Here is a 72,089-nt window from a genome sequence, read left to right on the forward strand (position 1 = left end):
AAGCAAGATCACCGTAATGATAAGAAGCTATAACCACAGAACTTCTCGCCTCAACGAGATAATAGCAAAGTTGTACTTCACCAAAATTACAGCCGAAGACGTCCGTCGACTGCCGCGGACCTCCAAGACGACTCTGCTGCTCCACAACCCCACAACAAATCCTCCTTTTTTTCTCCTCTTTTCGCTGCTCAGTCTATTTTCCCCCTTAAACTTGGGTGGCGAATCATCTTTCCGGCCAATCGCAGTTTAGAATCCAGTTCGAAGTTTATGGAAGTTCTTTCTATGTCCTTAGGAAAGTACGTGAATAAATGCTGCCATGTGTTTTTGGCCGACCAGATCACCTTTTCACGCCTGCCCGCCTGACACACGTTCCCCTATTGCAGGTGGTCCAGCTCACGGGCGGGTCCCGGGATTAGCGCCGGAAGCGGCTGTGCCGTCCTATTGTCCGAAGGAATGTGAGCGCTTCCTGTGTCCTTCCGTTCTGCCACGAGTTTCACAGCTCTGCTTGTTCCGCAGTTACGCATCATGCAGACATTACACAATAAATTAAGTGTGCTGGACGATGTCAGTCACACACATGTTTTTAATGAAGGGGCACAAACCTGTCTTTTCTATCACTGAAGGGGCTTACTTATGTCGTATTGGATGTAAACGCGGTTTGTAAGTCGTAAAATATCACCACTTTACAAACGATATGGAAGACGTCCAACCAGAGGATGACCTACCTCATTTTCTCAATGAACCAGTAGCGCGGGATATGAATACCACTACCGGATCGGATAACATATCCTACACTACGATCCGGATGCTTCTAAGGGTTGAACAAAAGGCTGCTGTTCAGATTATATTATTCAGTATGTTTAACTCATACTGGTCGCATTATCCCTATTTAAAAGAGTGAGAAGCAGCCAGAAGAGACCATATTATATAGACCAATAATATTATTGCCATGTTTTTACAGAAGTTTAGAATGCATGGTTAAACACAGATTGGAACGCTAGGTAAAACATTAGAATCTTCTTCCAAACGGACACTACGGTATTAGATAAGGTCGAGGCACCTCTGATGGCCTTATCATTTTGTTAGTGACACACAGATTTCACTTAGTCACAACAAGTATCTTTTGGTAGATTATACTGGCTTGTGTTCTGCTCCCACGGTTATGGCTATAGTTGAAGAACCTTGGCATGCCTACTGTGTTTATCTGCAATCTGTATCAATTTATTTGACAACAGAGAGTTAATTATAAGACCTGTTGTCCCAGCATGCGAACAAAGGTTCGCCGTAGGGTTCGGTCTTATCACCTCTATATGATGCGGATCACCATTCACTTCTGCCAATGTCAGAGTGATACAATACGCAAGATCACTTCTGCCTCTACACTAGAAGCATGAACCTCACTGAATGTTAACTTCAGATGTCTCTCTATAGAAAAACTTCAACGTTGGTTGTTTTCGAATTCCTTGGAAATATCGCCAAAAAATCCATATTGAGACGCCCTGCTAAACCCGCAGGACAGGAAAGGTAGTTTAAATTGTGTAAAGGGGCCAAAGTAGGCGGCTGTCAGTTACACTCGAACATACAACCTTTTATTTGAGCAAGCATTACAAGTGCAAGAAAAATTAAAAAAAAACCACAGTTGTAGTTTTGGAACTTAATTAGCAGCTGAATGCGCCGTACAATCACATGACTTAAGGGCAAAACCGCATTAATTTAGAAACGGCTGAAAGCCAATAACGTAAAGCTCAACCAAAATTAGAAATTTAAAATGCAAAGCCTTATCTTAAAACAGTTCCTTAATTAGGCTGAAGGCCCAAAGAATATGACACTTTAAGAGCAAACAACTTAAATTCAAAATCAGCTGAAGGCCCAAAACTTAAGATTCAATAACATTAATTTTAAAAATACCAAAGGCTTTACGTAAAACAGTTCTTAAATTAGGCTGAAGGCCGAAACCATCTGACGCCTTAAGGGCAAAACAACCTTAATCTAATAATAGGCTAGAAGCCATACAAGTACAAACAACAAGAACAAACAACAGAGGCAGTACACCAAAGGGCACTCAGAAGTTCCGAGGGTTGGCCTGGAATTCAGACACTAACGCTCGCTTAGGTGAGACAGACAGTCGGCCCAACCGCTGTCGATCAGACGACAACCCAACCCACAGACACTCAATGGACCCACCAAGATAACCTCCACTTCACCCGACCAGCACACAACATGGAGTTCAATAGAACAACTGTGAATGTATTGGTTCGCACAAAGAATTATACATTGAGCTGTCAAAGTACACACCATGCTGGACACCGACAACACGATGAGGAAAATACACTACCTGAATTTACGTCAATGGTTAGGACAGGTAACCGGAACGTTAACGGCCACAAGGCAGAAGATTCTGCTGGTGCACTTCAATTCAAATAACCAAGTACGGTTAAACTCCACTGGAGGGTGGCTAAAATTTGCCAACTTGAAAACACATGTTGTTGCTTGCGGGAATATCCCAGCAGCCAACAACGAACTCCAAACGACACAATGTGAACAGTCGTGACTTAGGATAAAAATCAACTTCCGTGCCCAGGATCGGTGAGCCACGAACATTGTAGCAATGGGAAGAGCACCACACACTCCGACATTGCATAGAGGCCGCCAGCGGGCCCGGCCAAACCACGCGCCGTGGAGATTTCCTCGCTGCGCCATGCCAACCGACCAACCCAAGGCCCAGAAATGGTGAAAGGACCAAATATACGTCAGCCGATGAGACGACCAACCAACGGTCGTCCCGCTCCAATCTCCCACCGTCAGACAGTTCATGTGTGTCGAGCCGGCCGAAGTGGCCGTGCGGTTAAAGGCGCTGCAGTCTGGAACCGCAAGACCGCTACGGTCGCAGGTTCGACTCCTGCCTCGGGGATGGATGTTTGTGATGTCCTTAGGTTAGTTAGGTTTAACTATTTCTAAGTTCTAGGGGACTAATGACCTCAGCAGTTGAGTCCCATAGTGCTCAGAGCCATTTGAGCCATGTGTGTCGGCAGCGGTCGGCGAGCACAAGCTTTCGGTGCCTCACCGGCACTCCATCCCCGACTTCACTGCTGCTGCGTCCCGACTGCACTCCTGGTCCGTCTCCAACTGACTGCCAGGCACACGACGACCCGGAAATAATATCGGTCGTTGCAGAGATGGTACGACAGTGTTCTTATCGATACCCGCTGCCTCTGCCACTCACGGGCATGTAAGGCAGGAAGTTAGTGACGCCAATATAAGGAATAAGACCCTCCCATTGGCATAGAGGATACGTATGAAACGCTGTGCCACTGCGCCAATATCCAGTGTCGATGGTCACGTGCCAATTCCAGTCATAGTTGTCGATGTCGTGATGTTAACTTTGGCGTATGTTTGATTCGTTGACTGCGGAGGCCTGTCGTTAGGAGTGTTTGGTGCACTGTGTGTTCAGACACACAAGTACTCTGCCGAGCACTGAAGTCTGATGTTAATTCCGCTAAAGTTCGTCGCCTTTGCTGTTTTACGAGTCCGCTCAGCCTACGACGTCCGACGTCTGTTACGAGGGGTGGCCGCCCATCTCCACGACCTCTTGACGTGGACTCACCTTGTTTTCGCCACTCGTCACTCGCCACTGACCTCAGCTCTCCGCTAACCTCCAAAAAGTCGTGCTGACTCCTTAATGCTCATGCCGAGCCTCCGAGCCATCATAGTCTGCCCTCGGTCAAAGTCAGTCAGACCGCGCGCCTACCATTCTACACACGGACAGCATGCTCACTGATGCTACATGCCCTGTGCGTGTGTCTGGCTAGCAGTCATTCCTAGCCAGGTGGCGCTGCTATCGCCTGGACGGGTTTATATTGACAGTAGGTCGCTCGTCATACTGTTCTCTTTGAACCGTCCATGCGACAAGCACCACGATCGATGTTAATGGGTCCTTTTCGAACACAAGTCTAACAAGTTGTTAAATACCTTGACCTCTTCTTCGACTGGAAGCTTACTTGGTCCACGCATGGAAAGTACATCATACAGAAAAAGTGCAAAGGCAATTAATATTTCCAGAATGAAATTTTCACTCTGCAGCGGAGTGTGCGCTGATATGAAACTTCCTGGCAGATTAAAACTGTGTGCCCGACCGAGACTCGAACTCGGGACCTTTGCCTTTCGCGGGCAAGTGCTCTACCAACTTTTTTTTTTTTTTTTTTTTTTTTTATGAGCGCAGTTTTCACCAAAGCGAGTCCACTGACCAAACCACTGCACCATCTTAACGTAATGCTGCCACGCGCCGAAGGGCGCGTATATGCTGCTCGCTGCAAGCCAGCATGGCACGGCGATTATGAATCAAACCCACAGCGTCTTACAGGTCCATTTAGCCAGCACCATCTGTGCTCGCAACGCTGCACGCCACGTTTTTCACCATACAGTGAAATCAAGCTGGTGTGTGTTTCGTGCTACGACCATTGCTGCAATTTCTGGAACTTGATGTATAATTGGCTGTATAATTGCTATCTAGAGACAAAGCCTAACACCCGTATCGTGACGTCATAGTCAAGCGGTGATCGTAAACATATAGCAAGCAGCAGCAAAAGAATTATGTAGCTCATAAATGAGCGATTTTTGAGTCGATAGTTGAATGATGTGATTTAACAAAGAAACACATGTAACTGCTTATTTGGAAATGCAAAAACAATTAAGACCGCATAACTTCGATTAATTCCGTGTTTAGCATGTATACGACATGATCGGCAAATTTATAAACAAGACGACTAGTATCTTTCCAAAAATGCGTTATTTTCGTGCTTATGAATTGTTAGGAACATGTGGGACATTTTTGAACGTACAGTAGTTGTTTAGTAACACATTCACACGCTTTCAAACAATATTTGTATACAATAACACAAAGACAAGGACAAATTCAGTGACTAGAATTTCCTCTAATGGAATAGACATCCACTTTCAAATGATTACCAGTTACAATACACGCGAAACAATGGGGCTGCACATATTGATCGATAAAAGTAATAGACCCCCCTTTCACTATTTTCATCGAATTCTGCTGTAAAAATTACTTCATCTTTTAGTTCTTGAAGGTATTATATGAAATACTTTTTAAATGGTCATTATGGATGGCTACACACATCTTAATGATTTCCTGCAATACTGCACCATGGTTTCTCCGTCTGTGGCAAATACTTCCCAATAAAGCTAGTGACACACCTGAAAAACTAGCAGTGAAGTACGTTAATCATAATACATTCAAGCCAAGCGATCCGGCAAACAATAATATACCGTAACCTAAACCATGGGTTATTTAATGACATTCAAAACAAAATTTACCACTGAATAATTAAAAACCCCGAAATCCTGACCTGGAATTGAACTGAGCTGTTTCTGTTTCATTATATCGTCTTTAGGAAACTTGAACACAAGAACCTCGTTTCTGCTGTGTGATTTCCATTACTGTTTGGTACCCAATACGTCATAACCATAATAAAGGTGAAACTGTAGCAACATTATATTATGTTGGTTTAAACTCACGTAAACACAACTCAGTAATACACAATATGATTTCTGGGTATTTAAATAAGAATGTCGTAACGATAACAGCACAACGAGTTTTCATATCCAACACGTTGTTGTTGCAACACACGACAGCTCTCGACTTCTCGCCACTTCTCGCTGACGTCACAGATCGAGTTCTCACAGTTTCCGGCCTCTGCATCTAGGCGGTGTTGGGCCTATACGCAGACATTTTCTTTATTGCCAGCTATGAGAGACCGTTTTAACAGTCGGTTATGCGCACCCCAAGTAGGTACGTGGATAGTCGTTATGCATCTAAGAGATCCAAACGCAGAAAATCGTTCTGTAAAAAATTAGTGAATTTCTCATTAAAAAGGTGGAACTGAGAAACGACAGTCATTCTTCGTATTTTATTGAACAAATGATCAAAAATAAAGAAATAAGGTAACATGTTGATTGGAAGTGCTTCAACAGTTGTTTCATTTCGGATGAAACGTGGTGTTAGGAACTTTAAACTGACTTAGTCTACCAGCTTTTTGATAATATACACATGAAAATAAATTCTCTGACAACACTTTAGGAACCTAAATGTCTCAACCTATGAAATGTCGTGTGGCTAGGGCCTCCCGTCGGGTAGACCGTTTGCCTGGTGCAGGTCTGTCGATTTGACGCAACTTCGGCGACCTGCGCGTCGATGGGGATGAAATGATGATGATTAGGACAACACAACACCCAGTCCCTGAGCGGAGAAAATCTCCGACCCAGCTGGGAATCGAACCCGGGCCCTTAGGACTGACAGTCTGTCACGCTGACCACTTTTTTTTTTTATTTATTTATTTATTTTCAATAAGGATCACTCTGTTGAAAGGAACATATATATCATTTCATTGTATAGTATGTGCATTACATAGTGAGTGGTGAGAAAAGCGTGAGGTTCATCATCAGCTGTCAAATGTGCACACCGACTGCACCCGGCACATTCCAACTGCGTGGGGGGTCAAGGAAGACTGCCTGAAGATAACTGGCAAAGTTTTTCCGATAGTGTGACCATCTATGAACCTCACTGTGGGCTTGCTGCAAGAAATACCAAAAGTCAAGTCGTGACGTGGCAGTATCCCCATAGAGGTACGCGATCGTCCAACCTTTGATCCAGATGATCGACTGTGATTTAGTCGCCGGAAAGTAGTCACTCTCCGGATGTAAGAAGGAAGCAGGTGTAATATGTTGCGGGGTCACACGGAGGTAGCAAGCCACCATCTGTCTTCCTAGGAGCCAGACGTCCTCCACCGCGAGACAAGTTAAGCGGTGATGGTCGTCATCCACTTGGTGACATTTCGGGCATAGTGGAGTGTCCACTAGTCCAATTGCATGGAGCCGTTGGTGGGTGTTGAACTTGCCACAGGCGACAGAGAACCACAGTGCCCGAACGAAGGTAGGAAAGAATTTTTGGTGCACATGTCTCCAAATCTTCGGCCAATGCAACCTGGGGTGTTTCAGTTCAATTACATTACAACTTATCCGTCGTAGCAGCCAAACATAAAAATCCTTCGCGCATGGCGGTCTCGTGCGCGGAAGCTCGTCTCTGATATAACTAAGTTCCACGATAAATGTTGAGACATGCGCAAAATGTGGCGTAATGTTGCCCACCGCCACCGGAGGTGTGAGGGACGCTGGAACCAGGAGATCCAGTAGGCGGGATGTAAGGGAATCACGCCCGCTACGCCATTGCTTATACATTGTGGCTAGAAGGAGCGCCGTCGCACGGCAGTGAACATTCGTAAGTCCGAGTCCCCCCTTGTCCGTAGGGAGAGTGAGCGTTTCGTATCGCACCTTGAGGGGCGATCCAATCATCACGAAATAGCCTAGTGCTGATTGAAGTCGACGTCCGAGCGTGAGTGGTAGGGGCAAGATCTGCGAAATATGCACCATTCGAGAAACCACATAAGTGTTCAGGTACTCGACTCGCTGCAAAGGATCAAGGCGCCGTAGGAGATGTTGTCGGACCATGGTACGTGTTGTCTGTAAAATACGTCGGTAGTTAACTGCTGCAGTATGTTTTACAGATGAGGTAAAGTCTATGCCGAGATAGCGGAATCGTTGCACATAAGGAAACGGACTGATTTCTTCCAGCGTAAGGCCCCTTCCCACCGGCATTGCCGCCGATTTGTTCATGTTCACTGCACTACCCGCGATCACACTGTGGTCCAACAACAGTTCAAGGACCGTCTTCACCCCTTCCTCAGAACGAACGAGCAGCAGGAGGTCGTCCGCATAGGCACGACATTTGAAGGTGTAGCCCCGTAGTTCCATCCCAGAAAGAGAATTGGTGAGCCTCCCAATTAACGGTTCCAACGCTATCGCGAACAGCAGCATCGAAAGAGGGCAGCCCTGGCGAATGGATCGTCGAATTTGAATGGGCCCTGCTATACGCCCATTAACCTGTACCAAGGATTGTGCGCCCCCGTAAATCCTTCTAATGAGACCAGTAAAACGGTCTGGAAAACCCATTTGTTCCAGTACAGCATACAGATAGTTGTGGCGCACCTTATCAAAAGCACTGTCAAAATCAACCGCCACCATCGCCGCTTTAAGCTGGCACTCCTCCGCCAGCGCTATCACATCACGGCATTCGCCAGTAGCTGTTTGCACATTCACCGATCCACCCGGTGTCGTCTGTTCCGGAGAGAGAACGCTACGAATTAACATACGACATCGGGACGCTAGCAACCGTGCAAAGATCTTATAGTCGGCATTAAGCAGGGTGATGGGGCGATAATGTGTGACCGTAATTCCTGGCTTCGGTTTATGTACTGGCACCAGGAGGCCTTCCATAAAAGCCGGTGGAATAGGCGCATCGGAATTTAACATCTCGTTGTACATTTCCGTCCATCGCGGTGCCATTTCGTTGCGAAATTCGCGATAGAATTCAGCAGGAAGCCCATCAATGCCTGGGGACCGATTCAACGCACCTTGTGCGATCGCATCATGTACTTCTTCACAGCTAATGGCTTCCAGTAAGGTTCCCGCGGCTTCCACCGTCAGTGTACGGGAGACGGACGTGGCTATACGGTCGAGGTCATCGAAAGAGGCTGCTTCTTCCCGATAGATGTGTTGGTAATGGTCGACGAATGCAGAGACAATGTCCGCTTGACGCGTCACTCTTCGGTCTTCGCGGCTGATTAACTCCCGTACCAAAACGCGTCGTCGGTGCTATCGTTCATTCACGACGTGGTGCATGGAAGGAATCTCGTGCCTTATCGTATCGTGACATCTGGCGCGCACCATGGTTCCCTGAAGATGTTTCCGAGCTAAAGCCACTAGTTTAGCTTTTATCCTTTTGCGTTCGATCCAGATGTCCTGTCCCGGCGGGCCATCATCCAGGTCGCGCAGTGCTGCAAAATAAAAGTCGGTGGTACGGCGGCGCCATTCTGCCATTTCCCTGCTATATGAGATGAACGTACGGCGAAGTCAGCCAACAATCAAGCTTCGTCGCATACCTTCCAACCCTTCGCTCGCACATCGTCCATGTCTCAAGGATCCGTTGACGGCATTCAGGATCATGTAGATGTTGAATGTTTAGTTTCCACGGGGCCTTACTGTTCCACACCTCTCTACGGGGAAGAAGCACCGTACAGATTTAAGCGCTGTGATCGGAAAATGCCAATGGCCAGCGTTCCGCGTCCTGGACATCATTTGCATGAGCCCGTGAGATATAAATGCGATCTAATCTGCTCGCCGAATGGCTTGTCACATAGGTGTATCCCGGTGCAGCTCCATGTCGTAATTCCCACGTGTCACTAAGTACAAGGTCATTGACAACGATTCGCAACTCCTGGCTGATGTTTGCTTGCGGCCATTGGTCTCTCTGGCTGAGAACACAGTTGAAATCTCCACCAATTATTACACATTCAGAACGTCCATGGAATAGTGGAGCAATGTCTTCTGCATAAAATCGCGCCCTTTCCCGCCGCCGATTGTTTCCCGACGGTGCATAAAGATTGATGATGCGTGTCCCAAACGTCGTGAAAGCCATTCCCCTGGCCGACGGAAGATAACACACGTTTTCCACTGGGAAGCCATCTCGCACGTAAACTGCCACCCCACTCCCATTGTGATCTCCATGTGACGAATAGGACTGGTAGCCTGCGATGTATGGGAGTGCAGCTATGTGGACGTCCTGCAGCAAAGCAATATCCACATCAGATGCCCAAACCGTTTCCTTCAAGAGGTGTATTTTGGCCGGTGAACGCACGTCATTGATATTTAATGTCGCAATACGGTTCGCATGGCGTTGAATCCCACTCTGTCGAGGCGCAACAACATCTCCCTGCACCGGCGCCGGGGGCTGAGTTAGAAGACGTTCTCTCGCCCCTCTCCCTTCACCTTCAGCAATTATTAGTCCGTCTTCGTGAGTGCCGGCTGCCTCTGTATGACGTCCGGCGCCTCCTCAATATCCTCATACCACATCTTTTCAGGCTGTGATATATTCGTGTCCATAGCCACAGCATCTGCGTCTGGAGAGCCAACTGGCTGTGATTTCTCTTCAGCATCACCACGTCCCGGTACCGTCAATGTGACAGACCGCTGTGGGTCGGATCGAACAGTTCCCAGTGCCTCATCCTGTTTCGTAGAGGCTGTTGTGTCGTCTTGGTCCACAGGCACATCGTCGTCGGGGCAAGGGGAGTCATCTGGAGGAGATGTCGTGCGACGCCGCCGTTTCCTCCTTTTCGGGGAACGCTGTTTGCGCGATCTTCCGTCCGTGTCCTCAGATTGCAGGGAATCACGGCTGCCCGACAGAAAAGCATCCGTAGGAACTGGAAGTGTTTCGAGTCCCATCGTTGAACTTGGCGGGAGTTCGGTCGAAACTAATGATGTCGTCTCAGAGTGCGTTTCAGACAGAACAGCAGCCGTAGTGGCTGGAACTGCTTCTTGTACTATCGGTGTGCTGGGTGGGAGTTTGGTCTCATCTGATGTTGTCGCCGTAGATTGTATGCTCGACGGAGCAGCATGCTCTGTCATCCCGAATCTGCGACAAGGTTTCGGAGAGTGCCATCTCGATCTTCCACCGAGGCTGTGTCCTTTCGGTCATCAGCGGACGCAGTGAGGGCTTTGGCGTAGGTGATCGGTAGTACTGTCATCGCCGGCGACGGCTCCCGCACATCTGAAGGCAGTTGCGTAATCCGCCGTTGCATACAGTTCGACCTGAGGTGTCCCTCCTGGCCACATCCAGAACATGTACGTGGTTGACCATCGTAAATCACCACCGCCCGACAACCACCAATTGTCAGATAGGACGGTACATGCTTCTGAAGATCAATAGTGATCTGCCGCACTCCGGTAAGAACGGGGTATGTGGCGAATTGTGTCCAGTGTTCTGCTGTGTGACCATGTACTGTGCCGTATGGCTTAAAAGCCTCGATAACTTCGTCAGCCGGGAGCTCAAATGGCAGCTCAAAAACACGTATTGTCCGTATACCCAGACCAGCATGTTCTACAGTTACCGTGCCGACATTCCCGTCACTATGGCAAAATCGGAGACCTGCTTTTGTCGCCTGTAGAATTCTCTCACACGCCGCGTCATTTACCATCTTAACATACACCGTGGGACTAACGATGGATAGGTGAATTCCGATAATATCGTTTGGCGGTATCTTGACGTCCTCTCGAATGAATCGTTCCACTACTAAAGCCTTTGGTCGTTCGTAGTCTTTGCAGAAATTGAATCGTAATGTAGTTTTCCTGTACTTGTTCGCCATGATCGTTGTTACTAGCCCGCGCGCAGACTAAGTCCACAAGTAAACAAACACTCGCACTCGCCGCACAGGCGGAAGTATCGGACCTCCGCTTCGCACGGCCGCTAGCGCCGAACTGTGAGCTACCGAAGCACGACTCACGCCCGGTACTCACAGCTTTACTTCTGCCAGTACCTCGTCTCCTACCTTCCAAACTTTACAGAAGCTCTCCTGCGAAGCTTGCAGAACTAGCACTCCTGAAAGAAAGGATATTGCGGAGACATGGCTTAGCCACAGCCTGGGGGATGTTTCCAGAATGAAATTTTCACTCTGCAGCGGAGTGTGCGCTGATATGAAACTTCCTAGCAGATTAAAACTGTGTGCCCGACCGAGACTCGAACTCGGGACCTTTGCCTTTCGCGGGCAAGTGCTCTACCAACTGAGCTACCGAAGCACGACTCACGCCCGGTACTCACAGTTTTACTTCTGCCAGTACCTCGTTTCCTACCTTCCAAACTTTACAGAAGCTCTCCTGCGAAGCTTGCAGAACTAGCACTCCTGAAAGAAAGGATATTGCGGAGACATGGCTTAGCCACAGCCTGGGGGATGTTTCCAGAATGAAATTTTCACTCTGCAGCGGAGTGTGCGCTGATATGAAACTTCCTGGCAGATTAAAACTGTGTGCCCGATCGAGACTCGAACTCAGGACCTTTGCCTTTCGCGGGCAAGTGCTCTACCAACTGAGCTACCGAAGCACGACTCACGCCCGGTACTCACAGCTTTACTTCTGCCAGTACCTCGTCTCCTACCTTCCAAACTTTACAGAAGCTCTCCTGCGAAGCTTGCAGAACTAGCGCGAAAGGCAAAGGTCCCGAGTTCGAGTCTCGGTCGGGCACACAGTTTTAATCTGCCAGGAAGTTGCAATTAATATTATTCATTCAATTACTGGAGATTGGTGAGGTGTCGACCCTGTAGTATGTATGACTTTATAACGTACATTGGTTCGGCCTTATCTGGACTATAGTTGCCTTTGCTAGGTTCGGTCACTGATTCTGCCTTATCAACGCTTCACAGATGCCAGCATAAAGTTATCCATTACCGCTTGAATGCTCTTTTGTTAACCCCTACGAATGAGCTTCTTCTCGAAGCTAACAAACTAAATATCTACTCGAACTTCCACCATTTGGACAATATCCTTTGTTTTCGAAAATTTGAGTCTTGCCAGAGAGATAATTTACTGGGGTAGACGGGGAAAGTAGTATAAATGTACATGATTATTTGTGGAATAAAACATGTTTATTTACGTATAACGTATTGCACGCGTTTTCCCCGTACAATTTACGACAAAGCAAAAGAAAATACGTTCTCATTTCACCCCTAGAATTAGACCGAGCACTTAAAAATTGGAGTGTACTCAGCCTCGTGGTGCCAATTGAGGAGCTAATCGACAGACTAGTAGCGGCTTCGGTCAAGAATAACATCTTACGACCGGGAGTGCGGTGTGCTGACCCCACGCCCCTCCTAACCGCATCGTCCACCGAGGATGACACGGCGGTCGGATGGTCCAAGTAAGCCACTCGTGGCCTGAAGGCGGAGTGTTTTTTTTTTTTTTACTTAAAAATTTAAAAAACGACGGTCTTTTAGTTAGGCAGATCCGCTAGGTGATGTGCACATTGGTGAATATCATGAGTTCGCTATAGTTCGTAACCTTTACTACTATGGTACGGCAGTTATTGTGATCATGTCGCGTGTAAAGCTGCTGTCCGGTGAAGAACAAGCAAGAATTTAGGCGTTCAAAGAAATGGGCCCTTCTCATCCCCATATTGTCAAGAAATTAGGGCGTTCCAGTTGTGTTAACGATAGTTCTGGGTGCTCAATGTGGTAAAAATGGCAAACATGGCCAGACACGAAAACTGTCGGCATCAGATAAACGTTTGATTCTGCATAAAGAAAAAGTCGACCGCTTGTGCTCCGCTCAAATCAGGGTTGATCTGCAGTTATCAGTCACTTCCAGAGGCATTAGACAAATCCTGGCTTAGGAAGCGAATCAGGCAGTCAAGAAACGGCTCCGTACGCCACATTTGAACAATGCGCATAAGGAGGCTCCACAAAAGTTTCCAGAAAACGTGAGGTAGACGATAGAATGGAACAAAGCAATTTTCATTTATGAGTAGAAGTTTAATTTGGATGGGACAGGTGATTTTAAGCACGTTAGAATGAGTAGGAACTTTGGCGTTATGATATGGGCAGAATTTTGTGCTAATGGCACATCCAGCATAGCGAGGCCGCACCCGAAAATAGAAGCCGATGATTCTACAGGAACGTCGGAAATTGAATTGGTTCGTATGTATTATATATACTGACGACAATGATTTACTATTCCACACGATACCGCTGGAGTTCACAGGTCTACCACGTCGAAGTCGTGGTTTCAGGACGAAGGAATTCGACTTCTGATGTGGCCATACAGAAGTCTGTGTTTAAATCGCATGGAGAATCTATGCGGTATCCTAGCACGACGTGTTTATCGCAGTGGACGACAGTTTGTGACTGTGGTCGAGCTGAAAAATGCAAATCCAAAGGAGTGGACCTCAATGTTAGACGAAAAGATCACTACCCTTATACAGCAATGCCTAGGACGATTTTCGCAGTCGTCTAGGGTCGGCTGGATAAAAACTCGTAGTTGTGATCTATTCTTACAATTTTATGAGCCTTCATATCAATTTCTACCCATAAAGTTGTCTTGTTTCCATAAATTTCTTTACCAATGCCTATTGCAAAATGAGAATATATTTTGTTTTACGTTTTTGTTATAAACAGTACGGGAAAAATGCGTGCAGTACCAAATACGTAAATAAAGATGTTTGCCCACAAATGACCATGTTCCTTTATACTAATTTCCACCACTGTAGATACTGGGTTATGAAGATACTTCCGCCACTAGAATATACAGTACTGTGTCTTTTATGATATTTCGCCACTGTGTCACAGAATGGCAACACTCACACACCTTTCAATTTTATGACAAATTAGAATTATCCGATAACACATTTAGACATTCGAACGAATACACCACATATTCAACCTCATATGAGCCGAGAAGTTGTTATTCTTGATTGGTAACATGTGCACGGTCAGGCACTGTAAATGTCGGGAGCGCATATTATGACGAAAGACCCAACACAGTGCCCAATTCCAGCTCCCTCCGGAAGCCTTGATACTTCAGTGGAGCTCACCGCAATTCTAGAGGGTCTTAAACATGCTGATGGCTTGTAATTGATATAATCATTATTCCGTCGGACTCGAGATCAGCGTTACTGTTCATGCGGGACACGAACAATTACTTGGTGTACCAGATCATAAACAGTATCGCAGCACTACTGCGTCTAACAGAAAAACCTACGTGCTGTAGGTAAGGGGGCACCACGGTACCAGCGGCAATGAAATTAAAGTCTCGATCTCGCTAAGACTGCCATCCATCACGGGACAAAGGCGTACGACTGTGTTCGTAACAAAGGCGTACTGAAAGACGTACGGCAACCGATCACAACCTTGTGGAACAGCGAGTGGCGTTTATCGTACCAACAAAGAGGATCCACATATCCCTGCACAACCACGGAACTCCCTTGGTGTGTATCACAGAAAGTTTGTAGTTCCTATGTTCCGCTTCCGCTTTAACCACGAACGTTTCCGGTTGCACCTCTGTCGACTATAATTGACAGTTAACCCCTGTGTCATTGCGGAGCAGAGGGGGACATAGACCACATCATTTTTGCCTGCCCACTGCGCTATAAGAATGGCCAAAGGATGAGCTTGGAAAGTTAAAGACCAACATTCTTAACATAGGTTTGCTGAAAAATTCTAGAACATATTATGAGTTCCAATGCAATAAATTTCCTGGAGACCGAAAAGTTTATGTCCACGAATCAGTCCTTTTTTTTTTTTTTTTTTTTTTTTTTTTTTTTTTTTTTTTTTTTTTTTTTTTTGCGTCGGTGGTCTTCTAAATGGTTTGATGCAGCCCGCCACGAATTCCTCTTCTCTGCCAGCCTTTTAATCTCAGAGTATCACTTACCCCCTCAATTATGTGGTCGATATATGCCAACCTCTTTCTTGCTCTACAGTCCTTACCCTTTATCTAGTACCATAGAAGTCATTCCCTGATGTCTTAACAGATGTCCTATCAAGCTTATCAGCCTGTCCCTGGTTGTTGTCAGTGTTTTATATTTGTGTCTTTCCTCATCCATTCTACGGAGAACTTCCTCATTCCTTATCTTATCACTCCACCCGACTTCCAACATTCGTCTGTAGCACAACATCTAAGAGGCAACGATTCTCTCTTGTGTCAGTTTTCCCCCAGTCATTCAATGTCTCACCACCATTCAGTGGTGTGCTAACTTACATTTTCAGAAATTTCTTACCCAAATTAAGCCGTGTGTATGACACTAGAAGACTTCTTTTGGCCAGGAATGCCCTTTTTGCCAGTGCTAGTCAGCTGTTCACGTCCTCATTGCTATGTCAGTCATGGGTTATTTTGCTGCCAAGGTACTTCGTGATCCACAGTTCTGATGATAAATTGTCTGATGTTGAATTTCTCACTATTCTCCTTTCTGCTGCTTCTCGTTGCTTTAGTCTCTCTTCGATTTACTCTCAGGCCATATTCTGTTCTCGTGATACGGTACATTCCATTCAACAAATCCTGTCATTCTTCTTCACTTTCATTGAGGATAGCAACACCATCAGCGAATCTTATCATTGATTCCTTTCACCCTTACTTTTACTCTCACTCTTAAATCTTTCTTTTATTTCCGTCATTGCTTGTTCGGTGTATAGATTGTACAGCAGAGGCGAAAGACTACATCCCTGTCATACATACTTTTTAATGAGAACCCTTCTTTCTTGAAATTCCAGTCTTATTTCCCCTCTTGCCACTTGTACCTATTGTATATTACCCGTCTTCCCCAATATTTTTCACCTATTTTTCCTCAGTTTATCGAACATTTTGCAATATTTTACATAGCGAACGTATTTTCGAGGTCAACAAATTCAGTGCACGTGTCGCGATCTTCCTTCAGTCTTCCTTCCGTTATCAACCGCAATGTCAGAACTGACTCTCTGGTATCTTTGTCTTTCCTAAAGGCAAGCACATCGTCATCTCACACGCCATCAATTTTCTTCCCCATTCTTCTGAATATTATTCTTGTCAGCAACTTGGATTTGTGAGCTATTAAGCTGATTGTGCGATAATTCTCGCACTTCTCGGCTCTTGCTATCTTCAGAAATGTGTGGATGATACTGTTCCGAAAATATGCTGGTATATCACCAGTCTGATACTTTGCCGCTGCTTTCCCTCAATGATTTTAGAAACTCCGATGAAATGTTATCTATGCTTCGTCTTATTCGATCTTAAGTCTTCCAAAGCTCTTTTAAATTCTGACTCCAATACTGAATCCCCTGACTCCTCACCGTCAATTTCTGTTTCTTCTTCTATCACGTCATCAAGTATCCTCCATCCCCCACCCCACACCCACCCCCTCATAGAGGCCATCAACGTACTCCTTCTACCTACCCCCCCCCCTCTCTCTCTCTCTCTCTCTCTCTCTCTCTCTCTCTCTCTTCTGCACTGAACAATGGAATTTCTATTCTGCTCTTAATGTGACCTCCGTTGCTATTAATTTAACCATACGTTATTCAGACTTTTCTATGTACTCAGTTGCTCCTTACAACAATCATTTCTGTTTCTATTTGTACATATTTTTCTTGCACCTATTTTGCCTTAACGTCCCTCTCTTACCATTTATTTCGTTCCTAAATGACTTGTATTCCTCCATTCCTCAATTTCCATGAATATTTTTGTACCTCCTTCTGTCATCGAAAGCTGAAGTATTTCATTTGTTGTCTGTATAAACGATTTAGGAGACAATCTGAGCAGCTGTCATAGGTTATTTGCAGATGATGCTGTCGTTTATCATCTACTAAGATCATCAGAAGATCGAAACAAGTTGCAAAACGATTTAGAAAAGATGTGTATGGTGCATGAACTGGCAATTGACTGTAAATAACTAAAAGTGTGATGTCATCCACATGAGCGCTAAAAGGAATCAGTGAAACTTCGGTTACACGATAAATAAATCAAATCTAAAGATCGTAATTTCAACTAAATACCTATGAATTACAATTACGGACAACTTAAATTGGAAGAAACACATAGAAAATTTTGTGGGGAAGGCTAACCAAAGACTACGTTTTATTTTCAAGGCACTTGGAAAATGTAATAGATCTACTAAAGAGACTGCCTGCACTACAATTGTCCGTCCTCTTTTGGAATACTGCTGCGCGGTGTGGGATCCTTACCAGATGAGATTGACGGAATGCAACGAAAAAGTTCAGAGAAGGTCAGCACGTTATTTACTATCGCGAAATAGGGGAGAGAGTGCCACTGAAATAATACAGGATTTGGGGTGGACATCATTAAAACGAAGGCGTTTCACGTTACGGCAAAATACTCTCACGTAATTTCGGTCACCAATTTGCTTTTCCTAATGCGAAAATATTTTGTTGGCGCTGACCTACATAGGGGGAAACTATCATCATAATAAAATAAGGGAAATCAGAGCCCCCACAGAAAGATATAGGTGTTCGCTTTTTTAGCGCTGTAAGACTTTGGAATAATAGAGAATTATTGTGAGTTGATTAACCTTGTGCCAGGCGCTTAATTGTGATTTGCAGACTATCCATGTATACGTAGATACAGATCCACGGTTTCTTCGCAGTTAAATTCTTTGTGCATAAAGCTTCTCTACAAGCTTCTGTGATTGCCCTTTCTGGAGTGGTCCATTCTTCTTCATCTGAATTGCCTACTGAGCTATTCATTACCGCAGTATCTTTAGCATCGGAGAAATTCAAATGCGTCTCTTCATTCCTTATTTCTTCATATCCACTTCTTTTCGCAAAGATTCTTCCTAACTGATCTCTCAATCCTCAGCCAGCTGTTCGTCATTACTAAATAGTGATCTGAGTCTATGTACGCTCCTGGGTACGCCTTACAATTCAGTATCTGATTTCGGAACCTCTGCCTAATCTTTCAGTATTTCTCAGCCTTTTCCTAATAGATCTCTTCCTCTTGTCATTCTTGAACAGACTATTCGCTGTAGCTGATTGATATTTGTTGCAGAACTCAATTAGTCTTCCTACTCTCTCGTTCCTTATATCAAGCTCGTATTCTCCCGTAATCATTTCTTCTACTCCCTCCCCTACAATCGGATTCGAATCCCCAATAGCTATTAGATTTTCATCTCCCTTTACGTACCGAATTACCAGTTCAGTATCCTCATGTACGTTCTCTCTCTCTTCATCCTCTGCTTGGGACGTCAGCATGTATACTTGAACCATTGCTGTCGTAGTTGATTTGTGGTTAGTTCTGATGAGAACAACCCTATCACGAAGACAAAATTTGAGAAATTAGGGGTCATACGGAGGCATATAGACAGTCGTATTCCTCTCCCTCTATTTGTGAGTGGAACAGGAAACGAAATGGCATGTACGCATCGTGCTTTGGCTTGCGTACTATCTATGTATTTGTAGGTGTAGGTCACTGAACTGTTCGCAGTAGTTCAATCTCTGCCCTACCTTCCTATTCATAACGAATCCTAGTCCCGTTATACAATTTTCTGCGGCTGTTGATATTATCCTATACTCGTCTGACCAGAAATCCTTGTATTCTTTCCATTTAAATTCACTGACCCTCACAAAGTCTAGATTGAGCCTTAGAATTCCCATTTTCAGATTTTCTAACTTCTATGCCACGTTCAGACTTCTGACATTCCACCCCTCAACTCAAAGAACATTATCGTTTCGTTGGTTATTCGATACTTTTTCTCACGACCACTCCTAATCGGCAGTCCCCTCACGGAGATTCGAATAGGAGACTATTCCGGAAACCTTTTCCAGTGGAGATATCATCATGACACTTTTCATCCTATGGACAGACATGCCTTCTGCATCCTTATGCACGTCATCATTGCTGATTCTTCCACCTTTAGGGGGAGTCTCATACACCAAGGGCAAGAACCTTGTCCACTGCTCCGCCCTCTTTGACAAGGCGTCTATGCCGGAAGTTATCCGTTGCCATTGATGATCATTTTTATTCAAAGTTCAAGCAGTGGCGAGATTCGAACCCGGCACTGAGGACGTTTCGATTACTAGTCTAAGACGATACCCGTAGTTTTGTATCCCGCCTGGAAGGCGGCGTGTGGGTAGGAGCAGGAAAAGGTGAAAATCTCTCGGTACTGCAGTGTGAATTAAAATCACCTTTACTTTAGCAACAAGAGTAATACGTAACTTTGCCCTGAGGTGCGAAGCTGAAGCAAAGTGTCGCGGCCGTCTGCTCTTGATCAAAAGGGCGGAATCTGCAGTAGTGCTCGTAGAGCTGAACAGCGCCTGCTGGAGTGTGCTGTCGTCGCTGTCTATCGTAGTGCCAACTTAACTGGCAGCTACGCTGTGGCATCCTAGCTATCGATACCACACGTAGTCCACGGGTATACGTACGGAATAGGCTCCCAGATATGAGAGTCGTTAGAACACTTCTTAAGTAATAGGACTCAGAATGTAGAACGACGGCGAATGTTCATCGTAGACATGGTTATCGTCAGGAGTGCCACAGGTAAGTGTGACAGGACAGCTATTATTTTTTACTCACGTAAATGAACCGGCGGGCAAGGTAGGCAGCAATCTGCGGATGTTTTGTGATGATTCTGTGCTGTACGGGAATATGTCGAAGATGAGTGGCTGTAGGATGACTTAGGGAAAGTTTCTAATTTGCGTGCTGAATGGCAGCCGACTTAAAATGTAGAAAAATGTGATACGTTATTTCGGATGAATAGGAAAAACAAAGCCTTAATGTACCGACACAGGATTAGTAGTGTCCTGCTGGACAAAATCGCGTTGCTTAAATATCTGCGCGTTAGGTTGCATAGCGATATGAAATGGAACAAGTATGTGAGGATTCTGTTAGGCAAGGCGAATGGCCGTCTTGGGTTTAGAAAAATGTGCTTCATCTGCAAAGGAGGCCGCATTTAGAATGCTAGTGCGGCCTATTCTTGACTACTGCTCGAGTGTTTGGGAGCTGCACCAGGTCGGATTAAAGGAAAACATCAAAGCAATACAGAGGCGGGCTGTTATATTTATACCGGTAGGTCCGAACAACACGTAAGTTTTACAGAAATGCTTCGGGAACTCAAACGAGAATCCCTTGTGGGAAGGAGGCGTTGTTTTCGAGGAACTGTACTACGCAAAATTTAGAGAACCGGCATCTGAAGGAGACAGGAAAACGATTCTGTTGCCTCCGATATACATCTTGCGAAGATAAGATACGAGAAATTAGGGCTCATACGGAGCCATATAGATACTCGTTTTTCCCTGGCTCTTTTTGCGAGAGGAACAGAGGGGATGCGACTAGCTGTGGTACAGGTGGCTTGTGGGCTGTGAATGTAGATGCAGATACCAGGCGACAGTTATGTGAAGTCACTATTCGCAATGCATGATGTATCATCGTCATTTTTGGCAGTTGAATGCACCGTGGTTTACCTATGATGTAAAAAACCATTGTAAATATTCTATATGATTGTTTGTTATGTATGTGTGATGAATGTGGCAGGATTGTAACATATATATGGAGGCTGCCTGAGTGACTGATGCCCAGAGGTCACAATAAAACAAAAAAAATAAAAATAACTTTTATTGACCCTCTGCATAAAAAACGTTTACTGAGAATAAATAGTTGGAACAAAGCAATGTTGTTTTACTACACGAAAGCCACAATCGTCAAATGCTTATAAGTATGCACACATATCGACTGAAAACGGAGATACTAAGTAAATCGAGTTTTAAGGACAGCAGAAGGCGGACTAAGATTGACACGAAGGACAGCAAACAGATGTAATGCACCTACGAAAGACGTTAACTACGTTATACAGACTTCATAATATTGCTCGAGCGTCTGACACATTATTTAGGTAGGATTTTTAGGTAATTAGAGAATATCAAACCAAGAACAGAGTATTGCGACAGGCTTCCATAACGTAAATTCAAGAGTACAACAGGGGAACAGCCGGCCGAAGTGGCCGTGCGGTTAAAGGCGCTGCAGTCTGGAACCGCAAGACCGCTACGGTCGCAGGTTCGAATCCTGCCTCGGGCATGGATGTTTGTGATGTCCTTAGGTTAGTTAGGTTTAACTAGTTCTAAGTTCTAGGGGACTAATGACCTCAGCAGTTGAGTCCCATAGTGCTCGGAGCCATTTGAACCATTTGAACAACAGGGGAACACTTGCACTTCCATTGGCGGACGCTGTAAGACAGCTTATTGTTAAAATCTCTAGACTGTACATTCCAAGAGAGACTAGCAACATTTCACTTCTACACATATTTCTCGAACTGTTCGTGACGGTACCAGAAGAGAAATTAGAGCTCATATAGTGGTTCACGTAGTGTAGTTAATAATACATACTTCACACATCAAAAAAAGTTTTGCATCACCCCCTTCCCAGAACTCTGAAGATGGACGTTGACTGTGGATATTGTATCACAGACACAGTCCCTTTGACTATGCAGAGATGTCACTAAACCTTCCCAAAGATGTAAACAATCATCCATGAGCAGCACCTAATAGACGGAGGGGTCAGACTTCCGATCAGTTCCAGTCATTTCACCAGGAAGGAGGTACACGGCTCGTGTTGTCTGTTGTTCAACCATGCCTAGACGGCCAATATCGCGGTTCGACCGCGTCCGCATTTTTACGATGTGCCAGGAAGGGCTCCCAACAAGGGAAGTGTCCAGGCGTCTCGGAGTGAACCAAAGTTATGTTGTTCGGACATGGAGGAGATACAGAGAGAGAGGAAATGTCCATAACACGCCTCTCTCAGGCCGCCCAAGAACTACTACTGCAGTGGATGACAACTACATACGGATTATGGCTCGGAGGAACCCTGACAGCAACACCACCATGCTGAAGAATGCTTTTCGTGCAGCCACAGGACGTCGTATTACGACTCAAATTGTGTGCAACAGGCTGCATGATGCGCAACTTCACTCCCGACGTCCTTGGCGAGGTCCATCTTTGCAACCACGACACCATGCAGCGAGGTACACATGGACCCAACAACATGCCAAATGGACTGCTCAGCATTGACATCTCGTTCTCTTCACTGATGAGTGTCGCATATGTTTTCAACCAGACAATCGTCGGAGTCGTGTTTGGAGGCAACCTGGTCATGCTGAACGCCTTAGACACACTGTCCAGCGAGAGCAGCAAGGTGGAGGTTCCCTGGTGTTTTGGGGTGGCATTATGTGTGGCTGACCTACGCCACTGGTGGTCATGGAAGGCGTCGTAACGGCTATATGATACGAGAATTCCATCCTCCGACTGATAGTGCACCCAAATCGGCAACATATTGGCGAGGCAGTCGTCTTCATGGACGGCAGTTCGCTCCCCTATCGCGAGCATCTTGTGAATGACTTCCTTCAGGATAACGACATCTCTCGACTAAAGTGGCGACCTTGTTCTCTAGACATGTACCCTATCGATAGTGACTGGGATGGACTGAAAAGGGCTGTTTATGGACGACGTAACCCACGAACCACTCTGAAGGATCTACGCCGAATCGCCGTTGAGGAGTGGGACAATCTGGACCAACAGTGCTTTGAAGAACTTCTGTATAGTATGCTACGACGAATACAGGCATGCATCAATGCAAGAGTACGTGGTGCTGGGTATTAGAGGTACTGGTGTGTACAGCAATCTGGACCACCACCTCTAAAGGTCACGCTGTATGGTGGTACAACATGCAATTGTGGTTTTCATGAGGAATAAAAAGGGCAGAAATGATGTTTATGTTGACCTCTATTCCAGTTTTCTGTACATGTTCCGGAACTCTCCGAACCGAGGTGATGCAAAACTTTTTTTGATGTGTGTATTTGTAAACTGAACAATACACGTGAGACGTAGTATTGGTACGCGAAGTACCTTATCTTTCACAGTGTAAGGTCGATTGCAGATCATAAATGTGCACACCGTACAGAATTTACTATCATGAAGCGTGTTGCAAAACGCTTAAACAAATGTTATAGGTTTTTCACTTCCCTTATGACGTGCCTGCCGAAAGAGTTTCACTGGTGTAGATTCATTTGATCGTTCAACAGTACAAAAAATTGCAATAAAGGGAAAGTAATGTCTGAGATATAGACAGATGTGTTACAAGAGGGACAGAGAGATGTAGGCACCACACCTTGAAAGGTGGCTACACTGAGCCACAGCGCCAGAGATTGCGCCAAAGAGTATTATTCAGCCGCCTCCACTGGCAATTCTTGTCGAGAAGTCGTGGTGGAGAGTGCTTGTTGAGATGTGGTAGTAGTGAGTCGGTGTTGAGATGTTGTAGTAGGGAGTGCTTGTTCCATGTTTTATGCAGTTGTTTGATGGGCTAGACAGCAGATGTTGTTCGAATGGAGATATTGCAATGATCAGAGTGCTTTTCGTCAATATATATGAAGGTAAAAAAATTCCCTTTTTTATTATTTCAGTGTCTTAAATAATGCGTCATTACAGGTTCAGTCAACAAACCATGTGGCTCGTGTTCTTGTATTAGAGTGTAATTCTGGTTTCCTTACGCAATTAAAGTATTTCTATTTTTTTTAATTACTTCAGTATAAATGGTATTTAAAATTTCTTGTCTTGTTGAAGAATAACCGTGCCAGATGTGTACGTTGAATCACACTCCCACACACAGAACAGTTACACTTGTGCTTTGGTTTTTTACGTTTTATAGTTGCTGGGGACTTAATTAATTAATTGTGTTAACGGAAATTTTCTTTCATTCTTTGTTGTTATTCTATGCAGTCAGATTGCGTACTAAAACTAGTCAGGGCCAACCGTTTACGGACATACAGCTACTAAAAAAAATTAAAAGTATTTGCATTTCATATTTATATAATTAAACCCCGATGCAACCTTCATATACGACGAGCGCAATGCTTCCTGGTGCACATCACCCGCTTTAACAGTACCCGACGTTCGGCACTTGTGTGTATCCAGTGCACTCCATTGTGTAAAATTTGCCTCGCCACTCCATACCGTAGAATATACACCGGCCACATGTCAACAGCTTTGATCCGTGCCAGAAACTGAAGAGCAAATTCAGAACGTTGCGTCGTATCATGAGGTTCCAGTCACTGCACCGTCTGGATCTTGCGCTGGTACCAGTGTAAAACAGACGACAAAACTTTCCGTACTGTTGGTCATGGGATGGAAAATTCTCGTGGCACAGCACGAGCATTAGTACTTCCAGGGTCACGTGGTGTAGGATCAGTTGCAGCAGCAGCAACTTCGTCAGTTACTTCCACCGGGATAAGACCCCTTCCTCCTCCAGTTGCGACGCCAAGATCACCCGTGTTTTAAAATTACCTTATCATCGTCTTTAAATCATTGAATGACATCATGCCTCTCTTCGGACCTTTCATTCGGCGATAATCTCCAAATGCAGATGTGTAATGGCTGCCGCTCACATAAAAGAGCTGAACTAACAGCGCACAGTCTCTCATTTCGATAGCCATATTGTTCACTCACGTTACGGCTAATCAAATGACATCGTGGATATCGTACAATGTACAGTGCCAGATCTGCGCCTGTTGGTCAGAATTGGAGCTAATTTTTTCCAGTGTAATTCGGTTCCGCTTTAGTGCATTACTGTACCTACCAAGTTCCGGTGCCAACGATAATTGCAGGCCCCAATGGGCCTCTGTGAGTAGGTGCACTTTAATTACAACGACTCGATACCGTGTGCCTACCTCTACTTCAATTATTACCCTTGAATATTACAATTCCTTTCAAATGCCTTTTAAAAATGACCGCGCTGGTTATAAATTTTAAACACTGCTATTACGTTCGCCGGAGAAAAAATTTTCAGTCACTCGATGTTCAGGAAATCAATTTAATTTACGCGTTTCGACTAAACTCATATTCAGAATATCGATGTAGGCAAGGTGCTAATACACCCCGTATGGCCTCATGTGTGAATCACGTTTCCTTCTGTAATATGAATTGTAACATGAAATTAATTACTGAGTTTACTCGATAAGTGACAATAAAATTGAGTTCCTGAACATCAAGTGACTACTAAAACTTTTTTCTCCAGCGACCATACGATAATAACTCTGTTTAAAATTTATAATTTCACGAAATGTTCACAGGCCTCTTACTTAGCTATAAGTCACACCTTAAATTTGGCCACACAGCCTTGGGTTTATGAGACTGTCGAGGTTTTATCATTTTCTTTATGGAGGATCCCATTGTAAACAGAAACTGTTGTATTTATGACCTCCATTCACCCCTGACAACCAGCTGTTCCTGCGGTGCCCACATCCCACTTGCCATCCTGTACAAAATGGTGTCAGACACAGAATCTCAAGGTTCTATTTTCATTTTCTACTGTCCTCAAAGTGGCCTTTAACCATTCTTTCGCACACTTCGCATATAAGTCTACTTAAGTGGATACCTGAACCCTTTTTCTGTCCTTTAACTGTCTGTATTCGCAGAACCACTGGGCAAATCGACGCTGTCTTACGGAACATATTCATTCGCAGTTAGTCTCAGATGGACAGCACTGGCTATAGAGTAATTTTTGTCCACCGTGTACAAACTCTAGGGATTGATCAATGAGAGGATGCACAACAAAAAAGATCTGATGAACTTTTGATCGGAAGTGCTTGGTTTCCATGCTAGAGAGCATTAATTCAATCACACATTGCTACAAAGACTGCAACCTGAAGCGCACTATACCATGCAGCCACAGTTACAGTATGTGTTGAAAATACACTACTGGCCATTAAAATTACAACACCACGAAGATGACTTGCTACAGACGCGAAATTTAGCCGACAAGAAGAAGATGCTGTGATACGCAAATAATTAGCTTTTCAGAGCATTCACATAAGGTTGGCGCCGGTGGCAACACCTACAACGTGCTGACATGAGGTAAGTTGCCAACCGATTTCTCATACACAAACAGCAGTTGACCGGCGTTGCCTGGTGAAACGTTGCTGTGATGCCTCGTCTAAGGAGGAGAAATGCGTCCCATCACGTTTCAGACTTTGATAAAGGTCTGATTGTAGCCTATCGCGATTGCCGTTTTCGTATCGCGACATTGCTGCTCGCGTTGGTCGAGATCCAAAGACTGTTTCCAGACTATGGAATCGGTGAGTTCAGGATGGTAATACGGAGCGCCGTCCTGGATCCCAACGGCCTCCTCTCACTAGCAATCGAGATGACAGGCATCTTATCCGCATGGCTGTAACGGATCGTGCAGCCACGTCTCGATCACTGAGTAAACAGATCGGGGCGTTTGCAAGACAACAACCATCTGCATGAACAGTTCGACGACGTTTGCAGTAGCATGGACTATCAGCTCGGAGACCGTGGCTGCTGTTACCCTTTACGCTGCATCACAGACAGGAGCGCCTGCGATGGTGTACTCAACGACGAACCTGGGTGCACGAATGGATCACTCTAGGTTCTGTTTACAGCATCATGATGGTCGCATCCGTGTTTGGCGACATCGCGGTCAACGCACATTGGAAGCGTGTATTCGTAGTCGCCATACTGGCGCATCACCCGGCGTGATGGTATGGGGCGTCATTGGTTACACGTCTCAGTCACCTGTTGTTCGCATTGACGGCACTTTGAACAGTGGACGTTACATTTCAGATGTGTTACGACCCGTGGCTCTACCCTTCATTCCATCCCTGCCAAACCCCACATTTCAGCGGGATAATGCACGACCGTAAGTTGCATGTCCTGGACGGCCTTTCTGGATACAGAAAATGTTCGACTGCTGCCCTGTCCAGCACATTCTCCAGATCCGTCAACAATTGAAAACGTCTGGTCAATAGTGGCCGAGCAACTGGCTCGTCACTATACGCATGTCACTATTCTTGATGAACTGTGGTATCGTGTTGAAGCTGCATGGGCAGCTGTACCTGTACACGCCATCCAAGCTCTGTTTGACTCAATGCCCAGGCGTATAAAGGTCGTTATTACGGCCAGAGGTGGTTGTTCTGGGTACTGATTTCTCAGGATCTATGCACCCAGATTGCGTGAAAATATAATTACATGTCAGTTCTAGTATAATATATTTGTGGAATGAGTACCCGTTTATCATCTGCATTTCTTCTTTGTGTAACAATTTTAATGGCCAGTACTGTAGTTTCCGCGAGGCTCAAAGCATGCGTTCTGTCGCACTGTTTTACATCCGCCAGGCTGCATCCGAACAATGTCAAACGCAGCATGAATACGGTCCTCCAGTGACTCCACATCTGGGATGGGTTCTGCATACACGATAGTTTTGAGATGGCCCCATAACCAGAAACCGCGCAGGTTGAGATCCGGTGAACGAGCAGGCCATGCAGATGGACCCCTTGTCCGTTCCATTGACCATGGAAGACTCGAGTGAGGTGCGTCCGGACGTAAACGGTGAAATGCACTGGAACACCTTCATGTATCAGCCACATAACCTCTGCAATTATCAATGGTACTTATTCCAGCAGGGGAGGCGAAGTCAGCCGCAAAAAACTCCGATAGTTCCGCCTTATTAGGTGACGTGGAAGGAAAAATGGTAGTAAGACATGGTCGCCAATTATCCTGTCCCACACATTCCGGTTGCACCGATGCTGATGATTTGCAGTCACCATACCCTGGGGGTTCTGGATACTTCTCCACATATGACTGTTATGAAAGTTGAAGATACCACTTCGCGTAAAGATGGCCTCATTTGTGAATAGGATGGATGACACGAATCACGAAATCATTGTTGTCCAGTGAAGAAACCAGTCATACAAGTACCCTAGTGTGTCGTTAGTAAGCTCTACACACGCTGTAAGTGATAAAGGTAGTAACACTTGTCATGGAGAATGTTCCACACGGTCGTCTGGCTTACCTTGGACCAGCGGGCCAACTGCCTGGTACTGACACGGTGGTCGTTTTCCACAGTGCTAATCTTATTTTCCTCCAGACCAGGTGTCCGAATATTTCGGGCACGTCCTTCATGACTTCCTGCTTCCTGAAACGAACGTGTCGCACACAAACGGCGAAACACTGTTGCAAACGCTGAATGCCGTGGTTGTTGTCGGAGGGGATTGGCCTCCTGATACAACCATGTTGCCCGCTGCCCGTTGCCATTCGCTTTTCCGTAAGTAAACACCAGGTCGGCAAGCTCTGGATTCGAATACGGAACCACTGTGTACAATGCTGTATCACATCCGCTACAAGTTGAGTCTTCAACAGAAGTGGATCGGACACAACATTACCAATGACTAAGGCAGGAGAGGGCTCTGTGGAATGACGTATGAGGAACAGTACCACCCTGTAGGAGGAAACCACGCACATTGTAACTGTGGCTTCGTGGCACAGCTCGTGTTAGGCCGCAGTCTCTCTAATAAAGTATGTTTGAATAAACGGTCACTAGCAAGGAAACCATGCATTTCCGGTCTTAAGTTCATTAGAACTGTTTCGTTCCGTATTCTGTCATCGGTCAATCCCTAGAGTTTATCAATGGTGGAAAAAATCACCACGAGGAAGACAGTTGCAAGCAAATTTCCTGTGGCTCTATCGTGTCGCCTCGCCGTGTATCCACCTACCGCACCTCACAGCTGGGTTGTTCAGAAAAGTCGCACCGCTGGAGTCGCCAACCAGCACGCAGTCAGCTGTGCCAACGTCCGCGGCTGCAACCCTAGCCCGGACGTCCACTGGCCCTGTATTCGTCCCACGCTTCGTCGTACGGCCACGACACAATGCTAAGCCCGTCCACTACTAGGAAGTAACATCCGACTCGCGGCTGGCAATCAATGAGTCCCGAGGCAACTGAACTGGTTGATCGGGCAAGGGGCGGTGATCTGAACCTTCTAGGAAGTGCACGGGCATACCTCACTAAGCAAAGAACCAAACTGTAGCTTAGGGAGTTCTTCGTCATTCCTATATTACGCAAACGAAGCAGACTGCGAGAATTTCAACACTTGCTTGGAGATCTGAAGAGAGACGTGGGAAAATGTTTCTACTACTACAGCATGAACATGGAAACATTTCAGTATATCCTTACAGCCATTCAGCACGGAAACGTTTCAGTAATCTCTACACCTATTCGACATGGTTCAAATGGTTCAGATGGCTCTGAGCACTATGGGACTCAACTGTTGAGGTCATCAGTCGCCTAGAACTTAGAACTAATTAAACCTAACTAACCTAAGGACATCACACACATCCATGCCCGAGGCAGGATTCGAACCTGCGACCGTAGCGGTCATGCGGTTCCAGACTGAAGCGCCTTTAACCGCACGGCCACACCAGCCGGCAAAGGGGGGAACAAATCTAGGTGAAAATGTAAATAGTGAATTTTAAGCGACAGTCTACACCCCATGTTATTATAGTTGTCCAACAGATCATTCACAATGGTGACAGTTTTTGTCTTTTCTGTTACCCAAAAAACCCTTCAAATCGCTTTAAAAGAAGACCAAGCAGCTAATTGCATATCTCTGACTTTGTTATCAAAGTTTGGATCTTTCATCAATTTTCTTATTTATGGTCCAACAAATATACCCTCTTTCAGCTTTCCCTCACTTAATTGGGGAAACTTTTATTTTAAGTGATTGGAGGCCTCATCTTCTTTAACCAGAGCTTTTACAAATTTCTTGATAAAGTCAACTTGACATCAAGAGGGGGCAAAATGATTTTATCGGGCTCAACCAATGGGGTAGTGTTCACATTTACGTTTCCAGGAACATTTGACTTCCTTTAGGCCATTCCTTCACTGTATAGTGGTTCCTGGTGTGACGGCTATCAAAAAAAGGCTCAGAGCACTATGGGACTTAACATCTATGATCATCAGTCCCCTAAAACTTAGAACTACTTAAACATAACTAACCTAAGAACAGCACACAACACCCAGTCATCACGAGGCAGAGAAAATCTCTGACCCCCCCGGGAATCAAACCCGGGAACCCGGGCGTGGGAAGCGAGAACGCTACAGCACGACCACGAGACGCGGACTGTCACGGCTATCCCAAAGGCATAACAAGCAGCAGTATTTCGCCAATCCAGCCTGTAAACCTGTAGGGTGTGCAACATCTTTTAAATTACAGCAAAGCTGCCATTCATGATCCTTATCTTTGATTGCCTCTAGCAGTAAAGCTATGGTTTCATAAGCTTCTTTCATGTCTACTGCGAAAGCCAAAGGTATCGATGGAAATGCATTGCCATTATGTAGTAGTACTGCTTTCAAGCTGGTTTTACTGGAGTCAATAAATAGTCCCCACTCCTGTGGATTATGTAGTACACCTAGCTGCATTATCAGACCATTGACATCTCTACGTATACACATTGAATTCTGCATATCGTAATATTGAGCGAAGGAAGCACCTTTTGACCCGAAGCGTGATATTTTCGTCCGTGGAGCTTTGACCGTTGTTGCAGTCTCGGCCTCAAGAGTTCAACGTGCTGTTTCGAAAGTTTTAGATAGCGAAACAAATCGTTCAGTTCCTTTTGATTAAAGAGCTGAGGCGAGGTGTCATGATATTGAAAGCAATTCTCCTCTATATGTTCAGTATGTTTTGATTCCCTTGATATGGTGTGATACCGTGGCTTTCAAGTTACAGACATGAACAAGCAACCCCACATCACTTTATTTTATGTCTACTTTTGCTTGAATGCCCCAAAATATTTGTAAGACGGAGTAACAGTCTGAGTAATGGTCATTAGAAACTCACACCACATCATCGGAACAGCGAAGGGCATGGCTCGGCCTTTTCCTTTCAACCACATTATCGTGATCACCAACAGGACAATCAAAATACAGTTTACATGCCTTCTTAACCAAATCAGTGATTGGTTTTCTTTGGGCTTTTGGCGTGAATTTCCCACACACATAACAAAAGTTGTCGGGGTGGTTTAGACATCAACGAGATTTACTAGTTGCCATTTTTCTTAGTGTAAGTTTTAAACACAAAAATTTGCATTATCTTTCATAGGAATCACTCACTGAGGATCTCTTTCACACCACTGCATTATCACACCAACCATTTACTGACGATTTGTAGATCTTCAAACTCTCCTCCGCAAATCAATAACAAACAATTAAACATCAGAACAGAAGAACAGCAAAAAGCGAAATACTGAGTAGGAAAAGTAAAATACCTTTAAAAACTCAAAAATGGTACGTGCTAGTACATTTTGAAAGGTATATTCGGATTCTACACACTAAAACTTATTTGATGTAGCACATCCTAGATGCAAAATGGTTGTTGACTAGTGTTATCAGATGGTCGAATTTTAGAGAAAATTAAACACTGTTACGGACATTTGGATTTAACGCTGAGGTAATTTGCACACATACACTAATGAGCCAAAACATCATGACCATTCCTCACACTGACGTAGGGTGCCGCCTGGTGGCAGGCAGCTGTTCAGTAATGCGGGTCAAATCTAATGGGACTTAACTGCTAAGGCCATCAGTCCCTAAGCTTACACACTACTTAACCTAAATTATCCTAAGGACAAACACACACACCCATGCCCGAGGGAGGACTCAAACCTTCGCCGGGACCAGCCGCACAGTCCATGACTGCAGCGCCCTAGACCACTCGGCGCGGGCGGCTGACGCGGTAACAAAATTGTGTTAGAGGAGCAGACACGGACGGCGGATCACCATAGCTAGGATATGGGCTCCAAACGGAGAAATCCATTGAGATAAGCGACTTCGGCAAGGAGCATGTGAACGCGTTTCTCGAAAACGGCGAAGCTGGTCGAATGTTCACCTGCTACCAAATGATTCAGATGGCTCTAAGCACTATGGGACTTAACGTCAGAGGTCATCAGTCCCCTGTACTTAGAACTACTTAAACCTAACTAGTCTAATGACAACATACACATCCACGCCCGAGGCAGGATTCGAACCTGCGACCGTAGAAGCAGCGTGGGTCCGGACCGAAGCGCCTTGAACCACTCGGCCACGGCGGCCGCCTCACCTGCTACTGCGTGAGCATCTACGGAAAGAGGTAGAACAACAGTGAAACTGCCTCTAGGCGCTAAATCGTTGGACGTCCAGGTCTCTTAATAGAGTATGTGGTTCGAAAGCTTGTCTGCTCTGCAATGTAGGAGAGATGGTGATCTGTGGCATCTCTGCCGCTTTCGCCCGGTGCACGCACAAGTGTTTCGGAGGACACCGTTCATCGTACATTGTTTAACGTGGAACTCCCTAGCAGACCACCCCTACTTGTTCACATGTTGGCCCAACGACATCGTCAATTACGACAGCAGTGGGTACGGGACCATCGAGATTCGACCGTCGATCGGTAGAAACGTGTGGGCTCTTCGGATGAATCATGTTTTCCCTACACTAAATCTCTAATTGTCTCGACAAACGCCGTCATCGAGGTTGAACGAGAGCCGGAAAGGTGCAGCGCGCCACGAATGTAGGCTGATGGGAGAAATATTATGCTATCCGAGACATTCTACTGCGCTTGCGTGGGACCTATGGTAGTAACCGAAGACACGTCGACAGCTGCGAACCGCCTGTATCACTTCATGCTTGATGTCTTCCCCGCCGGCGATGTCATCTTTCAGCAGCAAAATTGTCCGTGTCTCGGAATCGGAACCGTGCAACAGCTGTTTGACGAACATTATAGTGAACTAACGTTGATGTCTCGGAGGCCAAATTCGCCTGATTGAAGCCCTATGGAAACAATCTGGGTCGCTATCGGGCGCCATCAGCGCGTATGCGAAAAGGGAGCTCGTTATTTACGAGAATTAAACGACCTGTGGGTGGACATCTAATGCTACAAAGCCCCAAAAACCTACCGACGAACTGGTACGCAGAATCAGTGATATATTTTGTTCCAAAGAAGGACAAAAAGGCTATTAAGTAGGTGGTCGTAATGTGTAGTGATTTTAAAACTTGAAACATCCCCTTGGAAAAATTTATAAATTACTGTGCTGATAAACCTCTTACTTTATTTGATTTTCAAACAGCTGAGCAAACTGAACGTACTCAGACATTTCTCTCTTTACTTACTCTGATCAACACTACACTGAGACACAATATTTTTAGCCAACGCAATCTGACTTTCAATAATCCCTACAAAAGAATGGCCCTGACTAACAATGATCTTCGTTACTCGAACTACTGCAATACAGCGAGCGCCAATACTGCTAGCTAAATAAAAGATCCTAACTACTGAAGGCACTAACTACTGATAGACATAGTTAGCAAATGAAAGATTTTGATGGAGAACAAACAATGTATTTACCCCAATAGTCTTCAAAAGTTACTTCATGACATCCAGTCTTACAAATTTCCTTTTTCTGACGGACACACGTCCAGATCGTCTGCTCTCAAAACTCCGCCATCTCACTCCCCACATCCACCACTGCTGGCGGCTCGCCTCCAACTGCGCAACGCTACGCGCTGTTCACATCCAACTGCCAAACACTACAATAGCAAATATTCCAACAATGCCAACCAGCCACAGACTGCACACAGCACAGTCAGTGATTTTCATACAGAGCGCTACATGGCGTCACCAACATAAAAACCTAAACAGGCTACTTACAAACTGTACAGTGTTACTCTTGTTCCTGAGGAGTATTACAAAACAGTTTACGCAAAGTATTTAACAGTGGAGTGCTCATTGCAGTATTTGTACGTATTTCATACGGATCAGGTGAAACGTTTGTTTCATGAATCTCCACTGTTGGCGAAATTTGAAAGGTGCACAACCGTAGTTGCCGTAGAAACTGTTTCCTTTGCGTCAATGTCACGTTCATTTCTCATTCACAGAACTTAATAAGCTTCTCTACGTCCTTTGTCGGCAATTCAGCGCAAGAAACACCCAGTCACAAACAGCAATAAGCGATCGTTTCCACTAACTACGTCCGACCAATCCCACTTCCCTGCAATCCGTTCGTCAGTTGGCCGTGTACAGCCGTATGCGGGTAATTTGGTTGTGTGCAATGGACGTTGTGTTAATGGCATTCATTCGGCCGTCAACCTAGGCGGACGAATACGGTTCCACTGGATGCTCAGTCTTATATACACTCCTGGAAATGGAAAAAAGAACACATTGACACCGGTGTCTCAGACCCACCGTACTTGCTCCGGACACTGCGACAGGGCTGTACAAGCAATGATCACACGCACGGTACAGCGGACACACCAGGAACCGCGGTGTTGGCCGTCGAATGGCGCTAGCTGCGCAGCATTTGTGCACCGCCGCCGTCAGTGTCAGCCAGTTTGCCGTGGCATACGGAGCTCCATCGCAGTCTTTAACACTGGTAGCATGCCGCGACAGCGTGGACGTGAACCGTATGTGCAGTTGACGGACTTTGAGCGAGGGCGTGTAGTGGGCATGCGGGAGGCCGGGTGGACGTACCGCCGAATTGCTCAACACGTGGGGCGTGAGGTCTCCACAGTACATCGATGTTGTCGCCAGTGGTCGGCGGAAGGTGCACGTGCCCGTCGACCTGGGACCGGACCGCAGCGACGCACGGATGCACGCCAAGACCGTAGGATCCTACGCAGTGCCGTAGGGGACCGCACCGCCACTTCCCAGCAAATTAGGGACACTGTTGCTCCTGGGGTATCGGCGAGGACCATTCGCAACCGTCTCCATGAAGCTAGGCTACGGTCCCGCACACCGTTAGGCCGTCTTCCGCTCACGCCCCAACATCGTGCAGCCCGCCTCCAGTGGTGTCGCGACAGGCGTGAATGGAGGGACGAATGGAGACGTGTCGTCTTCAGCGATGAGAGTCGCTTCTGCCTTGGTGCCAATGATGGTCGTATGCGTGTTTGGCGCCGTGCAGGTGAGCGCCACAATCAGGACTGCATACGACCGAGGCACACAGGGCCAACACCCGGCATCATGGTGTGGGGAGCGATCTCCTACACTGGGCGTACACCACTAGTGATCGTCGAGGGGACACTGAATAGTGCACGGTACATCCAAACCGTCATCGAACCCATCGTTCTACCATTCCTAGACCGGCAAGGGAACTTGCTGTTCCAACAGGACAATGCACGTCCGCATGTATCCCGTATCACCCAACGTGCTCTAGAAGGTGTAAGTCAACTACCCTGGCCAGCAAGATCTCCGGATCTGTCCCCCATTGAGCATGTTCGGGACTGGATGAAGCGTCGTCTCACGCAGTCTGCACGTCCAGCACGAACGCTGGTCCAACTGAGGCGCCAGGTGGAAATGGCATGGCAAGCCGTTCCACAGGACTACATCCAGCATCTCTACGATCGTCTCCATGGGAGAATAGCAGTCTGCATTGCTGCGAAAGGTGGATATACACTGTACTAGTGCCGACATTGTGCATGCTCTGTTGCCTGTGTCTATGTGCCTGTGGTTCTGTCAGTGTGATCATGTGATGTATCTGACCCCAGGAATGTGTCAATAAAGTTTCCCCTTCCTGGGACAATGAATTCACGGTGTTCTTATTTCAATTTCCAGGAGTGTCTGTCGTAGACCCGTCACTGCCTCTCTGCATTGCAGCCTCATCTTTGTTCATCATTGCTCACCTCAGTACGTCGTAGACTGACAAGCCATACTAGTCGTTGTACCTGCATTTCGCCTATCTGAAGACGGACACGTGTGGTCGCCGCATGGAACACTCCGCTACCTTTTGCTGTCGACCGAGCAGAACAACTTTGTAACACTTCATACAATGCTTCGTTTGTGTTTCCTTTCAACGTTGTCGCCGAAAAAATTCGAAGACATTGTTTGTGGACTGCATTATTTGTACATGCTGTTTCATAACGTTATTTCCTGTTGTATGACATGCTGCAATTTGTCAAATATATTGATTTATTATCACCCACATACAGCATGCCTCAGCCTGAACTACCGATTAGGAGTCGTAAATCGATCGGTTCAACGATTGGGCAGTTAATATATAACGAGGTGGCGCGTTTCGCTGCGCGAACGAAATATTTATTCCTTGACTTATCGGTGTTCAACGGGGAGCGAAGAAATGTAAGAAAATCGGTATGTGACCGGACTTCGTTTCGAGACAGGATAACGAGAGGATGTGTAAGAAGTGTGTGCAATGAAATACTCATTGCTAGTCGCCATATTGTATAATTTGTGTTTTTCGATATTCACAGGATATGTAACGTTAATGTGGAGTTTAGTAACAGCTATTACAGTCTGGGGCATTTCAAAAGTAATTTCGCGCATTTATTTTTGATCAAAAGATTCTCTGATCAACTGTAATGTACGACATGCTTATACAGGAATTCGAACATTTGGTGGCCGTTGTTTGCTTCAGAGCCTGCTTCAGTTGTTGTTGTTGTGGTCTTCAGTTCTGAGACTGGTTTGATGCAGCTTTCCATGCTACTCTATCCTGTGCAAGCTTTTCATCTCCCAGTACCTACTGGGATTCCGTACAGAGATTCAGGGAGAGCATAAGGGAGCAATTGACAGGAATGGGGGAAAGAAATACAGTAGAAGAAGAATGTGTAGCTCTGAGGGATGAAGTAGTGAAGGCAGCAGAGGATCAAGTAGGTAAAAAGACGAGGGCTAGTAGAAATCCTTGGGTAACAGAAGAAATATTGAATTTAATTGATGAAAGGAGAAAATATAAAAATGCAGTAAGTGAAGCAGGCAAAAAGGAATACAAACGTCTCAAAAATGAGATCGACAGGAAGTGCAAAATGGCTAAGCAGGAATGGCTAGAGGACAAATGTAAGGATGTAGAGGCCTATCTCACTACGGGTAAGATAGGTACCGCCTACAGGAAAATTAAAGAGACCTTTAGAGATAAGAGAACGTCTTGTACAACCTCTGGTTCTTTTAGTTTATCCAGGTCCCATCTCCTTATATTCCCACCTTTTTGCAGTTTCTTCAGTAACATGGTCAAAAGCATAGAGAAAGTTTTCTAAAACGAACTCATGTCACTCGCATAAAGTCATCGAATGGCCAAATGCGAATGGCAGTATCCCAGTTCGAGAAGATCCTATGGAAGTTTTCTTTCTCTTGCATTTCAGGAATATTACGGGCGACCGTCGGTGTCGGCAGCTGCTTCTACACCACGAGAGCAACTTGTCTACGTGTACGCTAGTTCAATAACAACGAGTTTAATGTTACCAGCTTAAAAATATTGTTTCTTTTGAGCCATAATATTGTAACAGGAGCTCATACTTATGTATACATGTGTCGACGATCACAAAGAATCTGATTTCTCTACCTTATTTGATATAGGATTCATGTATCAATTACGAAGAGTGCCAACACAGAAATGTGATGAGACAGTAAAGTAATACAGAATTAGATATATTGTGAACTAAGTGCAGTTTTTTTGAAAAAGAAGTGTCCTTATAAATACATTTTATCTTATTAGTCTGGAGTATGTTCCAGCTGTGCACAAAACGCGTTACACAACGTCTAGCACTGGCGAAACAGAAAAACACTGCAGATGAAGAAAGTTGCTGAATCATGTGAATATTGTAGCAAGGAATGAAAGTTTCCTATGATTGTGTTCCTATATCGCCGAGCAAAACTTATGAGAGTAGGCTTCCGCAGAAGGGGCACTTCAATGCGACTCATCTCAAACCAGCAACATTTGAATGCCAAGAAACGCAAAAGCCACGTTAAACCGTGTTGTAAGCCAGTTTTCTTTTCCGACTTTTCTGAAAAGTTCGTACCGACTAAGGTCCAAAGCGAGGGGAAAGATCCACCGTGGTATAACAATCATGTACGAAAGGTACTACGGAAACAAAGAAAGCTTCATCATAGGTTTAAGAGTAGTCGAATCATAGCTGATAAGGAAAAGCTGAACGAAGCGAAAAAGAGCGTAAAGAGAGCAATGAGAGAAGCATTCAACGAATTCGAACATAAAACACTGGCAAACAATCTAAACAAGAACCCTAAAAAGTTTTGGTCATATGTAAAATCGGTAAGCGGATCTAAATCCCCTATTCAGTCACTCGTTGACCACGATGGCACCGAAACAGAGGACGACCGAAGAAAGGCAGAAATACTGAATTCAGTGTTCCGAAACTGTTTCACTGCGGAAAATCGTAACACGGTCCCTGACTTCAGCCGTCGCACGGACGCCAAAATGGAAAATATTGAAATAAACGATATCGGAATTGAAAAACAACTGCTATCACTTAGTAGCGGAAAAGCATCCGGACCAGACGAGATACCCTTAAGATTCTACAGTGATTATGCTAAAGAACTTGCCCCCTTTCTATCAGCAATTTATCGTAGATCGCTGGAAGAACGTAAAGTACCTAGCGACTGGAAGAAAGCGCAGGTCGTTCCCATTTTCAAGAAGGGTCATAAATCAGATGCGAATAATTATAGGCCTATTTCGCTTACGTCAATCTGTTGTAGAATAATGGAACATGTTTTGTGTTCTCGTATTATGACGTTCTTAGATAATACAAATCTCCTTCATCATAACCAACATGGATTCCGCAAACAGAGATCATGTGAAACTCAGCTCGCCCTATTTGCCCAAGAAATTCACAGTGCTGTAGACACTGGCGAGCAGATTGATGCCGTATTCCTGGACTTCAGGAAGGCATTTGATACGGTTCCGCACTTACGTTTAGTGAAAAAAATACGAGCTTACGGAATATCGGACCAGGTTTGTGATTGGATTCAGGATTTCCTAGAAGAAAGAACACAACATGTCATTCTTAACGGTTCAAAATCTGCAGATGTAGAGGTAATTTCGGGAGTACCGCAGGGAAGCGTGATAGGACCTTTATTGTTTACAATATACATAAATGACTTAGTTGACAACATCGGTAGCTCCGTGAGGCTATTTGCAGATGACACGGTTGTCTACAAGAAAGTAGCAACATCAGAAGACTCGTACGTACTCCAGGAGGACCTGCAGAGGATTAATGCATGGTGCGACAGCTGGCAGCTTTCCCTAAACGTAGATAAATGTAATATAATGCGCATACATAGGGGCAGAAATCCATTCCAGTACGATTATGCCATAGGTGGTAAATCATTGGAAGCGGTAACGACCGTAAAATACTTAGGAGTTACTATCCGGAGCGATCTGAAGTGGAATGATCACATAAAACAAATAGTGGGAAAAGCAGGCGCCAGGTTGAGATTCATAGGAAGAATTCTAAGAAAATGTGACTCATCGACGAAAGAAGTAGCTTACAAAACGCTTGTTCGTCCGATTCTTGAGTATTGCTCATCAGTATGGGACCCTTACCAGGTTGGATTAATAGAAGAGATAGACATGATCCAGCGAAAAGCAGCGCGATTCGTCATGGGGACATTTAGTCAGCGCGAGAGCGTTACGGAGATGCTGAACAAGCTCCAGTGGCGGACACTTCAAGAAAGGCGTTACGCAATACGGAGAGGTTTATTATCGAAATTACGAGAGAGCACATTCCGGGAAGAGATGGGCAACATATTACTACCGCCCACATATATCTCGCGTAATGATCACAACGAAAAGATCCGAGAAATTAGAGCAAATACGGAGACTTACAAGCAGTCGTTCTTCCCACGCACAATTCGTGAATGGAACAGGGAAGGGGGGATCAGATAGTGGTACAATAAGTACCCTCCGCCACACACCGTAAGGTGGCTCGCGGAGTATAGATGTAGATGTAGATGTAGAAGGGGAGAAGAGGAAACTTCTGAACTTAAAATCCGCCGTACCTCTAGACTCTGCGACCTCACAAACGTGTTCAATATAATATTAATTAACCGAATGTGTAGGTCAAACGTGAAAGCAGGCATATAGCTGTGCTGCAGTGGCAGATGCTGGAATCACTGGTTTTGTGTGGGGCCTGCCGGAGCGTTGAGTGGAAAGGTCAAACGTGTTGCGAGCAGTAATCAAAGCCGCTTCGTCGCGGTAATCTAAGAGGAAGTATGGGAATATTATTTGCGTAAAAGGCATAAAATGTAACTGCAAAGTGGCCGTGCGGTTAAAGGCGCTGCAGTCTGGAACCGCAAGACCGCTACGGTCGCAGGTTCGAATCCTGCCTCGGGCATGGATGTTTGTGATGTCCTTAGGTTAGTTAGGTTTAACTAGTTCTAAGTTCTAGAAGGACTAATGACCTCAGCAGTTGAGTCCCATAGTGCTCAGAGCCATTTGAACCATTTTTTTGTAACTGCAAAGAACTTCTGGGTAACAGGAGAAATACATGAATTTACCGACGAAAGAAGGAACGACAGGAATGGAGCAATATAAGTAAAGTATCAAATAAATAGGAAATATAGGAAAGTCATGGCGAAATGGCTGTAGAAAAAATGTGGAGTACTCGATAAAGAAGTGGTCGTCGGGAAGATATGTAACACTTATTTCTGATACCAGTTATGACACCTTTATGTGACATCTATGTCTTGTATGGATACTGTAATATCTATGTCATGCAAATTCTCCGACTTGAAACGTATAGAAATAATTTTTCATTCCCTGTAAATGCAACCATAATAATTTCGTAAATGTCTTTTTCAAAACTGTATTCTTTTCATATGTATGTACTAAATTATCATATGTAGAGCTGGTTCGTGTGGGACTGTAGGATTGTAGATTATGTAAAAGCTGCAACTAAAACCTTTCGGCGGGGGTGTAGAAGGTGGTTTGGTGCGAAGTGGTGCAAGTGGACTTTGTGGCAGTAATGGTCTGTGGCCATAATACAACGAGCTTACATACTGAGTGCTACGTGAGACAAGGACTGCAGTAGAATTTATAGTACTTATTAATTTGCTCCAAAACGTGAACCCCGACGGCAAAAAGTTATTTCGCAGAGCATGTTACATCGACACCCATTATTACAAACATGGTTTTTGTTTTCATGTCGCATAAATGCACCAGTGCAACCACCTTCAGGTGAAGTAAATACTAACTTTATATTTTCGTGCATGGACCAGAAGTTTTCCCAATTTTTAAATAATAAGTTTTGCAGTTTTAATTTTATGTCGTGAACCCAGATTTGTCATTAATCGTTTTCCTTTTTACAGCCATTTTCTAGTTACTGAGCTATTCCGAGTTTTTTTCTAAAGCCGATGTACTGGATAATCAATATTGTTTAAAAGTTTTCCTAAATTGTTGGAATAGTAATTCCCTCAATTGGTTTACTACCTTTATATGTGAAGTGCTCAACGTCGTTATCAAAGTCCTTAAGTTGGAAGGGGGGGGGGGGGTTGTCTTTGGGAAGGAGACCAGACAGCGAGGTCATCGGTCTCAACGGATTAGGGAAGGACGGGGAAGGAAGTCGGCCGTGCCCTTTGGAAGGAACCATCCCGGCATTTGCCTGGAGCGATTTAGGGAAATCTCGGAAAACCTAAATCAGGATGGCCGGACGCGGGATTGAACCGTCGTCCTCCCGAATGCGAGTCCAGGGTCTAACCACTGCGCCACCTCGCTCTGTAAAGTCCCTAAGTCAAAGTACAGCAAAAGAACAAGCGTTTAAAGCTATTCTGAAATAAAATGATGAATTTCAATATTTTTAAGATTGTTGCTAAGTTTTGCATAGTAAAACAGTGGTTACAAAAACCAAGTATAGGCCATAACAGTTCAAAGGTCTATAGCTACCTTACTTACACTACACGTCTGTAATAGTGCTTTTGTTCGTGTGTTTCTGCTTATCTGTCATGTTAAAAGTGTTAGTCCAAAATTGAGTCAGAACAGTTTCTGGGCACTCCCTATGTTGAGTCAATGGTTTAGTAATTTTACAGTGAAAGTTTGTGCAAAGCCTGTTAATTATTCTGAAATCATTTGTGCACTTGAAAATATGACACAATAACTGAATAAAGCCATAACAGATTCAGGGTTAAATGTACTTATCGCCTGTTGAGTGGTGTACTGTAATCAGCGTTAAGCATCACAAGTTACAGCAGGCGATAAACATTGCTATGAATTAGTTTCTTGCCAATACATTTAAACATGTGTCTGTCTTGCTCACGGTAAGTCACTTTGTTTATACGACGTAGTGTGTCCTGTTATTCTTTCGTATTCAAATTCCAATCAAATTCCTCTGTAAAATTATTCAGTAATTATTTTACTTGTTTTGCTGTATATTTACTTTAAACTACGTTTGCCTAATTATGCTGGCGACTACATTCAGTTGCCGCAGCACACTTTTGCTTTTGAAGCAACACCGTTTGTTCAATTCACCGTAGAATAATTGCAGCGTCTATTCGAAAATAACCTTTGACGTGACTAAATACAGTCCGATTAACTTCCAATATGCAGGATCACAGTCAACTTTAAATCCTTCCTAGGGCAGCATCGCAGGATGGAACTGCTTTTGTAGGAATACCCTCTAGTGTTATAGACAGATTAGGCATACACTAAAAGTAACGCCGTCAACATCAAGATGTCAGTTGGAATTCCATTGCTAAACAGAAAGGAGAGAGCGTATACAGGAGTTGGGCAAAAATATGGAAACATCGCGAGAAATTCGTGCTTGAACAAACAGACGCTAGCCAAGTCTGCAGTTTGCGCTGCTGTATTTGATCACGTTTGGTATCCGTGCCATGTCCTCATTATGTGCCAGTTACGGTCATAACAGTGTTCCTTGTAATTCCGAGTGCAGTATGTCTCATCTAATTGAAGTCGAACTTGAGCAAATTGCTGGTGCTCGGATGAAGGGTGCTTCCGTAACCAAGGGAGACGAAGTGTTTGATGTTTCACGAGGCACCGTATCGAAGATTTATACCTCATACAGGGAAGGCGGAGAAACATCTTCCGTAAAGTCCCGGATAAACACAACGCTGCTTGGCGATGCGACCCAATCAGGGGCAGATACCTGGGTCGTACAGCTGCAGGGAACTCTATACAGCCGAGAATGGCTGGCCATACTGACTGCAGTCACTAGGTGGAAGTGGCCGACAGCTCATTAGCAGCTTGCTCGTGCAGTGCTATTCTGCAGATCTGCTTCCCGCCACCAGCCATGACTGTGAGAACCCAGCAGTCAAATGCGCCAGCAGGTGTGCACACCTCTGTTCTGAAAAATAAGGCTAGGCGCAAATTGAGACGCGTGTAGCACGTGTGACGTGACACGACACTACAGCGCGACACACACGTTCCGCACGAGTCGCGCGGGTCCTGCGCATATTGCGACGCGTACACCATACTCTGCACACCCCGACTGGCAACCCTCTGCGCTGACAGAACCGAATCGCACGCACGCTGTTACCTCTCTCAAAGATTTTACAGGAACTATTCACTGAAAATATTTGATTTTTGCCTTACTTGTAACGTTATGTATTGGCTTCTAGGTTAAGTGCCCGTCATCTCGCTAATGACCATTTTACTAACACACTACGCAAAACTCAAAAACTTTGCAACGAACATTTGGGGTCGCTATGATTTTGCGTTTGGTTCGTATTACACCATATGTTGCTGCGTATACAATTTAGCTAACACGTTGAATTTTTGTTTAGACTTAGCAGGAGGTCTCTGTCTCCCTCCGATCTCGAAAAAGTGCATCCTATTTAGCGCACTCATTTCCGATCTCACGCCCGCAAGAGTGAAATACTTGCAACATCTCTCATATCTCCTAAACCGCTCGACACATCGAAACGAATGTTTGGCGAATGATAGCACACAAGGAGGAGAGTGTTTTGACAATTCTAAAACACACGGAACTTTCTTATCTATGGCGATATATCAGTACTTCCCTTTTTTATTTATTTCACTCAAGTGACTGTACCCAGGTTCCCGGGTTCGATTTCCGGCGGGGTCAGGGATTTTCCCTGCCTCGTGATGATTGGGTGTTGTGTGATGTCCTTAGGTTAGTTAGGTATAAGTAGTTCTAAGTTCTAGGGGACTGATGACCATAGACGTTAAGTCCCATAGTGCTCAGAGCCATTTGAACCAAGTGACTATAATTTTTTGAGAGTTATCGACAGGTAGCGAAACAAGAGCTTCCTAGTATGAAAATGAACATAAAATTTCTTCTTTTATGTTTCGGCAAACCGACACTATGAGGTTTTTCGTAAGCTATTGAGCTCTGTAATTGTCAATTACTTGTTTAATGAGGCACTCTGTTTCGGAATTTGTCGCGATAGCTGCTGTGAGATGAGTTTGGCAAATTTCACTGTGACAAAGGAAGTACAGTTAAACCAGTCACCAAGAGAAATGTGGGCGTTACTCACAAACTGTGATACTTCTACGAATGAGAAAAGGTTAACAACTCACACAAAAATAGATTGCCAATTCTGTTGGATGTTTGGTGAAATCCCAGTAACCCATCGTATTTTTAACACTGAGCGACTGGAACGGAAACTTACCAAAGGATTTTATTCCTTCTCTTGATCTGAGCAGTATTAAAATAATGACGAGCGTTCCTTGAGGTGGTATGATAGGCACATACCAGACACTGGTTACTCACCTACGGCTTGCCAAACTGACAATGTGTGATCGCGAATAAAATAGTTATTATTGAGAAAAATAAGCGATTGATCTGTCGCACAACACAATGGTCAGTGTATTGTCAGCAGCGGAGGATAATGCGCGCGACAGGAAGGCAGAAGCTAGCCATGTGTGCCTTGTGAGCTGGAGTTCGAAAAACATTGTCATGAAAGTAGATCTGCCTTAGTCAGCAGTACATTTCAACAAATTAAATATATATAATCGTGACACTCATTTAGGATATTCCTACTTTCGTAATAATACCGACCATTTTCTTCATTTGTGTAGCTTGTTGTATAATTAGTTTATTAACGCTGATAATGTGCATGCATCAATTGAAATGCTTTTTCTCATCACGGCGAACCAATTAAAACATTGCTATTTCTGACTGCTTTTCGACTGTTTCTAGCTTGCAGTGGAAATGTGATGTTCACATGCATGTAGTACAGTGTGTCGTATTACATTATTACATCCATATCCAAATAATCACAGTGAGACTTCTATACTTCAGACCTTAGACACTTTTTACCAGGAGCACAAAGGGATCACACCTGTGGAGATTATCCCTTTCTAAATTTTGTGACAGATCGTGCAGATACGCCAGCATACTATGCAGCGAGAATATAGCCTTGTTTTACTTTTCTGCCTTGCTTCTTAATCACATGATTTTTAATGTTCCCTGCTTCCTTATTCACTACCCTCTGTCCCTTCTTGCGATCTGAAAACATCGCGGAGGCATATGATACAATTCCAGCGTCCAATTGCTCATCAGTTACTGAAGTATGCATTTTTCTTGACAGAAGAAAAACAAAGTAAAACAAAACTATAGAGATATAAATAACAGAAAGGTATAATGTACTAACGAAGAAAGCTAGAGCGTTTAAATGGCGAAAAACGAGTTGTAGAAAGAGTTTTGGTGGGGGGGGGGGGGGGTGGAGCGGGAGGGGGACAGTACCTTCTGGGGCGGATAGCACCGAAACAGTGATCACGTACGTGGCTACAATATGATGAATCAATCGAAGCGGAACGTAGTGTTATCAACTATTTGGTCACTATGACAGATGAGTTTAAATGTAGAGTTCGTGGATCACATTCAGACTGTAGTTTGGAAGCTCTCCACAACGTGACCAAGCTCTTCCAGTTTCCTTACGTTGTAACTGCCTCTCCAGTGTGTGTGGCATTGTATGGTAGCCACAGTAAGAATATGATTTACACTGTGTGACACACAGTTTTCTGTGAGAGGCCTTGGATCAGAACATCTTAATGTCAGTTTAGAACCTGACACAGATCTCGAAGTCGTTGCAGAAAATCAGAATGTATGGCAATGTACAAAGCGTTCTACAGCAGAAAAAAATAATGTTTCAAACAATGAGGCGGGACCACAGGGAGCATCTCTTGCGGTTTACAGTACAGTCTGTGGGATGCCATCATCCTCCCTCAGTACAGGTGATGAAACTTTAAACTGGACTCTGCAGTGGGTCGTCCCAGATGGGGCAGCATCATCAGTTTGACAGGCAAATCCAGTGACGGACAGGTTGCCCCTTTAGGATTGCTAAGAGGAATGTACCCTGCGTTATTCTGGGAAGCACTGCGGCATCTCTCTCTTCGTGCCGGACCCTCACCGTAGCTATGCGTCAAGCTCATCGTGCTAGTAAAAGCGCCTAGGTGAGTTCCATATTACATGAAATTGATGGAGCTTTTATAGACCGTAATTTTTTCTCTGTTGGATGGTACAGAATAACGATGATAGCATGTTGGGTTATAGATGTGAATGGACATGGATCTGCTTCGAACTGTAGTATCTGTGTATAGTTTAGAGGCACACCAATGCTCACATTTCCACTGAATGGTCAAAACATGGTTCTGTTGCACTAACTCAGGTCGCTCTGTTTCTACACAGTTTGCAGAATGTGGTGGATATGGCTCTCTCCAACTTCTGCTCAGTTCCAATTTAAATTGGAGTGATCACATGTGCAAAGCTGCAGAAATGTGGGCAGTTGCAAGATGCGTAGGGACTGACTAAAACCATGTTGAATTTTTACTGTAGTAGATAGGTTCGAGAAAGGTGACTCATTTCGAGATATGAGAGTGCTAGAAATATGATTCACTTGTGGCTGTGATCCATCACAGGTATGTGGTCGAATGGGAGGACCTGATTCCCAATCATAGACATCATTTCTAGTGGATAACATAACACTAGACATCTGAAAAGCTAGTGTACATTTATTATGACCTCAATCAGCACACCATCTACTAGTATTTGTGATCTTTTTCAATCAGTCATCGCTATAACTCGGTGGATATATCACAGAACCTCTGACATGGTATCGAGACTGAATACGTCACACATACTGGAGAAATATCTAGCGGCGTGAGGGAGTTTCAAATACCGGTTGCATACCACGTTCCTTAGCTGAAACGCTTTCAAAATTCAGCAATTTTATCACGAGGTTGCATTGTGGGCTACGTGTAATCGGACTGCTGTTCTGATAATATACACTCCAGCGATCACCGTCTGGGTATTTGCCTGAATAGTGTGGTGTCACCGCCAGACACCACACTTGCTAGGTGGTAGCTTTAAATCGGCCGCGGTCCATTAGTACATGTCGGACCCGCGTGTCGCCACTGTCAGTGATCGCAGACCGAGCGCCACCACACGGAAGGTCTCGAGAGACTTACTGGCACTCGCCCCAGTTGTACAGCCGACTTTGCTAGGAAAGGTTCACTGAGAATTACGCTCTCAATTGCCGAGAAGATAGTTAGCATAGCCTTCAGCTAAGTCAATTGCTACGACCTAGCAAGGCGCCAATTATCCTTTGCTATGTACCTAATGACGCATATACTGTATCAACAAGACCAATGTTCACCAATTGTGGATTAAAGTTAAGTATTCCAGCAGCTACGTACTTTTCTTTATAGCATTCATTACGTATCCTGTTTCAGACCTCACGCCAGCCTGCGTGAGTTTAAGCGCGTGCCTTTCGGTTACCCGTCACTGTGGATTGGCTGTCTTGCCAGTCCACAACAAATAGAAAAACAGCCTCATTCAGAGGTAATGTCATACCTAGATTTACAAAGCAAGTGCAGCTATTAACAAGGATACTAGTGTGCACTGTAGAACCGACCCGCTTGTGAAAGTAACATGCTGTAGTTGTTGCGATCAGGTTTTTTAACATATGGCCGAATACGCTTATCTTTCTAAGACAGAGTGGTACCACTCGCAAGAAAAGCTTAAGAGACATATCCACCCATCACTGATTTTGTCTCAGTAATATTTCATATCGTATGCAATCATTTATTGGCGAAGTATTATACTTAGTAGTAGTCAGGGATGCTTGATAGATTTGCATTGAGTATCAGTCTTATAAAGTATGTCTTCATGGTCAGATATGTGCAAAAAGGAAGGTTTGGATTTGACATGGGATACTGTGGCAGCAGAGGGAAGAGTATGTCAAGTCATAAGAATGGTACTGATATTTCTGTTTCCAGAGCCACATCCGTCAGCATGGTGCATTTCCGATATTTCGCTCATTGTAAAATGTCGTTCAACTGAAACCGCAATCGTAACATTTAATTGAAAGTATAGCGATCAAACACATATGTGACTGATTTTGTAGGATGATTCTGTGTATGCATGGGCTGTGGTTGGAATGATTCACGTTCCCAGCTGACGGCAGAGGCCATCTGAACGGAGACAGCTGAATAGCGAACTGATATTTAGTATGTGTTGAACGTCATTTGTGATCAAGTGGAAATTTGAGAAGAATGAATATGAACACGTCTTTGCGCTGGGCCATTATTCCCTCCCATTTAAATTGTCAGATTGACTGTTTCTTGATATATATATATATATATGAGAGAATATCGATTGTGGTGTGTGCATCTGGCAGGTGGAAGACGTGTTTGCTGGTTCTCTAGATATGAAAAACACCCTATTTGACTTTGTAAATTATAGGGATCATTTGGAAGCTGTTACACCATGGACATCAGTATTCACATGTGGAAATATCTATTTCCTCTATTTCTTTCGATTTCTCACGTAAATGTCTTCGCAGATGGGCTACGTTTATAGTTACTCTGTGGTCTGGAGGATGCTCCACCTTGCTAAAGTTTGGGGCTATTACAAAAATTATTTCCAGTCTATTTCTTCGGAATTATTGGTCAACAACAACAACATCGTCGGAATTATGTTTTGCGAGTGATTGGCAGGAGACCGCTGTGTGCAAACCAGGCGAAAATATATTTGTTCTTGTAATCCCAGAGTCTGGAGATGTGTGTAGAAAAGCTAGCAAGCAAGCAGGTCCCGACCACAAACAGTAACACGTTTGTGCCAAGGGGGAACGAGTCCAAATTTGTAGAACAGTTCTGAAAGTGACTTTGGTCCATTGAGGACACTCTGGTCACCCGTCGGGAGTGGCTGACCACCGACCTCGCAGGGAAATATTAGAGCTGTGAGGTGTACATACAGTGCTGTCTGTCTTTGTGGTGTATGTACGAATGATGTCAGAAGGCTAGGTTGGAGATCGGTTTCATTCTCAAACATTCAAACTCCTGCCGTCAGTGGGAAAGCAGTGTAACTGAGTAAGAGTCTGTCTGTATTTGATGATATCAATGGCACATCGCGAGGTTTCGTTGTCGGTGCAATATCAAGATCAGTGTAAAATAGTTGTGTATGTTGAAAGCAGTAAGGGTAAAATGTGATGGATGGGGTGCCTCGTTAGGACCTCAAGGAAGAACGAATTCGCATTGTCCTTGTTGTTCTATCGATAGTGATGTTGATTAGAGTACACCAACCCGGATCAGTGATGTCTTTCCAAGCATTACATCCACAGGTGTGGTATTCATTATCACCCATAGTGCCCGACACCTGTTCTTCATAACACTTGTCTGAGAGAATCTTTGCAGTATGCATCACCTTCCAGAAGCGCTAGCTGTAAGACTTTGACAGATAATTTCCTAGCACTGAGGAGAATCGAGACTTATAGCTGGTGTGAGTATAGGCATACGATAATTTTCGCAGGTGCTGTACAGATATAAAAGATAACTGCACTGTTTGTGTAAAACGTGTATATATTGCATTGTAAAGCTGCTGGGGCGTATATTTTGGCATCACCAGAGAAGATGAGTGTGTGTCCTATCGTGAGGGATGTATAGATTCAGCACATCGATAATGGCGAGGGTATAAGAGAGCTTTGATATGTGGAAAATTATGTGCACTATAGATACTGATATTCATTCCAGAACCACAGCTGTCAAGAGGAGACATTACCTGTACAGTGTCAGACTGTAGCAGCAATCATAATATTTAATTGTAGTTACACTGGTAAATAAGTTCCTGGTTTCCATTATTGTTGTGAGACTTGTATGTATTTGATGATCTGTAGACAACTTTTGTGGGTTTAACTGTTAGTGCAATTTAGCGATCTGTGCAAAATAAATTTACCGCTGAAAGTCTTGTCTGCAGAAAACAATGGCGAATGGCGCTTCCACTGGACCTGCACTGCAGCTTTGCGTCATTGCACCAGCAACGTAAACAGATGCATTTGTGTGTCTGCATAGCGTTATTTAGGAGTAGTTTACAGGTCTGTGGCTAGTTGATGTGACCCCAAGCATGTCAGAGCATGTGTCTTGTATTAGTGTGATAAATATACTATCTCAAATCCATCCCAAAATAAACTGTTCCAAAATAAATAAAGTGCACTAATTCCTCTTTCCAGCAGCCCAGCACTGGCTGATTCATTTTCCTCTCCAGACATTCATCATGGTTTATGTCATAGAATGGACAACAGCACCCTCTGGTGACAGTAGTGCGTACTAGGTCCATACCTCATGGCGCCACACTGTTTCCCGCCAGTTTCCCCCACCGTCTTGGGTTATGTCACGGAATGGACGACAGCTCTCTCTGGTGGCAGTACTGTGTACTAGGTCCAGACCTCATGGTGAATACACTGTTTCCCGCCAATATTCGCCATCTTGGATAACGATACTTGTGTCATAAGCTGGATTACATCATGGAGTTTACGACTGTGCCCTCTGGTAGTGCTATTGTGTACTAGGTCGGTTGGGCTCTGGACCTTGTAGTGAGCACACTGGATGGTGATAGTGCCTCAAATTCTTTAAATAAAGGTTGTTGCATGAAGTTGACTGTTGATGATTAGCAAGCATGTTTTCATAGTCTTTTAGATGGATTAATATTTGACAATTTAATAGTTGTTTGGCTCTCTGCACACAAATGTATTGCATTATTTATGAGTGGTTTGCAGGTCTGTAGGCTGTGTGACATCTTAGAGCGTGTGTTTGTATCACTATATATAAATATTATCTTAAAAAATACATTCCTACATAAATTGTTCCAAAATCAATGAAGTACACTTCTTCCTCTCTCCAGCAGCCCAGCACAGGCTGGGTCCTTTTCCATCCAATACCTAGGAAGAGGTGGCGGTCGGATGACTTAGGTGAGTGGAGGTAGCCCAAGTGCCTTTTCTTTCCTGTAATTTTCTCGGGTTAGTAGAGATAGCCCAATTGACCTATCATCCCTCCAAAATGCAGACATCCCACTAATTCCTAGAAAGAGGTGGCTGTTGGATGACAAGTTAGTGGAGGTAGCCCAACTGACCTATATTACTACCATTTTCTTAGGTTAGTCGAGGTGTGTTGCATTGTCCTGATGAAATTGGAACTTTCCGCCATTTTTTGGGGGTGGGGTTTAGGTTAGTGGAGGTAGCCCAATGGATCAATCTTCCTGCCAAAATTCGAACTTCTCACCAATATCATCCATCTTGAATGATGTCATGGCCACCATCCTGGATGATGTCATGCACTGTTGCCCGGTCTACACATCACCATCTTGGATAACGCCATCGCCGCCATCTTGGATACATGTCGCAAAAATGCAGAGTGGCTCAGAACACTCCTTACCCCAATACTGACGCAAAAGTCACATTTACTATTAAGTCTTAATTTTTTTGGTTACAGTTTACTGAAAAATTCAAAATGAATACGGAATATGGTATAGGTTATTGTTAAAACCACAATTTTTTCTAAATTTTAAAATATAAAGTACATGGCTTGATTACAATATTTTCAAATGGTAGACATGAAGTACCCCTCTGCCTTGGTATTGTAAGGTTAAACTAATGTTTGTTAGCAGTATTGGCAGCTTGAGGGGGTGGAATTCTTTGCTTAGAGCCGTAAAATTATTGTACATACCAAAAAATTACAGTCCATAAGCTAAAATTTACAATTTGTAAAGAAAAACACTGTCCTGATCAGAAAAATAAAAAACTTGCTTTTGGGGGCACCACATTGGTTTTCTTCATGCTTTTTTCTTTGTTCTATTGAGTGAACATCAGCTTCGCTACTCGAAACGTCTATGCACTACGCCACTGTGAACACAGAAAACCCCTGCCTGTATCTTTTTACTTATGCCTCCTGAAGGCTATGACCCGACAATAAACAGATCACGTTCTTCTAGAACAACTATCAGTAGTCGGGAATGACTGTCATTACAGTCATCATCAGCGTTAACCTCTCCAAACAACACATACACAGCTACATCACGCTAATACTAGGCAGCAACCCGCCAAAAATTTATCCCTGTGCCAGGATGTTTTGTAATCTCTGTCTTCTCTACAATTTTTATTCTCTATCTCCGTGCCATGGCAGGTGTGCCAGGATGTTTTGTAATCTCTGTCTTCTCTACAATTTTTATTCTCTATCTCCGTGCCATGGCAGGTATTCCTTGCTTTTACCATACTCTCCCTTCTTGATAGTGTTTTCCATACATTCCTTTTCTCGCCATTCTTGCGTAATCAGTCCACCTAACTTTCAGCATGTACCCACGTCTTAAATGCTTCGAATCTCTTCTGTTTCGATTTTCCCCATAGTCCACGTTTCGCTGACATACAATGTTGTGCTCCAGACGTACATTCCCAAAAATTTCTACCTCAAATGAAGGCCTATGTTTGACACTTTGCGAGGAACGCCCTTTCTGCCACGGCTAGTCTGCTTTCGATGTCCTCCTTGCGCCGTCCGTCATTGGTTATTTTGCTGCCTAGGTAGCAGAATACTTTAACTTCATCTATTTCCTGATATCCAATCCTTCTGTTGAGTTTCTCGCTGTTCTCACTTCTGCTACTTCTAATTACTTTCTTTTTTCTTCTATTTACTCTCAATCCATATTCTGTACTCATTAAACTGTACGTTCCACTCAGCAGTCCCTGCAATTCTTCTTCACTTTCACCAATTATAGCAATGTCATCAGCGAATGCTATCAGTGGTATCGTTTCATCTTGAATTTTAATTCCACTCTTGAACCATGGTTATGCTTTCGTCATAGCTTCTTCGATGTGTAGATTGAACAGTTGGGGCGAAAGACTACACCCCTGTATTACACCGTTTTTAATCCGAACACTTCGTCTTCCACTCTTACTGTTCCCTCTAGGCTCTTCTACATATTGTATGTTACCCATATTTCTCTACACCTTGTAAAGCGACATCCTCCTCTAGCATTACTTTTCCTCAACAGTAGTATTCGATACCAGAAATGTTTTCCGAATTTTGGGCAGGTCAAGTTTATCTCAGCTGTTTCTCTGAAAAATTTCATATAATTCTGTACACAATATGTTATGTTTCTAGCTAAAATTTATGAAAAGGAGTTACTTTATTTTCGTTGTTACAACTGATATGTACTAGCTCTAAATGTACAGTTAAAATTGTTTTCTTTTTAGAAAAATTTGAAATTACGAAATATCTGGCACACTTCAAATTTTTGTTATTAATTACTCAATCTAGCTCTGTTTTTTATGTTTATTTCTGGAATCATTTATAAAATAATAATCTAATCTAACAGAAAATCATTTGCTAAGGAAAATTGTACACCCTTTGGAATATTGTTTTTACTGCAGGGTGAAGTAGTAGTAACCATGCTTCTGATGTGATCGAACGTACTTTTGTGTTTCGGAAGAACAATTTAATTTCCGCTTTTTTAATGTGTAAATTCAATAGACACTGTAATATAGTAAATTATTGTAAGAAGAAAAATTCTGCTACGACATTCTTCAAAATTATTTAGATCAGTTGAACCATGAGAACCTAAAATGTGAGAATTACAGCTTCAAGAATCAGACCCCTAGAGATGAAGAATTGGAGCCAACTGTGCAAGAAAAGACAAGTAAAAATTGTATTGTTATTCTTACTCCTGTCGAATCATCTGAAAAGACTTTGCCATTGTGGACAGAAGCAACAACTAAGAACGGAGGCGTAGATTATTCACCAAATGATATTGTCGAAAGGTTTTTCCAGGTCGACAAATCCTATGAAAGTGTCCAGATTTTTCTCAAGTGTTGCTTCCATTACCAGCAGCAACGTCAGAACTGCCTCTCTGGTGCCTTTACCTTTCCTAAAACCAAACTGACCATCATGTAACACATCCTCAGTTTACTTTAATTTTTCTTGCAGCTGGTAGAAAACTCTAAATACGTTTTGCAGGGCCTCCCGAATATTCAGTGCAGATTGCGGGCTGGAACGCCCTTTGTGGAGAACACTGCGCAGCGCCGCCAGATAGCCAGAACTTTGAATCGGGGAGCACCCTGGCGAGGAAACGTGCCTGCCCCAGAACACGGACGATGCGTTAATCCATTTTTTCTGGTCCACTTCTCAGCAGCCACATACAGGTACATCTCCCATACGTGCTATAGGAAGACATCCACCTCACAGCGCCAGCGTTCCGCGTATCGGACGCTATTAACGCTACTCTGACTCTGGGACAAGTGAAGTTACTCTGACCAGTGCTCAGCCTAGCTGGAAGAGTGTTGTTTAAACTTTCAAAATACTGAATTCTAATTCGCGGTGAATTTTGTGCGCACTGAACATTCGAGCGCCAAGCAGACCTGAGTACGATTATGTTCGGTTTGGTTGTCAGCGTCCTTGCCTCGGGAGGTGCTTAGAAGAGATATCTCGGCTCAAAACTAGGCTTGGCCGTTCCCTTCCAGCATGGACCATATGAACACTCTCCACCCATGCATTAAGAGTTGCATCATTATTCAGCTCTAGTGCAACGACGAATTTTCCACGACTGCAAATCCTGCGGGCTCTACTTGCTCACTAGCGTTTTTCCGTATATTTCCAGTTGCACCACATAGTCCGCTCTACACTTTAATTTGTATCATGTAAGAAGACTGAAGAAACGAATGAAAATTTGTACCAAGGTCATGATTCGAAGACGAAGGTCCTGCCCTCTAGCAGATGCTCTAACCACCCTCACACAGTCGATTTACACAAATGCACTTTCTCCTCAATCCAAATTCCCATTCATGCATCAGCACACTTGGTGTTTCACCTAAACTCTAACAGCATTTCAGAGGCTCTCCAGCTGTACAGGAAGAGCACCTCAGTGTCGAAACAAAATGCGGTATCCTGGCCGGAATGCCGGCATGGGTGTTTTAATCAAATGAAACTACATGGATCGGGAGACCTTTTCGAGTCTCCAACATCTGTCATATATATATATATATGCAAATTGAAGCGACGAATAAAAATGTGTTACAAGACCGGGATTTGAGTCCAAGTCTCCTGTTCTAGGCAGGACTATCGTCAGTCCAAATTCCCATTCGTATATCAGCCCACTCTGTATTACTCTTAAACTGCAATAGCAGTGCAGAGGCTCTGGAGTAGCACCTCAGCATCGAAACGAAACGGCAGTTCCTGCCTGGAATGCAGGTGTAAGTGCTTTAATCAAATGAAACTATATGGTTCCAGAGACATTTTCAAGCCTCTTATCATTAACACATACAAACTGAAGCGACAGTTGAATATTTATACTGGGGCCAGGACTCAAATCTGGGTCCCTTGCTCACAAGGCAGACGCGCTGACCACTACGCCATCCTGCCACAGTGACTTTCCACATGTGCACGGACTACTTTAGTATACCTCCCTCCTCAGTCCAAACTCCATTCCCAGCCGCCTTGATATTCTCCATAAACTCGAAGAACTTTGCTGAGGCTCTCCAAACGTATTGGAATAGAACATCGGCATCGAACGAAACAGGAGATCCTGCCTGAAACTCAGGCACAGGTGCTTTCATCAGATGAAGCTATATAGTTCCAGAGAGCATTACGGGTCTCAGGCATGAATGATATTTACATGCACACTGAAGCAACGAATGAAAACTAGTACCAAGGCCAGGATTCGAACCCACGTGTCCTACTCACTAAACAATATGCCACCCTGGTACAGTCGCTCTCCTTAACTGCATGAACTGCACAAGCACGGCTCCCTCTTCGGTCCACATCCCCACTCACGCGTCAGCCCACTTGATATTTTCTCTAAACTCGGACAGCTGTGCAAAACCACTGAGCCAGTGTGGCATAGTGGTTAGTCCAACTACTGAGTCAGCAGGAGACCTACGTTAGAATCCCAAACCATGGTGGTGCAAATTTTCATTCGTCACTTTAGTATATATATATATATATATATATATATATATATATATATATATACACTCCTGGAAATGGAAAAAAGAACACATTGACACCGGTGTGTCAGACCCACCATACTTGCTCCGGACACTGCGAGAGGGCTGTACAAGCAATGATCACACGCACGGCACAGCTGACACACCAGGAACCGCGGTGTTGGCCGTCGAATTGCGCTAGCTGCGCAGCATTTGTGCACCGCCGCCGTCAGTGTCAGCCAGTTTGCCGTGGCATACGGAGCTCCATCGCAGTCTTTAACACTGGTAGCATGCCGCGACAGCGTGGACGTGAACCGTATGTGCAGTTGACGGACTTTGAGCGAGGGCATATAGTGGGCATGCGGGAGGCCGGGTGGACGTACCGCCGAATTGCTCAACACGTGGGGCGTGAGGTCTCCACAGTACATCGATGTTGTCGCCAGTGGTCGGCGGAAGGTGCACGTGCCCGTCGACCTGGGACCGGACCGCAGCGACGCACGGATGCACGCCAAGACCGTAGGATCCTACGCAGTGCCGTAGGGGACCGCACCGCCACTTCCCAGCAAATTAGGGACACTGTTGCTCCTGGGGTATCGGCGAGGACCATTCGCAACCGTCTCCATGAAGCTGGGCTACGGTCCCGCACACCGTTAGGCCGTCTTCCGCTCACGCCCCAACATCGTGCAGCCCGCCTCCAGTGGTGTCGCGACAGGCGTGAATGGAGGGACGAATGGAGACGTGTCGTCTTCAGCGATGAGAGTCGCTTCTGCCTTGGTGCCAATGATGGTCGTATGCGTGTTTGGCGCCGTGCAGGTGAGCGCCACAATCAGGACTGCATACGACCGAGGCACACAGGGCCAACACCCGGCATCATGGTGTGGGGAGCGATCTCCTACACTGGCCGTACACCACTGGTGATCGTCGAGGGGACACTGAATAGTGCACGGTACATCCAAACCGTCATCGAACCCATCGTTCTACCATTCCTAGACCGGCAAGGGAACTTGCTGTTCCAACAGGACAATGCACGTCCGCATGTATCCCGTGCCACCCAACGTGCTCTAGAAGGTGTAAGTCAACTACCCTGGCCAGCAAGATCTCCGGATCTGTCCCCCATTGAGCATGTTTGGGACTGGATGAAGCGTCGTCTCACGCGGTCTGCACGTCCAGCACGAACGCTGGTCCAACTGAGGCGCCAGGTGGAAATGGCATGGCAAGCCGTTCCACAGGACTACATCCAGCATCTCTACGATCGTCTCCATGGGAGAATAGCAGCCTGCATTGCTGCGAAAGGTGGATATACACTGTACTAGTGCCGACATTGTGCATGCTCTGTTGCCTGTGTCTATGTGCCTGTGGTTCTGTCAGTGTGATCATGTGATGTATCTGACCCCAGGAATGTGTCAATAAAGTTTCCCCTTCCTGGGACAATGAATCCACGGTGTTCTTATTTCAATTTCCAGGAGTATATATATATATATATATATATATATATATATATATATATATATATATATATATGGTCGATATTCAGAGATATGACAGGAATGACCATTCGAAACAAAAACTTCAGTAAACACTGGTTCTAAAACGGATACTTCAAGATCTTTGAGCAATTCCTGACCTTGGAAACTGTGAAACAAGTCACTTCTACAGCAACCTATAAAATAAATAAAATAAAATATTAATTTTTCTATCTGTATGATAGTGATTGGTTGTAATTAATATTTGCTTATCTGGAACGTGGACGCTTAATTATTTGGTATCAGACGCTTGACAATGGCTTTTTCGTAAATGCAATGTTAATCGTAGTTGACCGTGAATAAGACTCAAACAATCGGACTTCGTATTTAAATCGTTTCCAAAGACTGCTGCGGTAGGTGCGGACTCAAATCTAAATTCTCAATATTAGAGTAATTTTGCCAGCCATGTCAATACGTCGTACAGAGGTGACTGTCTACTAAAAATAAAAAGTTTACGCAGTTAGTTAAATCAGATATATTCAACCAATAAGCCTACAGTTAAATAATTCTACTTACTTTCATAAATATAAATTCTTTACAGAATCGAGTGCCTAGTAAGATTGCAACTCGCAGTGTTCTTATATAACATCAAATATGGCGGTGTGCCAATCAATGAAATATACGTGCTTCCCGCACCACTTATCCAAGACCTCTCCTTCTTAATGAAACATAAGAGTATCGTAATTGTGTTTTTTGTTTTATCAGCGACATAGCGCTGCAGATCTGTGCTATAGGCTTTATTTATTTGTCAGAGATTAATTATTTAATTAAGATTTCGCGTTTCCGAGGAAACTGACGCACGGCATGCAAATGTGCCTTTATAAACCTCTTTGCTTTCTATTTTTTGGGAAGTGGTAGTATGGACCAAAACAATAAAAAAGTCCAGAAAACATTTGTTGTAAAATACGTACCTTAAACGTTATGAGGAGTTGTTCATTAGAAGAGTTGTGTTTCAAAGCAGCGAAGACGAAGAAGTTCTCATAGCTCTTAAGGTATGCATCTACGAAGAACAAATGTTTAGTGTACATAGTTTTCTTGTTTTTTTACCACTTCCCAATATATGGGAAGCAAAGGGTTTGCAGTAGAAGAGATTTGTTTAAGGTGCGGTTTTAGAGCCCACTCTCACTTGACATACATATCATTTGTTCGCAGGTCGTGGTCTAGTGGCTAGCGTTGCTGCCTCTGAATCACGTGGTCCCGGGTTCGATTCCTGGCCTGGAAGGGGTTTTCCCTGCCCAGGATCTGGGTGTCTGTGTTGCCCTCATCATTTCATCATCATCATCATCATTCGTGACAGCGGCTAAATTGGATTGTGAAAAAAAGATCGACTGTTTCAAAATTGGGGCCGAGCGGGATTAGCCGAGCGGTCTGGGGCGCTGTGGTCATGGACTGTGCAGCTGGTCCCAGCAGAGGTTCGAGTCCTCTCTCGGGCATGGGTGAGTGTGTTTGTGCTTAGGGTAATTTAGGTTAAGTAGTGTGTAAACTTAGGGACTGATGACCTTAGCAGTTAAGTCCCATAAAATTTCACACACGTTTTTCTTCAAAATTGGGACTTTGTACAGGTGCTGATGACCCCCCAGCTGAGCACCCCACAAAACAAACATCATCATCATTATCATCATTATATATATAATCTGATTTTACTTTGTGCTAAGCTGAATTAAATACTAGGTGTTCAGTTTTAAGGCTGACATGATCAGCTCATCGCAGTTCTACACGATCTACAGCGATCCAAGACCAGCAGTGTGCTCTGGGCTTGTACAGGTGGTGATGACCCCGAAGCTGAGCACCCCACAAAACAAACATCATCATCATTATCATCATTATATATATAATCTGACTTTACTTTGTGCTAAGCTGAATTAAACACTAAGTGTTCAGTCTCAAGGCTGACATGATCAGCTCGTCGCAGTTCTACACGATCTACAGCGATCCAAGACCAGCAGTGTGCTCTGTTGAGTGGGTCACTACTGTTTCGTTGAGTGAGCTTACATTCCTTTGGAGTATGAAGTTTCTCGAGCTTCATGCTGTTGAAGTGAACGCTGAGAATTAATTTAATTATTAAATCTGGCTACTATGCAGTTCGAGAAAGGCATAGTGCAGAGACTTGTCTAGTTTCTTTTGATTTCCGCGGCGAACCGCATTCAAACGTTCTGAGAAACGGAAGCGGTACCACAGCGGATGCGGTTGTCAATAGCGGGAGGCGGCAGAAGAGTTCCCGCCGGATACGCAGCCCTATTCCGAGAGCGGCGAGAGGAACAAGGGCAGAAATTACTTCTAGTTCGCCCACTTGATCGAGTTAATAAAAGGAGATTCCGATGAAAAGAAAGTAATTGAAGGAAAAAGAGCTACGGCTGCGCTGAAAGGAAGAAGAGCGGCTCTGCCGAGAGACGTGGAAGAGGGCGGAATGGCGCCGGCTCTTGTAGGGCCTAGGGCGCGATGGCGGAGGAGGGGTGGGAGGGGGCGGCGTCGACCGGAAGCAGCAGTAATAAAGGGCAACGTGCAGCGGCCGAGGGCGGCGCGGCTGAGCCGAAATGATCAGAGCTGCAGAGCCTACGCTTAGGGTTTGGCAGGAAGGAACACCGGAAGACTTGCTCTACTCGCACAGTGCCCTATTTCAGGTGTCGCCGATAAACGCCAGGTGCTGGCGTGCGGGAGATTCTTTCAAGCTTTTGCGTCGACCGCAGCGAACTGAATGAATACATTGCTGTGCCACTAATAAACTTGCAGGAGAGCTTCTGTAAAGTTTGGAAGGTAGGAGACGAGGTACTGGCAGAAGTAATGGTGCGAGGACGGGGCGTGAGACATGCTTGGGTAGCTCAGTTGGTAGACCACTTGCCCGCAAAAGGCAAAGGTCCCGAGTTCGAGTCTCGGTCCGGCATACAGTTTTAATCTGCCAGGAAGTTTCATATCAGCGCACACTCCGCTGCAGAGTGAAAATCTCATTCTGGAAACATCCCCCAGTCTGTGGCTAAGCCATGTCTCCGCAATATCCTTTTTTTCAGGAGTGTTAGTTCTGCAAGGTTCGCAGGGGAGCTTCTGTAAAGTTTGGAAAGTAGGAGACGAGGTACTGGCAGAAGTAAAGGTGTGAGGACGGGGCGTGAGTCGTGCTTGGGTAGCTCAGTTGGTAGAGCACTTGCCCGCAAAAGGCAAAGGTTCCGAATTCCAGTCTCGGTCCGGCACACAGTTTTAATCTGCCAGGAAGTTTCAGGCTTCAGGCTGTCTGACCCTTCACTCTGCAGTGGTAGATACTCGGTTAGCCGACAAAAGCAGAGTTGACGAAAATTCGACTAAATACCTACCACTCAAAGGCTGCATAGCTCCAGTCCAAAGGCAGTAGCTGAAAGTTAGTTAAACTATCAGTCGTTCCGGATTCTTGCATCAGTCGTTTGAAAAAATATCTAAAAATTCCTTTTGGTTGGTTTTTGTCGTTAAAACAAGGCTATTAAGTCCTTATTTAACAACCTGACATCAATTATGCAATGTTACTGACCGTCTCTGTAACAAGTTTGCACCTAAAAGCAGCGAGAAAATGCTTTGTCCGACCCGATACTCTGAGCGTCTTAAATAGTCACTGACCCATGGCTACTTGCGAGTTAACACATTCAGTCGTTCAGTAGTCTTCTTGTTCAGAAGTGCTCGTCATAATGTCTCGTAATCTGCACGAAACACGGAACATGGAGTCTGGGAATGACATGAAATGTTCAGACATGAATATCTCCTTAAATAAGTCGCTCACAAGGCTTAAATCTTCACAAAATTCTCGGTACTGTAGTGGCTCTTGGTCAACAACATTACAACCGACCAAATACAGGAATTCCTTCATTGAAAAAAAATTCATCAGCGCGGTTTCACATAGCTGTTTTCCAGAAGATAGCTCTCTCTCTTGACTCATAGATCTGAGGCACAAAGCCCTATTCAATCCCTCGGGAAATGCTGACGACCGAACACGCGAATTTCTTCATTAAAAAAAAATTCATCAGCGCGGTTTCACATAGCTGTTTTCCAGAAGATAGCTCTCTCTCTTGACTCATAGATCTGAGGCACAAAGCCCTATTCAATCGCGCGGGAAATGCTGACGAGGATTTCCAATCTCAGCCAGCCAGATTTCCTCAAGTAATTTGCACTAGAAATCTCGTAATTCCGACACTACATAAAATTTAAGGAAAATAAAATACGGTTTCTTTTCACAAAATAAATTACTAATAAATTTAATAGTCAACTTCTGGCTGCCTTTTGCAAAATAAAGCTCACTCGGTCATACGTCACAAATTCCCCTACTGCACAAGAACTTTCTCACCCATACATTTATATAGTTTTAGCAAAATATCACATTCTCAATTTACGTGTGTTCCCCAACTTAGGATTCACAATGCCAGCACGGTTATTGTGCGTTTCAGGTAAAAAAAAATTTTCTCCGAAAGTATTGAAGTTATTGATTAGAAATTTTAAGAATATTGTTGTGTTACACATAGAATTTGTGATACTAAGTATGAAAAATATAGAGTGATAGTTAATAGTACTTCTTCAGATCCATATAGAGTATTTGTAACAAATTGCACGCTGCTTTGAGAAAGTACACGGCTAGCCCTGTCCAGGAACCCGTGTCAGCTGTGTGAGCGCGAGACGCAAAAACCTGCTCTCCTCCCGGCTCAGCGGCAAGATACGCTATCAGTGCTGTATGTTACAGTTTGCTATGTCACAGTGTGACTGTAAAGTAACCGCACAATTGCTATAAAACATTTCATTTACAAAACGTACACTTTTAGTTACTGTCATCCTCAATATAGTCCCCTCTTCTATTCCTACAACGCTCATGCCAATTTTCCGTTGGTGAAACCAGTGCGTATAGTCTCCCTCAAACTCAGATGGCCCTTCTACGCACGGCCAGCACGCTCACTGGTACTACATGCGTGTGTCACACTACCAGTCATTCTCTGCCAGGTGACACTGCTATTGCCTCGACGGGTTTATATCGATAGTAAGTCGGTAGTCATGATGTTCTGGCTAATAAGTGTATATGATTACCACGGATCCTAACAAACAGTTCAGCCCTAGTTCGATGTGAATCACGCGCTTTATCGAATACAGCCGGCATCAAGCGGACTGCGTCACATACACTGGTAACGAGTTACTGTAATGTTAGCACTTTGTCGACGGGTTTGGCGTACACCAGTGTCATCAGATACCACACAGTCAGCTAAAAGATTCAGGTCCCTTGAACGAGGAGGCTGTGTTACTGAACCTCCTCCATCCAGCTATCGGTCATTAAACGTTTCGGTGAAGTACAGTCTATAACGTACCACGACAATACGTTAGGAAATACCATGGTTCACTCTCGTTAGGCTTCCGTTTATGCAGAGCCAGGAATTCCCACAGGAGTAGCAAATCCCGTGGGCATTAATGGTGACCGGAAGTCGTCACTTGCTGTAGTGGACGTGTTATTCCGTGCAGCCACTTACGTGACATAGTAGACCGCCGAGGAATAACCAAAGAGCCTGCTTTAGCAATGCACTTTATGAAAAATGTAATTTAATTGGCTTTCACTGCTGTATACGGACCATAGGGAAGGAGGAGCCTGGTGCTCATTTGATATACTTTGTATTAATGGTTCTATGGTGTCACCGCCAGACACCACACTTGCTAGGTGGTAGCCTTTAAATCGGCCGCGGTCCGTTAGTATACGTCGAACCCGCGTGTCGCCACTGTCAGTGATTGCAGACCGAGCGCCACCACACGGCAGGTCTAGAGAGACTTACTAGCACTCCTCCCAGTTGTACAGCCGACTTAGCCAGAGATGGATCACTGACAACTACGCTCTCATTTGCCGAGACGATAGTTAACATAGCCTTCAGCTACGTCATTTGCTACGACCTAGCAAGGTGCCATAGCATTTGATATTATTTTATATTGTGGTTATAACATGTACCGTCAAGAGAGATGTTCTACAATTGTGGATTAAAGTTAAGTATTACATCAACTACGTACTTTATTTGCTACTATTAATTCCTTTAACTGTTCCAGACCTCACGCCAATCTGCGTGAGCTTAACGCGTGCCTTTCGGCTTCCTCTCATTGTGACTTGGCTGTCTTGCCAAGTCACAACAGGTTCAATACGACACTACATGGTTGAAATGATGGCCTTGTGGTTATGAAAGCTTGACGTTATTTCAGAAGGGAAATGAGCTCTTTTCCAGCGCATTCACGATATCTTCGGGGAAGAGGATCCTAGCACGATGAAGTAGATTAATAGCTGGGACTGAATATCAGGAGCAGCTGTATTAGATGAAGGTACAGGTGACTGTAGTATCCAGAAGACACTAGCAAACAAATCGAAACTACAAAAGTCGTGTGCTAATCGAGAAGGACGTATGTAACTGCTGTGTTTCACGTCTCTCTGTGAGCATTAGGAACACGGTAAGGCGTACGATCCGTATAAAATGGAGTGGTGCCATGCTGTGGATAAGCCACAGACGTCGTCCTCCTGCCACACTAACCTAGGTGAATAGCGCTGGTAATTCGGTGTGCAGGACTCGGTGGAACATGGAACTTGTTAGTATCTTTGGAACAGTGTACGGCCTTATTAGTCTGTCACCGACATTTTCTACCTGTATGGTGTACTGAAGCGACCCTCTTGACTCACCTCGAAGACCGCTCGAGTATTTACATGTGACCACCCATCCCTATTGTGGTAATGTACTACAGCATCTCTTGTGAATACTGCCTTATTTGCAAATAAAGTGCAGTCTGTGATTTGCAGATCAACAACAGTATACAGAGTTCCCCAGAAACATGTATGCACACTTTAAGGAACGAAAAGTATTACTTATGTGATTATTTTACATTTAATAATTGATCACACATGTTGTACAACCTTTAGTTTAACATATGGTTACTTTAAATGTTCAAAATTTTCACCGTTGGTGGATATCCAATTACGGAACGACGAGTGGTTGCCGCAATCACGTCAGTCAATGTTACAGCGGAGATAGCTGCACATACCGTTGTAATCTCCTGGCGAAGTTACCCCAGCATGCGTGGCTTACGTCGATAGACGGTACCTTTCACAGTTCCCCACAAGTAAAAGTCCATAGGTGTTAGATGTAACTAACGTGGAGGGAGCTCTATGGGCCCTCTCCGTCCAATTAAGTGCCCCGTAAAACTGTTATCCAAGAAAGCTCGTATGGCTAGGTGGTAATGTGGTGACGCCCTGTCCTGTTGGTAGAAGACCTCTTCATCAGCTCCAGAAAGCGCACGTATACATGGCAAAACTGATGTGTGTAACATTTCCAGATACACTTCTCCAGTGACAATAGCATCAAAGAAAAAGGGTCCTGCTAAGCCCCTAGGTGATAGTCCACATCACGTAAGAACCCTTGGTACATTGACCGCTTTATCTACATAAACATGGGGATTTACAGGTGTCGAGTACACATTATTATGCCGATTCACGGTTCCATTAAGTTCGAATTGTGCCTTGTCACTCCACACTACCTTCGTCACAAATTGTTCGTCATCAGTTACCATTTGCTGATACCATTCGCAAAATTGCATTCGGCGATCAAGATCGTCAACATTAATCGCGTGCATTAACAGTGGAATATGAACTTCCACTTTGCAGCTTTCAGAATTCTTCGTACACTTGTACTGCTAACCCGCCAATTCACATTCACATTCGCAGTGGTTAGCACACTGGACTCGCATTCGGGAGGACGACGGTTCAATCCCGTCACCAGCCATCCTGATTTACGTTTTCCGTGATTTCCCTAAATCGTATCAGACAAATGCCGGGATGGTTCCTTTGAAAGGCTTGCGCTCCGTCTCTAATGACCTCGTTGTCGACGGGACGTTAAACACTAACCACCACCACCACCACTACCACATTCACATTGCGTAGCAGGCTTCTGTGGGGAAGTAACAAACGTTTCCAACACGAGAGCTGGCGAAGCAAAACTTGTAGCTGTACACTGTCTTCATGATCTTCCTTTGTGAATATCACAAATCGTTCCATGCAATTCAGACTTGTCAATTATTCATTTAATTGCTAGGCGTGTTGGCGGTTCTGTTTCAAACTCCCGCCTTCACTGACGTTGCATTTCAACGGCATTATCAAACTTGAAAAACCACTTCACAATACATTTCCGTTGTTCGAATCTCAAGCATGCTCCAGCCATCTTGTTTTCTCCATATCGAGATGAAAATGCTAACACCTGTTGACCATACTACTACACGCTCGTAACTGAAATCGAACGACTATATCGATTTCTCTATAGAGCCTGACAAAGAGTGCATACATTTGTCTGGCGGACTCTGTATATCTCAACAGGCATTGGTAAAAAATAAAAAAAACCACGCTCTACTGTGCGAAAGGTAGAACAGATGATAAAATTCTAAGTGATTTTGGATCATACAGTCCGCAAAACGCAAAATTTGGTTCACAGGGCATTGACGTCTGGCAGCAACCCTGGTAGGCATCGAGTCAGACTGACCTTAGATGTCAGACACTGTGTGCCAGAGTTCATGCCGCGCGATGTAGGCGCGCGGTCTAGGGCACCTTGACACAGTTCGCGCGGCTCCCACACCCCTCCCCCCACCCCCTCGGAGGTTCGAGTCGCTCCTCGAGCATGGGTGTGTGTTGTCCTTAGCGTAAGTTAGTTAAAGTCAGATGTGGAAGGTTCTTAAAACCGTGCCGTTCACCCTGTTCCGAATCACTTCGCTTCCGAACGCACTTTTGGTGGAAATCGAAGGGAAAACCAGCTCGCGCTATTCGTCCACGAGACTCAGAGGGCCATAGACACGGGTTCCCAGGTAGATGCCGTGTTTCTTGACTTCCGCAAGGCGTTCGATTCAGTTCCCCACAGTCGTTTAATGAACAAAGTAAGAGCATATGGACTATCAGATCAATTGTGTGATTGGATTGAAGAGTTCTTAGGTAACAGAACGCAGTATGTCATTCTCAGTGGAGAGAAGTCTTCCGAAGTAAGAGTGATTTCAGGTGTGCCGCAGGGAAGTGTCGTAGAACCGTTGCTATTCACAATATACATAAATGACCTTGTGGATGACATCGGAAGTTCACTGAGGCTTTTTGCGGATGATGCTGTAGCATATCGAGAGGTTGTAACAATGGAAAATTGTACTGAAATGCAGGAGGATCTGCAGCGAATTGACGCATGGTGCAGGGAATGGCAATTGAATCTCAATGTAGACAAGTGTAATGTGCTGCGAATACATAGAAAGAAAGATCCCCTATCACTTAGCTACAATATAGCAGGTCAGCAACTGGAAGCAGTTAATTCCATAAATTGTCTAGGAGTACGGCTTGGGAGTGATTTAAAATGGAATGATCATATACAGTTGATCGTCGGTAAAGCAGATGTCAGACTGAGATTCATTGGAAGAATCCTAAGGAAATGCAATCCGAAGACAAAGGAAGTAGGTTACAGTACGCTTGTTCGCCCACTGCTTGAATACTGCTCAGCAGTGTGGGATCCGTACCAGATACGGGTGATAGAAGACATAGAGAAGATCCAACGGAGGGCAGCGCGCTTCGTTACAGGATCATTTAGTAATCGCGAAAGCGTTACGAAGATGATAGATAAACTGCAGTGGAAGACTCTGCAGGAGAGACCCTCAGTAGCTCGGTACGGGCTTCTGTCGAAGTTTCGAGAACATACCTTCACTGAGGAGTCAAGCAGTATATTGCTCCCTCCTATGTATATCTCGCGAAGAGACCATGAGGATAAAATCAGAGAGATTAGAGCCACACAGAGGCACACCGACAATCCTTCTTTCCACGAACAATACGAGACTGGAATAGAAGGGAGAACCGGTAGAGGTACTCAAGGTACCCTCCGCCACACACCGTCAGGTGGCTTGAGGAGTATGGATGTAGATGTAGATGTAGAAGAACTTCGTTTGAATATCGTTACTCAAGTGTTAATGAAAATGGTTATAAATCTGAGATATGAAATAAGCGGATTACAGAAGGCTATTAAGAGTGTATTCAGCATCACAGGCTATTCAAACTGAATTATAATTTATCGCGTATTAATAAATGCACCTAACTAAGTTTGTGCTCTGGCTCCTGTGTTGTCAGTCAATCAGATTATTCTCCTACTGAACTGTTGTAAGTTCTCGTGTAATTAACAGTCACTGTACCATCTATTGTCTTCCTCTCACTGCATCTCTAACCTCATGGCTCATCTACTGTAATTTCAGCCAAACTATGGAGTAAATCTTGAGAAGGAATCTTATGGCTCAAAAGCCTGAAATATCACAGGTGTCAGATCGAACCAGCACACCAACGCTAATAAGAAGGGCGTCCACTAAGTAATGCAACACACTTTTCCTGAAAGCTGGTTTGTTTTATTCAGGATTCCAATACAGCATATGTGTCTTCACTATTTTGTTTACAAAAACCTGTTTTCCAACATTATTTCCGTTCAATGCGACGACCATACGCTACCTTTCTGGGAGGGAGTATAAGCCCACGTGGTGTCAATCTACTGGTCGAAGTCGCAGCCAACGTCTTACTGTATCAATAACGTCTCCATCATCGACGTACCGCGTCTCACGGGGTGCGTCCTGCATTGGGCCAAGCAGGGGTAAGACGGAAGGTGTGAGGTCCGGGCTGTAGGATGGATGAAGAAGAACCGTCCAATGACGTTTTGTGACCTACTCTCGGGAGCAGAGACTTCTGTGAGGTTTTGCGTTGACACGGAAAAGGAGAAGCTCGTGTGCATTTTTGTGGCGACAAACACGTTGAAGTCGTTTCTCCAATTTCCTGAGGATGGCGCAATACACTTCTGAGTTGATCGTGAACCGTGAGGCAGGGCATGAAACTAAATAACTTCTTTAGAGCCCCAGACAGTTGCCAAGACTTAATCAGCTGAGGGTGTGGCTTTGAGCTTTTTCTTCGAAGGAGACTTGGCGTGGAGCCACTCCATCTGTTTTTTTTTTTTCGGTTCGATTTGATGAATTCATGTTTCATCGCCTGTGACGACGTTCGACAAAAATTTTCACAATCAGCCTCGTAATGCGTAAGCAATTCCGCACAGATGGTTTTTCGTTCCTTTTTATGGTCTTCTATTAGAGGGCGACAAACCCAGCAGGCACATGTCTTTGAGTACTCCAACTGGTGGACAGATGTCTCAACACTACTAACAGAAACGCCTAGTTGAACAGAGAGGTGTTTGGTTGTGATCCGTCGATCGCCTCTCTTGAGGGTGTCCGCACGCTCCAACAGTGCAAGAGTCACAGCTGTGTGCTGCCAGGCGCCACACGGTGGATCAAACAGCACTCCTTGAACACCCAACAAGTCGTGCAGTTTTTGTGCCATCACAATCTGCTCTCGGTCACTTACAAGGGGAGGCCGCCAACTGTGAAATTCAGATTCGATTCATACTGCGCATAATAAAAGCTCATGGCCAGAGGTGTAATGTGGCAAAGCACCAAGATGCACTTCTCAGCCGTTGTCGAGAAAATCGACAGTTAAAAGAAACCGTTGCGGTGAAATACTCTCTACGATTAAATATACTCTACAGCGTCGTGGAGCAGCGGTAAGCGCTCGGGTTCGTAATCCGAAGGTCGCCGCATCGAATCTCGCGCCATGCGATTTTTTCAATTATTAGTTTTTTGTAATTCGTATATATATATATACTCCTGGAAATTGAAATAAGAACACCGTGAATTCATTGTCCCAGGAAGGGGAAACTTTATTGACACATTCCTGGGGTCAGATACATCACATGATCACACTGACAGAACCACAGGCACATAGACACAGGCAACAGAGCAAGCACAATTTCGGCACTAGTACAGTGTATATCCACCTTTCGCAGCAATGCAGGCTGCTATTCTCCCATGGAGACGATCGTAGAGATGCTGGATGTAGTCCTGTGGAACGGCTTGCCATGCCATTTCCACCTGGCGCCTCAGTTGGACCAGCGTTCGTGCTGGACGTGCAGACCGCGTGAGACGACGCTTCATCCAGTCCCAAACATGATCAATGGGGGACAGATCCGGAGATCTTGCTGGCCAGGGTAGTTGACTTACACCTCCTAGAGCACGTTGGGTGGCACGGGATACATGCGGACGTGCATTGTCCTGTTTGAACAGCAAGTTCCCTTGCCGGTCTAGGAATGGTAGAACGATGGGTTCGATGACGGTTTGGATGTACCGTGCACTATTCAGTGTCCCCTCGATGATCACCAGTGGTGTACGGCCATTGTAGGAGATCGCTCCCCACACCATGATGCCGGGTGTTGGCCCTGTGTGCCTCGGTCGTATGCAGTCCTGATTGTGGAGCTCACCTGCACGGCGCCAAACACGCATACGACAATCATTGGCACCAAGGCAGAAGCGACTCTCATCGCTGAAGACGATACGTCTCCATTCGTCCCTCCATTCACGCCTGTCGCGACACCACTGGAGGCGGGCTGCACGATGTTGGGGCGTGAGCGGAAGACGGCCTAACGGTGTGCGGGACCGTAGCCCAGCTTCATGGAGAGGGTTGCGAATGGTCCTCGCCGATACCCCAGGAGCAACAGTGTCCCTAATTTGCTGGGAAGTGGCGGTGCGGTCCCCTACGGCACTGCGTAGGATCCTACGGTCTTGGCGTGCATCCGTGCGTCGTTGCGGTCCGGTCCCAGGTCGGCGGGCACGTGCACCTTCCGCCGACCACTGGCGACAACATCGATGTACTATGGAGACCTCACGCCCCACGTGTTGAGCAATTCGGCGGTACGTCCACCCGGCCTCCCGCATGCCCACTATACGCCCTCGCTCAAAGTCCGTCAACTGCACATACGGTTCACGTCCACGCTGTCGCGGCATGCTACCAATGTTAAAGACTGCGATGGAGCTCCGTATGCCACGGCAAACTGGCTGACACTGACGGCGGCGGTGCACAAATGCTGCGCAGCTAGCGCCATTCGACGGCCAACACCGCGGTTCCTGGTGTGTCCGCTGTGCCGTGCGTGTGATCATTGCTTGTACAGCCCTCTCGCAGTGTCCGGAGCAAGTATGGTGGGTCTGACACACCGGTGTCAATGTGTTCTTTTTTCAATTTCCAGGAGTGTATATATATATATATATATATATATATATATATATATATATATATATATATATATATAAGTATTAATGAATTGCTTATGCATTTTGTTGAAGGCGGATCGCTCTCCAATTATACCGCCTCCATTTTTCCGTTTTTTTTAACAGGGTGTACCAAAGCTCTCCCGTCCGCAGTGATTTTCGACAACGTTATAAGTTGCGCTAGGGACCGCATCTACCTTCTTTCGAAGTTAGCAGGCAACTACGCTGTTATGCGGCGGCTCGTTTCGGCCCACTCAACATCTGTCATTCAAGTGTAACGAGCGAGTAACGGAGTTTATATTTCATACCTGCCACAGCAAATTTGTGTTCGTGGGGTCTCTATTCTAATTCGAACGTTTGACTTACGCTATACGTATTCGTTTCGGAATGTCGTTTATACGTCTTCCGTTAACTATACGTGGTTAACATTATGAAGACAATTAATAACATTTGTGAAATACAACTTTGCGGAATACATAATGATGTTCGAAGTCGCCAGTTTTTACACGACAAACGACTTTCAACAACATATTATATGCATAATTGTTGCAACTGATTGCCGGGAATTATATATATGTGCGTGTGTATATATATACACATTTAAATTACAAAAACCAAATACTAAAAAAAAAAAAAGTCGCATGGCGCACCATTCGATCCGGCGACTTTCGGATTACAAACCCGAGCGTTTACCGCTGCGCCACAACGCTGTGGAGAATTGTAAATCGTAGACAGTATTTCACTGCAACGGTTTCTTTTTAACTGTCGGTTTTTTCGACAACGGCTGAGAAGTGAATCTTAGTGCTTTGCCACATTACACCTCTGGCCATGTGCTTTTATTATGCGCAGTAAGAATCGAATCTGAATTTCACAATTGGCGGCCTCCCCTTGTTAGATAGATGCGGCGCCTGCCCCATTCTACACACGCACAGCACGCTCGCTGATACTACACGCACAGTGCGTGAGTCTGACAGGCAGTCATTCCTCGCCATTCGACGCTGCTGTCTCTCGAACGGGCTTATGTCGATGGTACATCGGTGCTCATAATGTCCTGGCTGACCAGGGTATACCATGAAGCTTTGTTTTTTCCTCTGTTCCATCCCACAATTTTTTTGAAAAATGCCATTGTATTTGGAAACACGCTCGTCATTTAGGAGTGTTCTTGGTCTGCAACCAGTGTACGATACTCGCTGGCCGTCATGGTGTCTTGCACGAGCTTCACTGGACCCGAGAACGCTCATGTGAATGTTCCCCAGAGGGTAACGGAGCCGCCGCAAGCTTGTCTCCGTCCCGCACTACAGGTGTATAGGAGCTGTTTCCCTGGATGACGACGGATTCGC

This window comes from Schistocerca serialis, chromosome 8, assembly GCF_023864345.2.
Source record: "Schistocerca serialis cubense isolate TAMUIC-IGC-003099 chromosome 8, iqSchSeri2.2, whole genome shotgun sequence".
Taxonomy (NCBI): Eukaryota; Metazoa; Arthropoda; class Insecta; order Orthoptera; family Acrididae; genus Schistocerca; species Schistocerca serialis.